The 70,734-nt window shown below is 49.5% G+C and overlaps 4 protein-coding genes across 4 annotated transcripts; 3 read left to right on the top strand and 1 right to left on the bottom strand.

Moving 5' to 3' along the window:
* The first annotated feature begins 19,900 nt into the window (after positions 1 to 19,900).
* Positions 19,901 to 22,338, top strand: LOC308125768 (zinc finger protein PLAG1-like). Its single transcript, XM_080489750.1, has 3 exons — positions 19,901 to 19,949; positions 20,052 to 21,257; positions 22,172 to 22,338. Exon 2 carries the CDS (start codon positions 20,056 to 20,058, stop codon positions 21,253 to 21,255), a length of 1,200 nt encoding a protein of 399 aa, XP_080345876.1. The 5' UTR covers positions 19,901 to 19,949; positions 20,052 to 20,055; the 3' UTR covers positions 21,256 to 21,257; positions 22,172 to 22,338.
* Positions 22,339 to 41,217: 18,879 nt separating this feature from the next.
* Positions 41,218 to 42,487, top strand: mos (v-mos Moloney murine sarcoma viral oncogene homolog). Its single transcript, XM_080489924.1, has one exon. It carries the CDS (start codon positions 41,262 to 41,264, stop codon positions 42,369 to 42,371), a length of 1,110 nt encoding a protein of 369 aa, XP_080346050.1. The 5' UTR covers positions 41,218 to 41,261; the 3' UTR covers positions 42,372 to 42,487.
* Positions 42,488 to 42,707: 220 nt separating this feature from the next.
* Positions 42,708 to 51,412, bottom strand: steap2 (STEAP family member 2, metalloreductase). Its single transcript, XM_080489923.1, has 6 exons — positions 51,306 to 51,412; positions 49,388 to 49,803; positions 47,952 to 48,118; positions 47,344 to 47,871; positions 46,360 to 46,524; positions 42,708 to 44,229 (listed from the first exon to the last, which is right to left on the bottom strand). The coding sequence occupies exons 2-6, from the start codon at positions 49,776 to 49,778 to the stop codon at positions 43,936 to 43,938; spliced, it is 1,545 nt and encodes a 514-aa protein (XP_080346049.1). The 5' UTR covers positions 49,779 to 49,803; positions 51,306 to 51,412; the 3' UTR covers positions 42,708 to 43,935.
* A 7,632-nt stretch (positions 51,413 to 59,044) lies between these two features.
* On the top strand, positions 59,045 to 69,414 carry alg14 (ALG14 UDP-N-acetylglucosaminyltransferase subunit). The gene is made up of 4 exons (XM_080489352.1): positions 59,045 to 59,287; positions 63,981 to 64,132; positions 66,180 to 66,302; positions 68,640 to 69,414. The coding sequence occupies exons 1-4, from the start codon at positions 59,143 to 59,145 to the stop codon at positions 68,868 to 68,870; spliced, it is 651 nt and encodes a 216-aa protein (XP_080345478.1). The 5' UTR covers positions 59,045 to 59,142; the 3' UTR covers positions 68,871 to 69,414.
* The last annotated feature ends 1,320 nt before the right edge of the window (positions 69,415 to 70,734 follow it).

The raw sequence follows: 70,734 nt of genomic DNA, 5'->3' as shown, positions 1-70,734 counted from the left end.
GTTTTGGCACTGTGGGCAGGTGCCAGATCATGCTGGAAAATGAAATCATCATCTCCATAGAGCTTTTCAACAGATGGAAGCATGTAGTGCTCTAAAATCTCTTGGTACAGTACACAGCTGCATTGACTCTGGACTTGATGAAACACAGTGGACCAGCACCAGCAGCTGACATGGCTCCCCAAACCATTGCTGACTGTGGGAACTTCACACTGGATTTCAAGCAACTTGGATTGTGCTCCTCTCCAGCCTTCCTCCAGACTCTAGCGCCTTGACTTCCAAATGAAATACAAAACTTGCTTTCGTCTGAAAACAGGACTCTGGACCACTCTGCAACTGTCCAGTGCTTCTTTTCCATAGCCCAAGTCAGACGCTTCTTCCGTTGTCTTGAGTTCAGGAGTGGCTTGACCATGGGAATACGGCTATTGTAGCCCATTTCCCGGACACGTCTGTGAACGGTGGCTTTTGATACCTGGACTCCAGCTTCTGTCCACTGTCTTTGAAGCTCCCGCAAATTCTGGAAGCGGCTCTTCTTCACAATGCTGTTAAGGCTGCGGTCCTCTCTCTTGGTTGTGCAGCGTTTCCTGCCACATTTCCTCCTTCCAACAGACTTTTTGTGAATGTGCTTTGAAACTGCACTCTGTGAACAGCCTGCTCTTTTAGAAATTTCTTTTTGTGTCTTACCCTCCTGATGGAGGATGTCAATGATGGTCCTCTGGACAGCAGTCAGCTCAGCAGTCTTCCCCATACTTGTGATTTAGTTTACTGAACCAAGCTGAGTGTTTTTAAAGGCTCAGGGAAACCCTTGCTGGTGTTTCGAGTTAATTAGACGATTCAAGTGATTAGTTAAATAGCCTGCTAGTATACTTTTTCATGATATTCTAATATTTTGAGATAGGATATTTGAGTTTTCTTAAGCTGTATGCCATAATCAGCAATATTAAAACGACAAAAGGCTTGCAATAGTTCAGTTGATGTGTAATGAATCCAGAATGTATGACATTTTCATGTTTTTAGTTGCATTACAGAAAATAAAGGACTTTAACACAATATTCAAATTTTCTGAGACAGTCCTGTATATGGGTTGAAGTAGAATATCCATATAGCGGTAGACTTGACACATATAGTGGTAGAACAGAATATATCTAGCGGTAGAATCAAGACTATAAAGGTGGACTCAAGATATATGGAGGTAGAATCTAATTTATAGCAGTAGAATGATGGAAATATAAGCCCCGTTTCCACCACACAAAAAGTGCAGGAACGGAGTAGTATGGTCCGGTACGGTTCGGGTTTCCGCTGCAAGAATTTGGGATTTTCTGGAAATAACCACTCCAAAGGTGGAGGCTTTTCCGTCGTCCTTCTGTCGGGGTACTCAGGACGACAGAACGGTCGGATGTTGAGGAGCCGTCTGCTGATTGGTCTACATGCTAAAACTACACGGCCTCAATATTTTAATATGTCGGCTGAATGAATCCTCTGTTGTTAACGTATTCAGCTCTGTACTGGTTGTTTTTTGTTTGTTTGTTTTTTGCTGCACAACTGTCACGTTGGTCCCTAAAGAGCAGACGTGAGGCAGGACGGAGACAGGGACTCTGGAGCAGACACTACTGACCGATGCTCTACCGAGTCAGCTCGTCGCGTCACGTTGCATCTCTGGCCGGTGCTCCATTGCGTGGGCCGCCGCGTGTCACCACGATCTCTGCCTCAACGCCGAAGTTGCTGCCGTCACATCCAGCGGTGCGACACCGGCGCTGACCAGCTTTGTGCCGCCAGAGCGCACTCCGGTGCTCTGAGCCGGGGCCGGCCGGCGTTCGCTCTCTTGGAACCAACACAGAAGTTGCGGCTGCAGCTCTCTGGCAGCAGAAAATAAAAGTTAACTAAACAACTCGTGCAAAGCGGAGGATGTAAACAACAACAGAGGATTCAAAAGGTCCAGGGCTGTCGCCCCGGCTGAGATCACTGTTGTAACGTCACAGATCTGAGGAGCTCTAAACCCCGCCTACTTTTTAACCTGCTCTCTGTGGAGGAAACACTCTAGATCTGGTTCTGGGTAGCTTTACCATACTGCTCCATACCGCTCCATACTGCTCCATACCGCTCCGTTCCATTCCTGCACTTGTTGTTCAGTGGAAACGAGGCTATAGAGGTACAATGAAGACATATAGATGTAGAATCAAGATATATATAGAGATAGAATCAGCAAATATAGAGGTGGACTAAAACTTAGTAGTACATTAATAAACATGTAGAAGTAGAATGAAGGAGGCACGGGGGACAAAGGGAAACTCTGAACAGGGACCGACGGGTCAGGGAACATGGGAAACTAGAGACTGGGGGGAACATGGGAAACTAGAGACTGGGGGGAACAGTCACAGGAGAAGGAGCCACAAGAGACAAGGCCACATGGGAACAGGCCAGACGGGAACAGGTCACTGGGATCCTTGGAGTGTTTGTGTGGTTCTGGTGAATCTGCTCGGTCTGTGATGGTCGGATCGTTCTGTCAGGGTAATGCAGGGTGGACCCAAACACAGACTCACAGATTTCCATAAAAAACAGAGTTTATTGAAGACCAAGTCCAGGGGACACGAGGAAAGTGCAGGGACACAGGAGCGACACGACGAGAGGAGCAACAAGAGGACAGGAGTTGAGACATGTTGACGAGACGATCCGACAAGGACAACAGAGGGAGAGGAGTTGAAATGCACAAGGAAGGGATGTACACAAGTGGAACACAACGATGGGCGAACACAGAGGGAGAAGATCATTGGTTGATAGGAAACACGAGGTGAGACACACAGAGACAGACACGGAGACCTGACACTTGTCCCATCAGCATTCCTCCTTCAATGACACCAACATAAACACAGGAACACTTTGGTCCTACAAAGAACGGTTCTTTAATAGAAATGGATAGAGCACCCTTCTGGGGTCCAAGCAGTTCATATTTACTGTAAACAAATGAAAGTATAGAGGCGTGTGCAGCACAGAGTTAATCTGGACCTTCAGTAAACATTTCGGTTTCATTTCAAACTTTAAATTCTGGTGCTTTAATCAATCTTAATAAAGGTTGTCTATCAAAATGTTGAGAAAAAAATCCTTTTAGGCCAAAAGTTTAAATCGCATATACTTGAAACTGTCAGTTCACGTACGCCCCCTGGAGGTGAGGCAGAGTACTGCTTGCCTCACCTGCTGACGTTTCTCTGCAATTGACTTTGTGATCAGCAGGAGCGGTTCTCTCACACAGACATTAAAGACATTAGACTGTAGAGAGTCAGGCTGGATAACAGATATTCCTGTAAAGTTCATATTGGTGATCAGCTGAGGAACAGAAACGGCCAGCGTCATGTGACCCAGCTTGTCTTGGACCAGTCAGACATGAGGCACAGCTCTCCACTGCCTCACCCGGAGTTCTGCCCTGGATTTGATCACCAAATACTCACATTCAATGAGTTTTACTTAACCTGCCACTAAACAAACTTTGAAATATTTTTCACAGAAGATGTTTGTGTGATGAAGACTGAAAAGAGGAAGCATAACTAAACAGGATAGTGCCAGAGCAACCTTCTGACTAATATTTGGTTTGAAATTGACTAAACACAGTGAGGGTGTGAAGAATTCTATTTATCTGCGCTTTGCTCTGTGTGACAGTGTTGTGCTGGTTGAGTGTCATTGCACGTGTTCTCCCCTTGATGGCGCTCGAGTATAGTATAGTGTTCTACACCGCAGCAGTTTGTGTTCAGTGAGTAAAGAAGTTCCTCCAGAGGACGTTGAGTCAAGTGTCGTTCATGTTCAGGCAGTAAGAACTTGGTCATGATCAAACATCTGGACAGCAGCTGGATGAACCCACTCCTCTCATTACTGTCCAACTAGACAAATATCATCTTTTGAGTTATGAAACATGCTTGTCTCGTCTACAAACCCCTCCATGGTTTGGCCCCTCCCCCTTTGGAGGAAAGACAGTAATGTTAGGAGCAGATCAGCCACTGGAGGAGACGGTGAGGTTCCATTCATACCAGCCACCACTGGACAGAACGCCACTTCACTGAAAGCTGGAATAGTGATTACTATCACTATTACTATCACTATTACTGTTGCTATTACTATTACTATTACTATCACTGTTACTGTTACTATTACTGTTACTATTACTATTACTATCACTATTACTGTTACTATTACTGTTACTATTACTGTTGCTATTACTATTACTATTACTATTACTATCACTGTTACTGTTACTATTACTGTTACTATCACTATTACTATCACTATTACTGTTGCTATTACTATTACTATTACTATTACTATTACTATCACTGTTACTGTTACTATTACTGTTACTATTACTATTACTATCACTATTACTGTTACTATTACTGTTACTATTACTGTTACTATTACTATTACTGTTACTATTACTGTTACTATTACTGTTACTATTACTATCACTATTACTGTTACTATTACTGTTACTATTACTATCACTATTACTGTTACTATTACTGTTACTATTACTGTTACTATTACTGTTACTATCACTATTACTGTTACTATTACTATCACTATCACTATTAGAGTCTTCCACTTCTACAGTCTTTAAAAAGAGTTAAAACTATGGCTAAAGGCCCATTAAGCCATTGAGCAAGCAACGTCCATAGACATCCAGGACATGTCCATAGACGTCGATAGATATCCAAGACATGTCCAAAACACGTTCAAGACACATCCAAGGTGCATCCATAGGCGTCCAAGACACGTCCATAGATGTCCAAGACACGTCCATAGACATCCAAGACACGTCCAAGACACATCCATAGAGGTCCAAAACACGTCCAAGACACGTCTGTCCGTCCAGGCCATAATCTGGACGTCTATCTGACAGCCATAACTGGTCGACAAATGATATAAAAATGATGGACATTATAAAAATGATGGACATCTAAGACAGCCAGAATCAGTTGAAAGAGACAGGTGACAAGTTGTCTGTTCAGACCAACTGCCTGTATGATTATTGATTTGCCATTAAAATAATGACAACAGGAGAAAGCATGTGAAGTTTAAAGGACAATGTCTAAGTTAGGACCGTTTATTGTTTTGGTCTCAAGGTACTGAACTTTTCAGGTCTCCTTGGAGAAACTCACCACTTTGAGAACCTCTCATCTTGTGAATACTACTATGTACATGAGTAAATGTTTTATTAGTCATTGTCAGTTGTCTCATTGGTGCAGTGGTTAGTGCTCTCGCCTCACTGAGAGAAGGTTGTGGGTTCAAATCCAGCAGGAGGTGTTTGTGGAGTTTAATTGTTTCCTCTGGTTTCCTCTCACATTCCAAAACAATGCATGTAATTGGTAATGCTAAATTGACTGTGTGTCCTGTGTAAGACTGATGACATGTCCTTGTTCAGTGACGTGAATACAACGCCCAAGAAAGACTTTGAAAAAACGTTAATTCTGGCTCTTCTGAGGACGTCTTCTGGATGTATAGAGACGACGTCTTCTGGATGTATAGAGACAACGTCTTCTGGACCGCTGTTTGCTCAGTGGGACGCTTGTGATCACTGGTAAAACCTGATTAAATGTCATAGACTGGGGGATTTGTTTATATTGCAGGGGGTTATAAACAGTGTTTATACTCTACGTCCATGTTGGTTTGTTTTTAAATAATTGTTGTCTTAAATGCACGAGGACTACGGCTGGGAAGTAGCATTTATTCAAAGTAACTGTACTGAGTATCCATTAAGGTGCATTGTCCTCCAACTAATAAACAAAAAACATACTCCTGGTGAACACATGAACACACTTCTGGTGAACACATGAACACACTCATGATGAACACATGAACACACTTCTGGTGAACACATGAACACACTCATGATGAACACATGAACACACGCCTGGTGAACACATGAACACACTCATGATGAACACATGAACACACTCATGATGAACACATGAACACACTCATGATGAACACATGGACACACTCCTTGTTAGCACATGAACACACTCATGATTAACACACTCCTGTGAACACGAACACACTCCTGGTGAACACATGAACACACTCCTGGTGAACACATGGACACACTCCTGTGAACACATGAACACACTCCTGGTGAACACATGGACACACTCCTGTGAACACATGAACACACTCCTGGTTAGCACATGAACACACTCATGATGAACACACTCCTGTGAACTCATGAACACCCTCACGGTGAACACACTCCTGGTGAACACATGAACACACTCATGATGAACACACGAACACACTCAGGATGAACACACTCCTGGTAAACAAATGAACACACTCCTGGTGAACACATGAACACACTGCTGTGACCACATGAACACACTCCTGTGAACACATGAACACACTCAGAATGAACACACTCAGGATGAGCACACTCAGGATGAGCACACTCAGGATGAACACACTCCTCTGAACACAACAGCGCACCAGGAAAACGCACCACCCAGTCTGTCTTGAGCGGCAGCTGCATCAGCCAATGGCAGCTGAGGACCTGAAGTGACGGCGCGCTGAACCAATGGGATTGACGGGCAGACAAGTTAGGCTTCGCCGCCTCCTGAAGCAGTGAAAAGAAAGATTTCCAGAGCGACAGTGTGTCCCTAAAGTCCCGGACAGAGTCTCCCGTAGCGGCTCCGGGCCTCCCGGCGGGTTCAACCCGGCCCGGCGTCCGTCTGCCCGCACGGCGCGTCCCGGGCCGGACGACGGGGGGGCGGGGCTTACTCCTAGTGCGGTTGCATCGCAGCGCATACACAATGGCTGCTCGAAAGAGGAGAAAGCAAACAATTTTCAGGCCCGCCGCGTCTAGAGAAAAATATGAGGAAAAAATTATTAAAAATTCAGAAAAGAGCTGAAAGTGAAGAAAAAGTCCACAGAAAGGATGTTAAAGCGTCCGGGGTAAGTTTGGTGTAAATTAGAGAAGCGCCGAGCCTGTAGTTGAATTAAAATATCGGGGTTATTTAAATTATGAGAGGGGGGTGAGCTGGGGGAAAAGTTTGTGTTAATCAGTACCCAGCTCTGGAGCGCGCAGAAAAGTCCCGACATGTTTGGAATAAAGAGTGTCGGTGCTGGTCTGAGTGTGTCGGGGCTGCACCGTGAACGTTAAAGACCCCGCAGCACCAGCGAAGTTTCACTTATTTCTTTAATATTAGAAGAGCGGCGGAGCGCGAGCCGCCAAACAGACGCACTGGAAGTGTCGAGTTTACTGCGGAGTGTGGATCTGTTTCTCTCTCTCTCACCAGCAGCACCGTAAACAGCTGGTATCGAACCAGCATCTCTTTACTCTCACATTACAGGATTAGTGTGTGTGTGTGTGGGGGGGGGGGGGGGGGGGGGGGTATTGATCACAGTGACCTGTCAGTGTGAGTGAGGTGGTTTCAGTTCTACTGACATGGTGTGAAAGCGACAAAGTAAAGTGGTGTGAAGGAGGGAGAAGCTACAGAGCAGCAGGCTGCAGAGCGACAAGCTGCAGAGCTACAGGCTGCAGAGCAACAGAGCTACAGAGCTGAAGGCTGCAGAGCTGAAGGCTACAGAGCGACAAGCTGCAGAGCGACAAGCTGCAGAGCTACAGGCTTCAGAGCTACAGAGCTGAAGGCTTCAGAGCTACAGAGCTGAAGGTGCAGAGCTACAGAGCTGAAGGCTGCAGAGCTACAGAGCTGAAGGCTGCAGAGCTGAAGGCTGCAGAGCTTCAGAGCTACAGAGCTGAAGGCTGCAGAGCTACAGAGCTGAAGGTGCAGAGCTACAGAGCTGAAGGTGCAGAGCTACAGAGCTGATGTAGTGATTCTGTAGACTCTGTAGAGACTCTGTAGTGACTGTGTTGAGTCTGTAGTCACTCTGTAGTGAGTGTAGAGACGATAGTGACTGTGTAGATACTCTGTAGTGACTGTAGCGACTCTATCGAGACTCTGTAGAGACTCTAGTGACTCAGTAGTTATTCTAGTGACTCTGCAGACTATCGCCTCTGTGGAGACTCTTTAGTGACTCTAGTGAGTCTAGTCACTCTATAGAGACTCTGTAGGGACTCTGTAGGGACTCTGTAGTGACTCTTTAGAGATTGTACAGACTCTAGAGACTCTGTAGAGACTCTGTAGTGACTCTTTAGAGATTGTACAGACTCTAGTGCAGGGGTTCTCAATCTTGGTCCTCGAGGGCCGGTGTTCTGCATGTTTGAGGTTTTTCCGATTTGTTCCACACCTGAATGCAGTCAGGCCTCGTTACTTGATGATGACATCAACGTCAGATTGAGGTGAGCTGAAGCTGGGAGAGCTAGAGCATGCAGGACACCGGCGCTCCAGGACCAGGATTGAGAACCCCTGCTCTAGTGACTCTGTAGTTACTCTGTAGAGACTCGAGTGACTGTAGAGACTAGTGACTCTGTAGTGACTTTAGTGACTCTGTAAAGACTCTGTAGTGACTGTAGAGACTCTTGTGACTCTGTAGAGACTCTACACATGTTTGTGGTGGTTCTATATGGGGGTCCATAATCTATATGGGGGTTTATACTCTTTGGGGTCCATACTCTATAGGGGAGTTCATACTCTATATGGGAGTTCATACTCTATAGGGGAGTTCATACTCTATATGGGGGTCCATACTCTATAGGGGAGTTCATACTCTATAGGGGAGTTCATACTCTATATGGGAGTTCATACTCTATAGGGGAGTTCATACTCTATAGGGGAGTTCATACTCTATATGGGAGTCCATACTCTATAGGGGAGTCCATACTCTATATGGGGGTCCATAATCTATATGAGGGTTTATACTCTTTGGGGTCCATACTCTATAGGGGAGTTCATACTCTATATGGGGGTTCATACTCTATAGGGCGTCTATGCTCTATAGGGGAGTCCATACTCTATATGGGGGGGTCCATACTCTGTAGGGGCCATACTCTATAGGGGGGTTCTGGTGTTGGTTCTCAGAGCGATGGATCGTTCTGGTGTTGGTGTTCAGAGCGCTGGATCATTCTCGTGTTAATGCTCAGAGCGCTGGATCGTTCCGGTGTTGGTGCTCAGAGCACTGGACCGTTCTGGTGTTGGTTCTCAGAGCTATGGATCGGTCTGGTGTTGGAGCTCAGAGCACTGGATAGTTCTGGTGTTGGTTCTCAGAGCGCTGGTTATCAGAGCGCTGGATCATTCTGGTGTTGGTTCTCAGAGTGCTTGTGCTTAGAGCGCTGGTGCTAAAAGCGCTGGACTGTTCTGGTGTTGGTTCTCAGAGCGCTGGATCGTTCTGGTGTTGGTTCTCAGTGCACTGGTTCTCAGAGCGCTGGTTCTCAGAGCGCTTGATCGTTCTGGTGTTGGTTCTCAGTGCACTGGTTCTCAGAGCGCTGGTTCTCAGAGCGCTTGATCGTTCTGGTGTTGGTTCTCAGAGCGCTGGTGTTTAGAGCCCTGGTGCTCAGAGCGCTGGACTGTTCTGGTATTGGTTCTCAGAGCACCGGTGCTTAGAGCGCTGGTGCTCAGAGTACTGGATCATTCTCGTGTTGATGCTCAGAGCGCTGGATTGTTCTGGTGTTGGTGCTCAGAGCGCTGGATCGTTCTGGTGTTGGTTCTCAGAGCGCTGGTTCTCAGAGTGCTGGTTTTCAGAGCGCTGGATCGTTCCAGTGTTGGTGCTCATAGCACTGGCTCATTCCGGTGTTGGTGCTCATAGCACTGGTTCATTCTGGTGCTGGTTTTCAGAGCGCTGGATCGTTCCAGTGTTGTTGCTCAGAGCGCTGGTGCTCAGAGTGCTGGATCATTCTGCTATTAGTTCTCAGTGCGCTGGTGTTCAGAGCGCTTGATCATTCTTGTGTTGGTGCTCAGAGCGCTGGATCGTTCCGGTGTTGGTTCTCAGAGCGATGGATCGGTCTGGTGTTGGTTCACAGAGCACTGGTGCTTAGAGTGCTGGTGCTCAGAGTGCTGGATCATTCTTGTGTTGATGCTCAGAGCGCTGGTGCTTAGAGCCCTGGTGCTCAGAGCGCTGGATTGTTCTGGTGTTGGTTCTCAGAGCACTGGTGCTTAGAGTGCTGGTGCTCAGAGCGCTGGATCATTCTTGTGTTGATGCTCAGAGCGCTGGTGCTTAGAGCCCTGGTGCTCAGAGCGCTGGACTGTTCCAGCGCTCAGAGCGCTGGATCGTTCTGGTGTTGGTTCTGAGAGCGCTGGTTCTCAGAGTGCTGGTTTTCAGAGCGCTGGATTGTTCCAGTGTTGGTGCTCAGAGCGCTGGTGTTCAGAGTGCTGGAACATTCTGCTATTAGTTCTCAGCGCGCTGGTGCTCAGAGCGCTTGATCATTCTTGTGTTGGTGCTCAGAGCGCTGGATCATTCCGGTGTTGGTTCTCAGAGCACTGGACCATTCTGGTGTTGGTTCTCAGAGCGATGGATCGGTCTGGTGTTGATTCTCAGAGCACTGGTGCGCAGAGCGCTGGTGCTCAGAGCGCTGGATCATTCTGGTGTTGGTGCTCAGAGCACTGGTGCTCAGAGCGCTGGATTGTTCTGGTATTGGTTCTCAGTGTGCTGGATCATTCTTGTGTTGGTTCTCAGAGCGCTGGATCGTTGCGGTGTTGGTGCTCAGAGTGCTGGATTGTTCTGGTGGTGGTACTCAGAGCACTGGACCGTTCTGGTGTTGGTTCTCAGAGCGCTGGTGCTCAGAGCACTGGATTGTTCTGGTGTTGGTTCTCAGAGCACTGGTCCTTAGAGCGCTGGTGCTCAGAGTGCTGGATTGTTCTGGTGGTTGTACTCAGAGCACTGGACCATTCTGGTGTTGGTTCTCAGAGCGCTGGTTCTCAGAGCGATGGATCGGTCTGGTGTTGGTTCTCAGAGCGCTGGTGCTCAGAGCACTGGATTGTTCTGGTGTTGGTTCTCAGAGCACTGGTGCTTAGAGCGCTGGTGCTCAGAGCGCTGGATCATTCTCGTGTTGATGCTCAGAACGCTGGATTGTTCTGGTGTTGGTGCTCAGAGCGCTGGATCGTTCTGGTGTTGATTCTCAGAGCACTGGTGCTTAGAGCACTGGTGCTCAGAGCGCTGGATTGTTCTGGTGTTGATTCTCAGAGCACTGGTGCTTAGAGCACTGGTGCTCAGAGCGCTGATTCTCAGAGCGCTGGATCATTCTTGTGTTGATGCTCAGAACGCTGGATTGTTCTGGTGTTGGTGCTCAGAGCGATGGATCGGTCTGGTGTTGGTTCACAGAGCACTTGTGCTTAGAGCGCTGGTGCTCAGAGCGCTGGATTGTTCTGGTGTTGGTTCTCAGAGCACTGGTGCTTAGAGTGCTGGTGCTCAGAGCGCTTGATCATTCTTGTGTTGATGCTCAGAGCGCTGGTGCTTAGAGCCGTGGTGCTCAGAGCGCTGGACTGTTCTGGTGTTGGTGCTCAGAGCGCTGGAATGTTCTGGTGTTGATTCTCAGAGCACTGATGCTCAGAGCACTGGTGCTCAGAGCGCTGGATCATTCTTGTGTTGGTTCTCAGAGTGCTGGATCATTCTTGTGTTGGTTCTCAAAGCGCTGGATCATTCTGCTGTTGGTGCTCAGAGCGCTGGATCATTCTAATGGTGCTCAGAGCGCTGGATCGTTCTGGTGTTGGTTCTCAGAGCGCTTGTGCTTAGAGCGCTGGTGCTCAGAGCACTGGATTGTTCTGGTGTTGGTTCTCAGAGCACTGGTGCTTAGAGCGCCGGTGCTCAGAGCGCTGGATCATTCTTGTGTTGATTCTCAGAGCACTGGTGCTTAGAGCACTGGTGCTCAGAGCGCTGGTGCACAGAGTGCTGGACTGTTCTGGTGTTGGTTCTCAGAGCGCTGGATCCTTGCGGTGTTGGTGCTCAGAGTGCTGGACCGTTCTGGTGTTGGTTCTCAGAGTGCTGGATCATTCTTGTGTTGATGCTCAGAACGCTGGATTGTTCTGGTGTTGGTTCTCAGAGTGCTGGTGCTTAGAGCGCTGGTGCTCAGAGCGCTGGATCATTCTTGTGTTGATGCTCAGAACGCTGGATTGTTCTGGTGTTGGTGCTCAGAGCGCTGGATCGTTCTGGTGTTGATTCTCAGAGCACTGGTGCTTAGAGCACTGGTGCTCAGAGCGCTGATTCTCAGAGCGCTGGATCATTCTGTTGTTGGTGCTCATAGCGCTGGTTCTCAGAGCGCTGGATCATTATTCTGTTGGTTCTCAGAGCGCTTGATCATTCTTGGGTTGGTGCTCAGAACGCTGGATCATTCCGGTGTTGGTGCTCATAGCACTGGCTCGTTCTGGTGTTGGTGCTCAGAGCGCTGGATTGTTCTGGTGGTGGTGCTCAGAGCACTGGACCGTTCTGGTGTTGGTTCTCAGAGCGCTGGTTCTCAGAGCGCTGGATCGTTCTGGTGTTGGTTCTCAGAGTGCTTGTTTTTAGAGCGCTGGTGCTCAAAGCGCTGGACTGTTCTGGTGTTGGTGCTCAGAGCGCTGGATCGTTCTGGTGTTGGTTCTCAGAGCGCTGGTTCTCAGAGCGCTGGATCGTTCTGGTGTTGGTTCTCAGAGCGCTGGTGCTTAGCGCCCTGGTGCTCAGAGCGCTGGACTGTTCTGGTGTTGGTGCTAAGAGCGCTGGATCGTTCTGGTGTTGGTTCTCAGAGCACTGGTGCTTAGAGCACTGGTGCTCAGAGTGCTGGATCATTCTCGTGTTGATGCTCAGAACGCTGGACTGTTCTGGTGTTGGTGCTAAGAGCGCTGGATCGTTCTGGTGTTGGTTCTCAGAGCACTGGTGCTTAGAGCGCTGGTGCTCAGAGCGCTGGATTGTTCTGGTGTTGGTTCTCAGAGCACTGGTGCTTAGAGCGCTGGTGCTCAGAGCGCTGGATCATTCTCGTGTTGATGCTCAGAACGCTGGATTGTTCTGGTGTTGGTGCTCAGAGCGCTGGATCGTTCTGGTGTTGATTCTCAGAGCACTGGTGCTTAGAGCACTGGTGCTCAGAGCGCTGGATTGCTCTGGTGTTGATTCTCAGAGCACTGGTGCTTAGAGCACTGGTGCTCAGAGCGCTGATTCTCAGAGCGCTGGATCATTCTTGTGTTGATGCTCAGAACGCTGGATTGTTCTGGTGTTGGTGCTCAGAGCGATGGATCGGTCTGGTGTTGGTTCACAGAGCACTTGTGCTTAGAGCGCTGGTGCTCAGAGCGCTGGATTGTTCTGGTGTTGGTTCTCAGAGCACTGGTGCTTAGAGTGCTGGTGCTCAGAGCGCTTGATCATTCTTGTGTTGATGCTCAGAGCGCTGGTGCTTAGAGCCCTGGTGCTCAGAGCGCTGGACTGTTCTGGTGTTGGTGCTCAGAGCGCTGGAATGTTCTGGTGTTGATTCTCAGAGCACTGATGCTCAGAGCACTGGTGCTCAGAGCGCTGGATCGTTCTGGTATTGGTTCTCAGAGTGCTGGATCATTCTTGTGTTGGTTCTCAGAGCGCTGGATCATTCTGGTGTTGGTGCTCAGAGCGCTGGATCATTCTAATGGTGCTCAGAGCGCTGGATCGTTCTGGTGTTGGTTCTCAGAGCGCTTGTGCTTAGAGCGCTGGTGCTCAGAGCACTGGATTGTTCTGGTGTTGGTTCTCAGAGCACTGGTGCTTAGAGCGCCGGTGCTCAGAGCGCTGGATCATTCTTGTGTTGATTCTCAGAGCACTGGTGCTTAGAGCACTGGTGCTCAGAGCGCTGGTGCACTGTTCTGGTGTAGGTGCTCAGAGCGCTGGATCGTTCTGGTGTTGATTCTCAGAGCACCGGTGCTTAGAGCACTGGTGCTCAGAGCGCTGGTGCACAGAGTGCTGGACTGTTCTGGTGTTGGTTCTCAGAGCGCTGGATCGTTGCGGTGTTGGTGCTCAGAGTGCTGGATTGTTCTGGTGGTGGTACTCAGAGCACTGGACCGTTCTGGTGTTGGTTCTCAGAGTGCTGGTGCTAAGAGCGCTGGTGCTCAGAGCGCTGGATCATTCTTGTGTTGATGCTCAGAACGCTGGATTGTTCTGGTGTTGGTGCTCAGAGCGCTGGATCGTTCTGGTGTTGATTCTCAGAGCACTGGTGCTTAGAGCACTGGTGCTCAGAGCGCTGATTCTCAGAGCGCTGGATCATTCTGTTGTTGGTGCTCATAGCGCTGGTTCTCAGAGCGCTGGATCATTATTCTGTTGGTTCTCAGAGCGCTTGATCATTCTTGGGTTGGTGCTCAGAACGCTGGATCATTCCGGTGTTGGTGCTCATAGCACTGGCTCGTTCTGGTGTTGGTGCTCAGAGCGCTGGATTGTTCTGGTGGTGGTGCTCAGAGCACTGGACCGTTCTGGTGTTGGTTCTCAGAGCGCTGGTTCTCAGAGCGCTGGATCGTTCTGGTGTTGGTTCTCAGAGTGCTTGTTTTTAGAGCGCTGGTGCTCAAAGCGCTGGACTGTTCTGGTGTTGGTACTCAGAGCGCTGGATCGTTCTGGTGTTGGTTCTCAGAGCGCTGGTTCTCAGAGTGCTGGTTTTCAGAGCGATGGATCGGTCTGGTGTTGGTTCACAGAGCGCTTGTGCTTAGAGTGCTGGTGCTCAGAGCGCTGGATCATTCTCATGTTGATGCTCAGAACGCTGGATTGTTCTGGTGTTGGTTCTCAGAGCACTGGTGCTTAGAGTGCTGGTGCTCAGAGCGCTGGATCATTCTCATGTTGATGCTCAGAACGCTGGATTGTTCTGGTGTTGGTGCTCAGAGCGCTGGATCGTTCTGGTGTTGATTCTCAGAGCACTGGTGCTTAGAGCACTGGTGCTCAGAGCGCTGGATTGTTCTGGTGTTGATTCTCAGAGCACTGGTGCTTAGAGCACTGGTGCTCAGAGCGCTGATTCTCAGAGCGTGGATCATTCTTGTGTTGATGCTCAGAACGCTGGATTGTTCTGGTGTTGGTGCTCAGAGCGCTTGATCATTCTTGTGTTGATGCTCAGAGCGCTGGTGCTTAGAGCCCTGGTGCTCAGAGCGCTGGACTGTTCTGGTGTTGGTGCTCAGAGCGCTGGAATGTTCTGGTGTTGATTCTCAGAGCACTGATGCTCAGAGCACTGGTGCTCAGAGCGCTGGATCGTTCTGGTATTGGTTCTCAGAGCGCTGGATCATTCTGGTGTTGGTGCTCAGAGCGCTGGATCATTCTAATGGTGCTCAGAGCGCTGGATCGTTCTGTTGTTGGTTCTCAGAGCGCTGGATCGTTCTGGTGTTGGTTCTCAGAGTGCTTGTTTTTAGAGCGCTGGTGCTCAAAGCACTGGACTGTTCTGGTGTTGGTGCTCAGAGCGCTGGATCGTTCTGGTGTTGGTTCTCAGAGCGCTGGTTCTCAGGGTGCTGGTTTTCAGAGCGATGGATCGGTCTGGTGTTGGTTCACAGAGCGCTTGTGCTTAGAGCGCTGGTGCTCAGAGCGCTGGATTGTTCTGGTGTTGGTTCTCAGAGCACTGGTGCTTAGAGCGCTGGTGCTCAAAGCGCTGGACTGTTCTGGTGTTGGTGCTCAGAGCGCTGGATCGTTCTGGTGTTGGTTCTCAGAGCGCTGGATCGTTCTGGTGTTGGTTCTCAGAGCGCTGGTGCTTAGCGCCCTGGTGCTCAGAGCGCTGGACTGTTCTGGTGTTGGTGCTAAGAGCGCTGGATCGTTCTGGTGTTGGTTCTCAGAGCACTGGTGCTTAGAGCACTGGTGCTCAGAGTGCTGGATCATTCTCGTGTTGATGCTCAGAGCGCTGGATTGTTCTGGTGTTGGTGCTCAGAGCAGTGGATCATTCTAATGGTGCTCAGAGCGCTGGATCGTTCTGGTGTTGGTTCTCAGAGCGCTGGTTCTCAGAGTGCTGGTTTTCAGAGCGATGGATCGGTCTGGTGTTGGTTCACAGAGCACTTGTGCTTAGAGTGCTGGTGCTCAGAGCGCTGGATTGTTCTGGTGTTGGTTCTCAGAGCACTGGTGCTTAGAGTGCTGGTGCTCAGAGCGCTTTATCATTCTTGTGTTGATGCTCAGAGCGCTGGTGCTTAGAGCCCTGGTGCTCAGAGCGCTGGACTGTTCTGGTGTTGGTGCTCAGAGCGCTGGAATGTTCTGGTGTTGATGCTCAGAGCACTGGTGCTCAGAGCGCTGGATCGTTCTGGTATTGGTTCTCAGAGTGCTGGATCATTCTTGTGTTGGTTCTCAGAGCGCTGGATCGTTCTGGTGTTGGTGCTCAGAGCGCTGGAACATTCTAATGGTGCTCAGAGCGCTGGATCGTTCTGGTGTTGGTTCACAGAGCGCTTGTGCTTAGAGCGCTGGTGCTCAGAGCACTGGATTGTTCTGGTGTTGGTTCTCAGAGCACTGGTGCTTAGAGCGCTGGTGCTCAGAGCGCTGGATCATTCTTGTGTTGATTCTCAGAGCACCGGTGCTTAGAGCACTGGTGCTCAGAGCGCTGGTGCACAGAGTGCTGGACTGTTCTGGTGTAGGTGCTCAGAGCGCTGGATCGTTCTGGTGTTGATTCTCAGAGCACCGGTGCTTAGAGCACTGGATCGTTCTGGTGTTAGTCCTCAGAGCGCTGGATCATTCTTATGTTGGTGATCATAGCGCTGGTTCTCAGAGCGCTGGATCATTATTCTGTTGGTGCTCTGAGCGCATGATCATTCTTGGGTTGGTGCTCAGAACGCTGGCTCGTTCTGGTGTTGGTGCTCAGAGCGCTGGTGCTCAGAGCGCTGGTGCTCAGAGCGCTGGATTGTTCAGGTGTTGGTTCTCAGAGTGCTGGATCGTTCTGGTGGTGGTGTTCAGAGCCCTGGTCCTCAGAGCGCTGGTACTCAGAGCGCTGGATCATTCTGGTATTTGTGCTCATAGCGCTGGTGCTCAGAGCGCTTGATCTTTCTGGTGTGGGTTACCAGAGCGATGGATCGTTCTGGTGTTGGTTCTCAGAGCGCTTGTTCGCAGAGCACTGGACCGTTCTGGTGTTGGTTCTCGGAGCGATGGATCGGTCTGGTGTTGGTGCTCAGAGCGCTGGATAGTTCTGGTGTTGGTTCTCAGAGCGCTGGTGCTCAGAGCGCTGGATCATTCTTGTGTTGGTGCTCAGAGCGCTTGATCATTCTTGGGTTGGTGCTCAGAGCGCTGGATCGTTCCGGTGTTGGTGCTCATAGCACTGGCTCGTTCTGGTGTTAGTGCTCAGAGCGCTGGTGTTCAGACCGCTGGATTGTTCGGGTGTTGGTTCTCACAGCGCTGGATCGTTCTGGTGTTGGGGCTCATAGCGCTGGTTCTTAGAGCGCTGGATCATTATACTGTTGGTGCTCAGAGCGCTGGATCATTCTGGTATTTGTGCTCATAGTGCTGGTTCTCAGAGCGCTGGATCATTTTGGTGTTTGTTCTAAGAGCGCTAGTGCTCAGAGCGCTGGAACGATCTGGTGTTGGTGCTCAGAGCGATGGATCGTTCTGGTGTTGGTTCTCAGAGCGCTTGTTCGCAGAGCGCTGGATCGTTCTGGTGTTAGTTCTCAGAGCGATGGATCGGTCTAGTGTTGGTTCTCAGAGCGCTGGATCGTTCTGGTGTTGGTTCTCAGAGCGCTGGTCCTCAGAGCGCTGGATCATTCTTGTGTTGATGCTCAGAGCGCTGGATTGTTCTGGTGTTGGTTCTCAGAGCGCTGGATCATTCTAATAGTGCTCAGAGCGCTGGATTGTTCGGGTGTTGGTTCTCAGAGCTCTGGACCGTTATGGTTGTTGGTGCTCAGAGCCCTGGATCATTCTGGTGTTGGTTCTCAGAGCGCTTGATCATTCTTGGGTTGGTGCTCAGAGCGCTGGATCGTTCCAGTGTTAGTGTTCAGAGCCCTGGTTCTCAGAGCGCTGTTGCTCAGAGCACTGGTGCTCAGAGTGCTGGATTATTCTGGTATTTGTGCTCATAGCGCTGGTTCTCAGAGCGCTGGATCATTTTGGTGTTTGTTCTAAGAGCGCTGGTGCTCAGAGCGCTGGATCTTTCTGGTGTTGGTTCTCATAGCACTGGCTCATTCTGGTGCTGGTTTTCAGAGCGCTGCATCGTTCCAGTGTTGGTCCTCAGAGCGCTGGTGCTCAGAGCGCTTGATCATTCTTGTGTTGGTCCTCAGAGCGCTGGATCGTTCTGGTGTTGGTGCTCAGAGCACTGGACTGTTCTGGTGTTGGATCTCAGAGCGATGGATCGGTCTGGTGTTGGTGCTCAAAGCGCTGGATAGTTCTGGTGTTGGTTCTCAGAGCACTGGTTCTCAGAGCGCTGGTTATCAGAGCGCTGGATCGTTCTGGTGTTGGTTCTCAGAGTGCTTGTGCTTAGAGCGCTGGTGCTCAAAGCGCTGGACTGTTCTGGTGTTGGTTCTCAGAGCGCTGGATCGTTCTGGTGTTGGTTCTCAGAGCGCTGGTGCTCAGAGCGCTTGATCATTCTTGTGTTGGTGCTCAGAGCGCTGGACTGTTCTGGTGTTGGTTCTCAGAGTGCTGGATCATTCTGCGATTAGTTCTCAGCGCGCTGGTGCTCAGAGCGCTGGATCGTTCTGGTGTTGGTTCTCAGAGCACTGGACCGTTCTGGTGTTGGTTCTCAGAGCGATGGATCGGTCTGGTGTTGGTTCTCAGAGCGCTTGTGCTTAGAGCGCTGGTGCTCAGAGCGCTGGATCATTCTAATGGTGCTCAGAGCGCTGGATTTTTCGGGTGTTGTTTCTCAGAGCTCTGGACCATTATAGTGTTGGTGCTCAGAGCGCTGGATCATTGTGTTGTTGGTGCTCAGAGCGCTGGTGCTCAGCACGCTGGATCATTCTGGTATTAGTTCTCAGAGCGCTGGTGCTCAGAGCGCTGGATCATTCTGTTGTTGGTGCTCAGAGCGCTGGGGCTCAGCACGCTGGATCGTTCTGGTATTAGTTCTCAGCGCGCTGGTGCTCAGAGCGCTGGATCGTTCTGGTGTCTGGGCTCATAGCGCTTGATCATTCTTGGGTTGGTGCTCAGAACGCTGGATCGTTCCGGTGTTGGTGCTCATAGCACTGGCTCGTTCTGGTGTTAGTGCTCAGAGCGCTAGATCATTCTTGTGTTGGTGCTCAGAGCGCTGGTGCTCAGAGCGCTGGATTGTTCGGGTGTTTGTTCTCAGAGTGCTGGATCGTTCTGGTGTTGGTGTTCAGAGCCCTGGTGCTCAGAGCGCTGCAGCTCAGAGTGTTGGTGCTCAGAGCGCTGGTGCTCAGAGTGCTGGTGCTCAGAGCGCTGGATCATTCTGGTATTTGTGCTCACAGCGCTGGTTCTCAGAGCGCTGGATCATTTTGGTGTTTGTTCTAAGAGTGCTGGTGCTCAGAGCGTGTGGTGTGGGTTGTCAGAGCGCTGGATAGTTCTGGTGTTGGTTCTCAGAGCGCTGGTGCTCAGCACGCTGGATCATTCTGGTATTAGTTCTCAGCGCGCTGGTGCTCAGAGCGCTGGATCGTTCCGGTGTTGGTGCTCATAGCACTGGCTCGTTCTGGTGTTAGTTCTCAGCGCGCTGGTGCTCAGAGCGCTAGATCATTCTTGTGTTGGTGCTCAGAGCGCTGGTGCTCAGACCTCTGGATTGTTCGGGTGTTTGTTCTCAGAGCGATGGATCGTTCTGGTGTTGGGGCTCAGAGCGCTTGTGCTCATAGCGCTGGATCATTCTTGTGTTGGTGCTCAGAGCACTTGTGCTCAGAGCGCTGGATCATTCCGGTGATGGTGCTCTGCTCTTCCCTCAGACTCCTGCCTGGTGGCGCTGCTGAGCTGTTCAGCCTGGGTGGAGTCGTCGCAGCAGTCCTCCCCGGGCCCCGTGCTGCGGTCCATGTAGCCGCTCTACCGTAGGGCGCCATGGCCACGGGAACCCAGGGCCACCGTGACCACGTCCTGGACAACGCCAAGCTCGCACCGGCCACCGGGAGGCGGCGGAGAGCAGAAGGGAAGCCCAAGAAAAACTTCCCCTGCCAGGAGTGTCCGAAGGCCTTCAACAGCCTGGAGAAGCTGAAGGTGCACTCGTACTCTCACACCGGAGAACGTCCGTACCGCTGCTCGCACCCCGACTGCTCCAAGGCCTTCGTCTCCAAATACAAGCTGCTACGGTACCGAGCGGCGCCGCCGCACGCCGCTGCTCCTTAACATGATGCTGTGTGCTGACATGATGTGATGTGATGACTGCTCATACAATGTGTCTGTCTTCCAAGGCATATGGCAACGCACTCGCCAGAAAAAACCCACAAGTGTTCGTACTGTGAGAAAATGTTCCACCGCAAGGATCACTTAAAGAACCACCTGCACACCCACGACCCGTACAAAGAGGCCTTCACCTGCCAGGAGTGTGGAAAGAGCTACAACACCAAGCTGGGCTTCAAACGCCACCTCGCCCTGCACGCCGCCAACAGCGGAGACCTCACCTGCCAGGTGTGCCTGCAGCCGTTCCCCAGCACCGCCGTCGTCCTGGAACACCTCAAGACCCACGCTGGCAAGTCGTCTGGCGGGACCAAAGAGAAGAAGCACCGCTGCGAGCACTGCGAGCGCCGCTTCTACACCCGGAAAGACGTACGGCGCCACATGGTGGTGCACACTGGGCGGAAGGACTTCCTCTGTCAGTACTGCGCCCAGCGCTTCGGCAGGAAGGACCACCTGACCCGCCACGTGAAGAAGAGCCACGCCCGCGAGCTGCTGCGGGTCAAGACCGAGCCCGCCGACCCGCTGGAGCCCGCCGTCTACAACCTGCCGTCCGGGAGCATCAAGGGCGAGCTCCCGGGGACGCCAACGCCACGGCCGCACCAGCTCAACGTGTACGGTGGCCCCGCCCTGGACGCAGAGCCCTTCCCCGCCCCCCCTCACCCCTTCTCCCTGAAGTACCCACTGGGCTCCACCTTTACCTCATTTCCTGCCACCGCCGCCGCTGCAGAGCGGGAGCAGAACCTAAAGGGAGAACTGGAGACGTACCTGCTGGAGCTACAGAGCGGCGGACCCTCCTCCTCCTCAGCCCCCGACCCTCAACTCTCCTCCAAACTCCACCTGATGCCTCAGGGGGGCGTTCTGGAGGGTGGGGGTGTCCTGGAGGGTGGAGGAGTGCTGGAGGGGGGGGGCGCAGAGGGGGCTCTTTCCAGACCGGCTGCTGAAGGCGACTCTCTGACCTCATCCTCTCTCATGGACTTTTCACAGCTCTTTAACTTTCTGCCGCTGAACGGGCCTCCCTACAATCAGGTGGGGGGGGGTGGGGGGCAGGGGGTCTGCTTCCCGCTCAGTGAAGATCCCCTCCACCTGGTTCAGCTGCCCCCCCCGCCTGCTGCAGGTCCCGAGGCTGCAGACAGTCCACTGCAGGGGCTGACCCCCCCCTTCATGTCCAGCCTGAGCTCCCCCACCACCCTGCCACGCTTCCACCAGGCCTTCCAGTGAGCGTACGTACACTTTCTCACACACACACACACACACACACACACACACACACACACACACACACACACACACACACACACACACAGTATTCAGATTTCACCTCGTCATCACACTCAGTAAAGCCGCAGTGCCACCGCAGACAGAACGGTTAAAATGTAGGCGGGGTTATGAACGAGGTCGGGGCGTGTCCAGTCAGAGCGGAATCAGCCGTCACAGTAAAACATTGAGCCTTGTTCTCTGTGACATGCGTAAAACGTTCTCCTTGAGAACAGCAGCATCCATCGGCTGCTGAAGCTCCGCCCCTCCTGTTACTGAGAGGAGCGTCTGCACCTCGTCTGAACACCAGGGGTTTGTGGCGCGCCGACGTTTCAATAAACCAGTTAACTAAACAACCAGTGAGCACAAAGCAGCGTATGTAAACAACAGATATTTAAATATTGAGGGCAAGTCCAGAGTGACCATCGTCACTGACCAATCAGCAGACGGCTGTGTTGTAGCTCCGCCTTCTGAGACCCTTCCTCAATGCTAGGTACCTCAACCCCCTGACGCAAAATCTCAGCCGGTGGTGACACACCAAAACCCGTCCCGGTACAAACCGCGAGGAGGGACCACAGCTTAACACTGCAGACTGAGGAACCCCCCAGTACTCCTAATACCCCCCAGTACTCCTAATTACCCCCATACCCCCCCACACCAGTAACCCTAAACCCCCTTGTACCCCTAATACCCCCCCAGTACCCCAATACCCCCTATATCCGAGTAACTCCCCAGTACCCATAGTACCCCTATACCCCTAATACCCACCCCATACTCCTAGTACCCCCAGGTCCAGGTCCAGGTCCAGGTCTAGTTGTAGGTATAGGTCCAGGTCCAGGACTGCTTTTCAGTGAAACTAACTGGTCTTGTTCACCAGCAGGTTCATCATGGATCCTGGTTCTGGAAGATCGTCAACATCTGAACCCCTAAGAGTCCCAGCAGAGTCTGGGACCTCGGTCTCCGTCTGGTTCCTCCATCTGGTTCCTCCATGTGGTTCCTCCGTCTGGTTCCTCCATCTGGTTCCTCCTTGTGATTCCTCAGTCTGGTTCCCCCATCTGGTTCCTCTGTCTGGTTCGTCCGTCTGGTTCGTCCATCTGGTTCCTCTGTCTGGTTCGTCCATCTGGTTCCTCCGTCTGGTTCCTCCGTCTGGTTCGTCCGTCTGGTTCGTCCATCTGGTTCCTCAGTCTGGTTCCTCCATCTGGTTCCTCTGTCTGGTTCGTCCATCTGGTTCCTCCGTCTGGTTCCTCCGTCTGGTTCGTCCGTCTGGTTCGTCCATCTGGTTCCTCAGTCTGGTTCCTCCATCTGGTTCCTCTGTCTGGTTCCTCAGCCTGGTTCTTTCATCTGGTTCCTCCGTCTGGTTCCTCATGAGGCTCTGCTGCAGCTCCACCTGGAATCCACAGTCTGAGAAGGCTGATGGTGACACACACACACCCACCCACCCACCCACCCACCCACCCACACACACACACACACACACACACACACACACACACACACACACACACACACACACACACACACACACACACACACACACACACACACACACTCTCTATGCTGGTGGTGAGGAACCATGTGATGAAACATGATGTCAGGTTGGTTCCTGGCTCTCAGAGCTCAGTCACGACCTTCCACCTCCACCTACATGTTGATGTTGGTTCATCCACACCTTCAGACTTGATGGACCTGATGGAGAACCTGAAGGTGCACAAATAAGTGACGTGCAACAAACAACCAGCTCAAGAACCCAGAGGGGGTCCTGGTGCTGGTCCAGGTCCTGCTCCAGGTCCAGGTCCAGGTCCAGGTCCTGGTCCTGGTCCTGTTCCAGTTCCAGTTCCTGCTCGGTACGCCTTCCATAACGTATCGATCCTGGAGGCTCCTCCCTCTGGGGGCGGAGTCTTTCCTCTAGTTTATGTTTCACTGCAGGAGGTCTGAGCTTCTGGATCGTTATCTTCTACCTTGTGAGATGGATGATCTCTAAGTCAGACCTCTGGGTGACCTCTGAGTGTGACCTCTGGGTGACCTCTGAGTGTGACCTCTAGGTGATCTCTGAGTGTGATCTCTGAGTGTGACCTCTAGGTGACCTTGAGTGTGACCTCTAGGTGACCTTGAGTGTGACCTCTGAGTGACCTGTGTGTGTGAGACCTTTGAGTCTGACCTCTGAGTGACCTCTGGGTGACCTCTCAGTGACCTTTGAGATTGACCTCTGAGTGTGACCTCTGAGTGACCTCTGAGTGACCTTTGAGATTGACCTCTGAGTGTGACCTCTGGGTGTGACCTTTGAGTCTGACCTCTGAGTGTAACCTCTGGGTGTGATCAGGTCTGAACCAGGTCAGAGGCGGGTCAGGACCCGGGTCAGGTCTGAAGCAGGTCAGAGGCGGTGCTGGGTTCCGACTGGAGGAAACAGGAAGGAGAATGTTAAATGAGTGTTGAATGTTTCAGAGTATTAGTGGAAGCTTGACCTTGTGAAGGTTTGTGGTTTTGCACCACGTTAGGAAGCTTTTAATTTGTACTTTTTGTCATGGTAGCACTTTGTGTACATTGAATGCCTTTTTTCCTCCAGTACCGTTTGTGTTAAACCTGGATTACAAATGTATAAATGATATATTTAGCTCTTCTACAGAACAATAACATGTAAATACATGATAAAATGTTTTATTTTTACAGGTACCATGTTGACAGTGTTTTCCTATCAGTGTCATTTGCTTTACTTGCACAAGTGTTATGTGTCTCATTGGAGGCTGCAGAGCAGAACAGCTGGTTCTCCAGCCGCTGGTTCTCCAGCCGCTGGTTCTCCAGCCGCTGGTTCTCCAGCCGCTGGTTCTCCAGCCGCTGGTTCTCCAGCCGCTGGTTCTCCAGCCGCTGGTTCTTCATCTGCAGCTTCAGGTGAGACCACAGAAGAGAATCATGCTTCGTGGACTTCATTCTTCACCTGTTCCTGATATTTGGCTGCTAAACACAGTCATTAGTGTCCTCCTGTGTCGACCTTTGACCTCGGATCCTGAACTCCAGAGGTTTCTGAGATCTCCTCCGTCAACACGCAACTGTGCGACAGGATCCAGCGTTCAAATCCAAACACTCCGCACCAGAGGTCTGACTCTCTGAACTCTGTAGAGACTCTAGAGACTGTAGTGACTCTGTAGAGACTGTAGTGACTCTACACCAGGGGTCTCAAACTCAGTGTACCCGGGGGCCGCTGGAGGCAGAGTCTGGGTGAGGCTGGGGGCATCAGGGGTTCCACAAAAGAAGTTGTACAAAAAATCCTCAAACGTCATTATTAACAGTTTTAATGATTTCTTCTGAACATGAATGGAACCTTGAATGAAGCTCATGAACGTTCTTCTGAACATGGGTTCTCTTACCTACTGGAGTTGTGGAGCGCTAACTCACAATAAATTCACATGTTTGAGCAGGCTTACTTTTATTACCAATACATAGTTAGACATGGACTGATAGCAGATAAGTACATTCAGACACGCTTGTCTCTCATAATTCTCAATGTTGCTCAATAGTTAAAGAAGCAACATTGAGAATTTGGTGACCTTTTCAGAGTCATTAGATTCATGGTTGATAGATATTAATACCTGGACAGTTACACATCCCAGAGAGCACCATGGCAGGACCAGAACCCACAGAACCCTCTTCACTGCTGGTTACCCACCCAAAAATAATAAACCAAACTAAACTAGATGAGTTAACTAACTACATGAACAAAGCAACAAAAACACAACACAATCATTACCAATACTACAAACCTAGTATAACCGCCGATAGCAGCTAAAACGCAACGGACGCTCCGTGATCGCAGAGCGGCTCGCTGCAGTGCATCATGGGAGTTTGTGTCCGTTGCGTTTTAGATGTAATTATCGGGGGTTAAACTAAGTTTGTAGTATTGGTAATGATTGTGTTGTGTTTTTGTTGCTTTGTTCATGTTAGTTAACTCATCTAGTTTAGTTTGGTTTATTAGTTATGGGTGCCCACCAACCAACCAGCAGTGAAGAGGGTTCTGTGGGGGGTCGGGTCCTGACATGGGTCACGGCCTGCTTGATGTCATATTCTGAACTCATTCTGGTAGGAGGAGTTGTGGAAACGCTGTGTTCATCTTTTAAACTACTGCTGTTATCTGCAGTAATCACCAAATTGTCAATCATCTATCTGCAATATCTAGTGAAGGATGTTCAACATACTGCGCCTACAAATTATAAAACTAAAGAAGTCTATGTACAAGTCACCACAGTGGGGACTGGTACATGACCTCTCACGCAGTCCGTTCCAGGTCCACTTCAATCACGGACCGCAACAACGTTATGGTTTCATAGTCAGAAAATATCGTCTTGCGGGCAATGAATCTGAGACCCCTGCTCTAGAGAATTATAGACACTGTAGTGACTTTGTAGAGACTAGTGACTCCAGAGACTCTATAGAGACTCTGTAGTGACTCTAGAGACTCTGTCGAAATTCTAAAGTCTCTGTAGAGACTCTGTAGTGACTTTAGAGACTTATAGAGACTAGTGACTCTATAGAGACTGTAGCGAATCTAGAGACTCTGTACTGACTCTAAAGGCTCAAGTGACTTTAAAGACTCTGGTGACTCTAGAGACTTATAGACACTGTAGTGACTCTAAAGACTAGTGACTCTAAAGGCTCTAGTGACTCTAGAGAATTATAGACACTGTAGTGACTCTAAAGACGTGACTCTAAAGACTGTAGTGACTGTAGAGACTCTATAGAGACTTGAGAAACTATAGAGCTGTAGGGACTCTAGAGACTTATAGAGACTCTGTAGTGACTTTAAAGACTCTAGTGACTCTAAAGGCTCTAGTGACTCTAGAGACTCTATAGAGATTCTGGGGAAGGAAAAGGAATAAAAGTATAAAAGTGCCTTGAAAACAGACCTGGATAAGAAACCAGAGTAAATAACTGGAACGTAAAGTCACTTGGAACTGATGAATGAAGCCTGCAGACCTCTGGTGTGTGTGTGTGTGTGTGTGTGTGTGTGTGTGTGTGTGTGTGTGTGTGTGTGTGTGTGTGTGTGTGTGTGTGTGTGTGTGTGTGTGTGTGTGTGTGTGTGTGTGTGTGTGTGTGTGTGTGTGTGTGTGTGTGTGTGTGTGTGTGTGTGTGTGTGTGTGTGTGTGTGTGTGAGAGAGAGAGAGAAAGAGAGAGAGAGGGAGGAACAGGTTCTGGTTCTGGATCAAGCTGCTAACAGAGTGTAAAGCTTCCTAAGGTGCTCGGTCCTCCAGACCTCGTTTCTAGATCTTCAGTGTCCGGAGGACCTGGTCCAGCTCCCATGTTGTTCTATTGAGCTCCTTATGTGTCTATTGTACTGTGACTCCTGGAGTACTGGAGTCATGGAGTCCTGGACGCGGTCCATGGAGGACAAACTCCAGACCGACTTTCAGCAATGTCGGACGAACTACTGTTGCCTTTTTGTATAGATTTACACAAAGTAGATCAGTTACTGCTTGTTGTATTTTTGTATAGATTTACACAAAGTAGATCAGTTACAGCTTGTTGTATTTTTGTATAGATATACACAAAGTAGATGAGTTACTGCTTGTTATTTTGTAAAAAGGAACGTTGACGTCCAAAGAAGCAGATTATTTATTGAGGCAGAATGAGCTGATGTCCTCCACCGTGCTGCTAGAGGAGCTGCAGGGTTTCAACCTGTACTGAACTTCAATAAACACCAAGGATCAACCACAGCGCTACTGTTGTCACCTTCATTTCACTGCTGACCTTTGACCTTACGAGCATCCTCCACTGTCTGTCCGTCTATCTGTCTGTCTATATCTATCCATCCATCCATCTACCTATCTCTAGCTCTCTCGAAGCTGATCCGTTCCCTCCACCTCTCTCTAGAAGCTGATCTGTTCCCTCCACCTCTCTCTAGAAGCTGATCTGTTCCCTCCAACTCTCTCTAGAAGCTGATCTGTTCCCTCCACCTCTCTCTAGAAGCTGATCTGTTCCCTCCACCTCTCTCTAGAAGCTGATCTGTTCCCTCCATCTCTCTCTAGAAGCTGATCCGTTCCCTCCAACTCTCTCTAGAAGCTGATCTGTTCCCTCCACCTCTCTCTAGAAGCTGATCTGTTCCCTCCACCTCTCTCTAGAAGCTGATCTGTTCCCTCCATCTCTCTCTAGAAGCTGATCCGTTCCCTCCAACTCTCTCTAGAAGCTGATCTGTTCCCTCCATCTCTCTCTAGAAGCTGATCCGTTCCCTCCAACTCTCTCTAGAAGCTGATCTGTTCCCTCCATCTCTCTCCAGAAACTGATCCGTTCCCTCCACCTCTCTCTAGAAGCTGATCCGTTCCCTCCATCTCTTTCTCGAAGCTGATCTGTTCCCTCCATCTCTCTCTAGAAGCTGATCTGTTCCCTCCATCTCTCTCTAGAAGCTGATCCGTTCCCTCCAACTCTCTCTAGAAGCTGATCTGTTCCCTCCATCTCTCTCCAGAAACTGATCCGTTCCCTCCACCTCTCTCTAGAAGCTGATCCGTTCCCTCCATCTCTTTCTCGAAGCTGATCTGTTCCCTCCATCTCTCTCTAGAAGCTGATCTGTTCCCTCCATCTCTCTCTCGAAGCTGATCATGAGTAAAGGTGTTAATTCACTTTTAAGTACTCTATACCATTCAGAGGGAACCCATCACTCCCAGGTGATTTATTAGCCTTTAATCTATTAACTGCATTCTGTATATCTTCCTTTGTTATTCTGGCCGTAAGGCTGTTGTTCTGCATTTCGCCAATAGGTGGCAGATAAAGTATGTGGAAGAAGTTTCTAATACTGTCTGCATCTGCTCAAGGAGGTTTTAAATACAGCTTTTTGTAGTAATCTCTAAACACTTTTAATATTTCCTCTGGATCATGCAGCAGTTGTTTGGTTTCTGGATTTCGTATCTTACCAACTGTAGAATTAAATTGCTGTTTACGTCGTCGTCATGACAGTAATTTAGTGGCCTTTGGGCCACATTCATAATATGTCTGTTTTAAAAATCTGGTTTTCTCTTCTAGCTCCTCTGAGAATGTCATCTATTTCCTCCCTTAATTTGTTAATTTGTTGAAGGACTTCAGGATCTTGGGATTATTTTTATGTTGTCTTTCTGATTGCTTCAGATTGTTTATATCTGGCTGCCTTGGTCTTCTTCTTGAGTGAAGTTAAGACAACCAGTTTTCCACACAGAACTGCTTTTAGACCGTCCCACAATATAGCAGGGTCCACTTCTTCTAGATCAGGAGTGGGCATTCCTGAGGTACGTCCGAATTGTCCCTCCTAACTCCTTAACTGTCTGCTTCTCTGTCTGAAGTCTCAATAAGCAAAGGAAAGGAGGCTCGTTGCTTCCTTTAGAACCTCCTTTAGCTTAGGAACCACTGATGCTTCCTTTAGAACCTCCTTTAGCCTAGGAACCACTGATGCTTCCTTTAGAACCTCCTTTAGCTTAGGAACCACTGATGCTTCCTTTAGAACCTCCTTTAGCTTAGGAACCACTGATGCTTCCTTTAGAACCTCCTTTAGCCTAGGAACCACTGATGCATCCTTTACCAAAGGATACCAGCTCATGTTCCCCCTCCTAAGCCTCCTAACACCTTTCACTAACTCCTTTAGGAAGCCTCCTAACACCTTTCCTTAACCCTGTGACGTCATCCATGGGGTTTAGGTAAAGTCGATAGTTAAGGAGTGAGAAGGGACTTTTTGGACGTACCTCTGGAGGACCGGAGTCCTGCAGGGTCTCATGTGTCCTCACATCAAGACAGCTGACAGCAATGATTGTCTCGTTGTCAAGCTTTCTGCAGAGCCTCACCATGAGAACTCAGGTGTGTTTGAGCAGGGACACATTGAAAACATGCAGGACTGCGGCCCTCCAGGACCAGGAGTGCCCATCCCCGTTCTATATAGTCATTGTGCACATTTCTGTCTTGTCTGTTTCCTGTTTTATTTTGTAGTTCATGCTGTCTCTCGTTTCAGGCTCCTTGACTTCCCCTCCTCATTTTGATTGCTGCTCCCTGCCCTGATGTCTTTCAGCTGTGCCTGATTGTGATTGTTTCCACCTGGTGACTGTTCTTTACGTTAGGCTTCTGTTCTGTGTCTTGTTGCCAGTTCACCTGTGTTGTTCTACCAGTCGCTCCAATCTTTTACCCGGTTTGTTGTCTCATGGTGTTTTTGATCATGTTTCTGTCCAAGCAAGATTCCTGTCCAGCCCTCCTCTGACCTCAACATTTGTGACCCTGGCAGCACGACTTCGGGTTAGCGTCAGTGTTTTCCACCTCCCTTTGCCTTATTGTCAAAATAAAAGACAATATCTCGCAACCAGCTGTGTCTCTCACCTCTCACTCTGACCTTTCACCTTCACTCTGACCTTTCACCTTCACTCTGACCTTTCACCTTCACTCTGACCTTCCACCTCTCACCTCTCACTCTGCCCTCTCACTCTGACCTTTCACTTCTCACTCTGACCTTTCACCTTCACTCTGACCTTTCACCTTCACTCTGACCTTCCACCTCTCACCTCTCACTCTGCCCTCTCACTCTGACCTCTCACCTCACTCTGACCTTACACCTTCATTCTGACCTCCCACCTCTCACTCTGACCTTTCACCTTTACTCTGACCTCCCACCTCTCACTCTGACCTCCCACCTCTCACTCTGACCTTTCACCTTCACTCTGACCTCTCACCTCTCACTCTGACCTTTCACCTTCACTCTGACCTCCCACCTCTCACTCTGATCTTTCACTTCTCACTCTGACCTTTCACCTTCACTCTGACCTCCCACCTCTCACTCTGACCTTTCACCTTCACTCTGACCTCTCACCTCTCACTCTGACCTTTCACCTTCACTCTGACCTCTCACTCTGACCTCTCACACTCACCTTTCACCTTGAAGCAGGTCGATGTAAATATATATAAATCAGAACCACCTGACGACTGAACCACCCAAACTGGACCAGGAGGAGCAGAAACATCTTGATCTGCCTTTTACTCTGAAGGAGTGCTACTGTCCAACAAGCCACCAGGGGGTGTGGTTTCCCCCAGAGTACAGATATCAAGGATTGACTCTCCTTGGACGTAATTAATCTGGCATCTAAAAGTCAAACCTCCCAGACCCTTTCTTCACGGCTCGAGCACAGTTATCCCTAAAAACAAAGAGCCGTTAAAGTTCTCCTCAAGCTCTTTGTTCAATTCATAGTATTGATCGATTCTAAACTTCTTGACAGTAGATCAATAAATACTGAACAAACTGATTGATCAGCCCGGACCAGATGGGTTTTATCCAGAGTAGATCCTCAAGTCTGGAGCTTACTCAACGTTTACTCAACTACCATGAAGTACTCTAGTATAGCCAGTACTCTGGACCTTTGACAGGATGAAGTAGACTTGCCAACTGTCCCTTTAAAAACGGAATCGTCCTGTATTCGTCCGTGGGAATCAAAAATAGTCTGTAAAATGTTAATGGGATTTATGACCAGCAGGGCGCTTTATATCAATACTTACGGTAAACTATGGTCTGAGCACCGTCACCCAGATCACATTGACCCATTAAGAACCTTCCTGCAGGTGGAGAGCCCACGGGAAGGTGGAGAGCCCACAGGAAGGTGGAGAGCCCACGGGAAGGTGGAGAGCTCACGGGAAGGTGGCGCCCAGCGTGGGACACGAACCCACTACCTTGAGATTGAGAGTCTCATGCTCTACCTACTGAGCTGGACGGGGACACAATTGATAGATAATATATACAAATAAATACATAATCAAAAACACAGTGTATGCACAAATATGCATTCTTTTATTCAACATTTTACAAATTCAATCCGATAATAAACTTAATATATGGATGGATAAATAAATAATAAAGTAAACTATACTGTTAGTCAAAATACTATACAAAATTATAAATATTACCAATATGATTTATTTTCCTTTTATTCACCACTTTGAATGACTCAGGTCCACTTCTCATCTCTACTGGCTTCTGCGAACATCTCTATGGAGGAGCTGAGTGAGTGACTGCAAACAGCATTCTGGAGAACCTCACTACAGAACCTCACTGCTGGACCTCACTACAGAACCTCACTGCAGGACCTCACGACAGAACCTCACTGCAGGACCTCACTACAAAACCTCACTACAAAACTTCACTACAGAACCTCACTGCTGGACCTCACTACAGAACCTCACTGCTGGACCTCACTACAGAACCTCACTACAGAACCTCATTACAAAACCTCACGACAAAACCTCACTACAGAACGTCACTGCAGTACCTCACTACAGAACCTCACTGCTGGACCTCACTACAGAACCTCACTACAGAACCTCATTACAAAACCTCACGACAAAACCTCACTACAGAACGTCACTGCAGTACCTCACTACAGAACCTCAATACAGAACCTCACTACAGAACCTCACTGCAGGACCTCACTACTACAGTACCTCACTACAGAACCTCACTACAAAACCTCACTACAGAACGGCACTGCAGTACCTCACTACAGAACGTCACTGCAGTACCTCACTACAGAACCTCACTGCAGAACCTCACTACAGAACCTCACTGCAGGACCTCACTACTACAGAACCTCACTACAGTACCTAACTACAGAACCTCATTACAAAACCTCACTACAAAACCTCACTACAGAACGGCACTGCAGTACCTCACCACAGAACCTCACTGCAGGACCTCACTACTACAGAACCTCACTACAAAATGTCACTGCAGTACCTCACTACAGAACCTCACTGCAGAATCTCACTGCAGTACCTCACCACAGAACCTTACTGCAGAACCTCACTACAGAACCTCACTGCAGAACCTCAGGAGAAGGAAGCAGTCCAGGCTGTGGTTCCTTTGCCCTCAGCATCCAGCTCATACTGAGTTTGTGGAGAGGATTTCTTCTTCCATGAAGAAGAAGTGGACTGATGTGTGGAACAAATGTTCTGCTGAATTAATTAGAAGTGAGCTCGTTGTCCGTCTAAATGATGAAATGTCTTGATCAGAGTTTTACTCTGTAACACTGAAAGAAACTCCTGAAACTGAAACTCCTCACTGCAGTAAGAGCTCAACAGAAATACTAATGGAACAATATTCTGTCTTTACTTGATGGAGCGTTGAACTCTTGAGTTCATGAGTTCAATCTTATTTTCTTTTTTACTTCAACTGCAGCGTACTGTCATTCACCCGGAGGAACAAATATTCTATGTTTAGAACTTTTCCACAGACTTTCTGTTTGCACTTTTCTTATTGTACTAAATGTGCATTATTACAGGAATGTTCTGCTTCCTATTGTTTTCTTTTAATTTATGCCATTTTAAGTTAATTTGTATTTATGCTGTTGTAATTTAAACCGGGCAGAGTTCTGTTAAAGAAATATGTAGGAAGCAAGACAAGTTTCTATTTCAGAATAATACTGATTTTATTCTGTTAATTTAGTAAATAATTTGTTTTCAGTGTGTTCATATCACAAATAATATGCATCTACTAAAATTCAGGTTCAAGTCAGATAGTAAAAAAAATAGTTTCACCACGCCCGGAGCAGTGAACGCCATCAGGTCGACAGCCCTGCCAGTGAGGTGTCCCTTATTTTTATATTCCCCTTTTTGTTTTCAGGGAGTTGGCAAAACTAGGCTGAAGTACTCTAGTATAGCCAGTACTCTGGAGGCAGTCAGAAAGGTTGTAGACATAAAATACTTTGAAATGGATTCTACAAGTCATAAAATGAATCTGCTTGCAGGTGATAGAAGTTTTGATTCCATAAAGACATTAGAGCCTCTCGGTGAAACTCGGACACTCCGTGTTTGGAACCATTTCAGGGTCAAAGGTCAAAGGTGAAAAAAGTGATTCCAGCCGAGTACCAGAGAAGACGTCCAATCAAAAGGGCTCCAAACGGGCTGAGATTCCTCAGAGTCAAACTTGATAATAGTCTTAAAAACGTGTTTAAACTTAGTTACCTTGCACTACTTAATGAAATAATGATGGATTTGCCGAAATGGAGAAACTTGCCTCTCAACCTTATTGGCCAAATACATTTTGTTAAAATGATTATATTACCACGATTACAGTTCAATCAACCAATCAATCAACTTTAGTATCACTGCAACAAGTACAATGACATTTTTCTTTTTAAACTCGGGGTAGAGAGAGAAAGAGAGAGAGAGAGAGAGAGAGAGGGAGGAGAGAGAGAGAGAGAGAGAGAGAGAGAGAGGGAGGAGAGAGAGAGAGAGAGAGAGAGAGAGAGAGAGGAGAGGAAATCTGATTCCAAACGGCTCTATAAGGAAGAACAGAGTGTAATGAGGAAAAACACAGGTTACAAAATGTCTTCAAGACAAAGCACATGTGGACATAGGAGGGGGGGTTGCAGCCAGCCGCTGATGGAGGAGGGTGGAGCGTACAGCTCAGCTCACCTCCTCCAGCTTCCTCTGGGTGGAGGAGGGGAGGGGCCAACAGAGGTGGTGAAGCAGAACTGTTGCTTCTCTCTGCAGTGTCAGTCCAGTCTGATGTCATGAGACGGCCTTGATAGTCCTGAACAGGGACAAGCTCCCAGGGGGACGGGTGTGAGGAGACATGGGGAAGGACAGAGCCTCCGTTCTAACGTCCACCTCCAGGAGAAATAGAAAGACAGTCCAGCCTTCAGCGACTGGACGTCTGAGGGACTCTGAATGGACATCAGATTTGTTTTGGGTCAGGACGTCTTCGTCTTTCTCTCGTCCTCCAGTCTCTGGTCTCCATGCTGCTCCTAATCTGTGGCCATTTAAGCGTTCCAGCAGAGCTCTGAGTTGGTTTATCACATGAGTGTGAGCGTCCAAAGCCCTGCAGTCCCTCAGGGACGATTGGCAGCCGTCCCAATGCAGCTGCCAGCGTCTTCTCCACTTGGTGATAGATCAGGAACCCAGCAGCTCCAATCAGCAGCAGACCTGTTATCATGAACCCATTATGGAGAGGTCTTCCACCTCCTCCATGGAAAGAATGGACAGACACACCATCCTCCAGCTGTCCCAGGAGTCCAACGTGTATCCGGCAGCAAACGTCCCATCAGGACATGTGGGCTGTCCCTCGTCTGATCGTCTTGTTGTATAATGTGGTGGATTGAGACCAGCTGATCAGTTCCATGGTTCCAGTTAGGATACCAGTACCAGTTTATTTAAAACACTAAATACATATATTGGACAGTTCATATTGAATAGTTGGACTCCAGGGGTTTCTATGGAGAAACTAACCTGGAATTATAAACTGGCTGATCTTTTTAAAAATGTTATTTCGTGAATCAAATGCAACGTTTCTCTTTTCTCTTGAGAAGTTAAATGTTCCCTCCTGCTCTTACAGAGACTAGGCCTGGTCATTTCATTTAGAACCAGAACCACCAGAACTAATCATCCGGTAAGGTTTTTAGGTTTTTTTTAAATAAACATATGTGAATGGTATATGCAGTATTCTTATATTATTATATTATATATATACATTAACATAAAAACAAAAACAAAATGACAACATCAACAAAACAGGGACCATCCCTTCTCTTCCTCCTCCTCTATCCTTTCCTTCCTATGATTATAGTTTTTTCTCACTAAGTGAGTAGTACTGATAAGTTTTATTAAAATATGGGATGAAGTCTGCAAACATCTTGGACTAGTAACTAGTTTCTCACCCAAACAGCTCTGAGTCAGAACAACGTCACACCCCTGACTCTGGATGAGTTTTTCTGGAGTCTGGAAGAAAGGACCACCCGGAGGACGGTCATGTTAATGGATCCCTGATGTGTTTCAGGACCATGGAAGGAACAGATAAGCTTCTAGAGGGATGGAGGAAACAGATCAGCTTCTAGAGGGATGGAGGGAACAGATCAGCTTCTAGAGAGATGGAGGGAATAGATCAACTTCTAGAGGGATGGAGGAAACAGATCAGCTTCTAGAGGGAACAGATCAGCTTCTAGAGAGATGGAGGGAACAGATCAGCTTCTAGAGAGAGATGGTGGGAATAGATCAGCTTCTATAGAGCTGGGGAACAGATGGAGGGAGAGGGATGGAGGGAACAGATCAGCTTCTGGAGGGATGGAGGTAACAGATCAGCTTCTAGAGAGAGATGGAGGGAACAAATCAGCTTCTAGAGGGATGGAAGGAAGAGAACAACTTCTAGAGGGATGGAGGGAACAGGTCAGCTTCTAGAGATAGATGGAGGGAATAGATCAGCTTCTAGAGGGATGGGGGAACAGATTCGCTTTGAGAGAGAGATGGAGGGAACAGATCAGCTTCTAGAGGGATGGATGAAACGGATCAGCTTCTAGAGAGAGATGGAGGTAGCAGATCAGCTTCTACAGGGTTGGAGGAAACAGATCAACTTCTAGAGAGAGATGGAGGGAACAGGTCAGCTTCTGGAGAAAGATGGAGGGAATAGATCAACTTTGAGAGAGGGATGGAGGGAACACATCAGCTTCTAGAGAGAGATGGAGGGAATAGATCAACTTTGAGAGAAAGATGGAGGTAGCAGATCAGCTTCTGGAGGGTTGGAGGAAACAGATCAGCTTCTAGAGGGTTGGAGGAAATAGATAAGCTTCTAGAGGGATGGAGGGAACAGATCAGCTTCTAGAAAGAGATGGAGGGAACAGATCCGCTTCTCGAGGGATGGAGGGAACACATCAGCTTCTAGAGAGAGATGGAGGGAACAGATCAGCTTCTAGAGAGATGGAGGGAACAAATCAGCTTCTCGAGGAATGGAAGGAACAGATCAACTTCTAGAGGGATGGAGGGAACAGGTCAGCTTCTAGAGATAGATGGAGGGAATAGATCAGCTTCTACAGAGAGATGGAGGGAACAGATCAGCTTCTAGAGGGATGGGGGAACAGATTCGCTTTGAGAGAGAGATGGAGGTAGCAGATCAGCTTCTGCAGGGTTGGAGGAAACAGATCAGCTTCTAGAGGGTTGGAGGAAATAGATCAGCTTCTAGAGGGATGGAGGGAACAGATCAGCTTCTAGAGGGATGGACGAAATGGATCAGCTTCTAGAGAGAGATGGAGGTAGCAGATCAGCTTCTACAGGGTTGGAGGAAACAGATCAGGTTCTAGAGGGTTGGAGGGAACAGGTCAGCTTCTAGAGATAGATGGAGGGAATAGATCAGCTTCTAGAGGGATGGGGGAACAGATTTGCTTCTAGAAAGAGATGGAAGGAACAGATCAGCTTCTCGAGGGATGGAGGGAACAGATCAGCTTCTAGAAAGAGATGGAGGGAACAGATCAGCTCCTCGAGGGATGGAGGGAACAGATCAGCTTCTAGAGGGACGGAGGGAACAGATCAGCTTCTAGAGAGATAGGGGGAACAGATCAGCTTCTAGCGAGAGATGGAGGGAATAGATCAGCTTCTAGAGAGATGGAGGGAAAATATCAGCTTCTAGAGGGATGGAGGAAATGGATCAGCTTCTAGAGAGAGATGGAGGTAGCAGATCAGCTTCTACAGGGTTGGAGGAAACAGATCAGCTTCTAGAGGGTTGGAGGGAACAGATCAGCTTCTAGAGGGACGGAGGGAACAGATCAGCTTCTAGAGAGATAGGGGGAACAGATCAGCTTCTAGCGAGAGATGGAGGGAATAGATCAGCTTCTAGAGAGATGGAGGGAAAATATCAGCTTCTAGAGGGATGGAGGAAATGGATCAGCTTCTAGAGAGAGATGGAGGTAGCAGATCAGCTTCTACAGGGTTGGAGGAAACAGATCAGCTTCTAGAGGGTTGGAGGGAACAGATCAGCTTCTAGCGATAGATGGAGGGAACAAATCAGCTTCTAGCGAGAGATGGAGGGAATAGATCAGCTTCTAGCGAGTGATGGAGGGAATAAATCAACTTCTAGAGAGAGATGGAGGGAACAGGTCAGCTTCTGGAGAGAGATGGAGGGAATAGATCAACTTTGAGAGAGAGATGGAGGTAGCAGATCAGCTTCTGGAGGGTTGGAGGAAACACATCAGCTTCTACAGGGTTGGAGGGAACAGATCAGCTTCTAGAGGGATGGAGGGAACAGATTAGCTTCTAGCGATAGATGGAGGGAACAAATCAGCTTCTAGAGAGAGATGGAGGGAACAGATCAGCTTCTAGAGAGAGATGGAGGGAACAAATCAGCTTCTTAAAGGGATGGAAGGAACAGATCAGCTTCTAGAGGGATGGAGGGAACAGATCAACTTCTAGAGAGATAGGGGGAACAGATCAGCTTCTACAGAGAGATGGAGGGAATAGATCAGCTTCTAGAGGGATGGAGGAAGTGGATCAGCTTCTAGAGAGAGATGGAGGTAGCAGATCAGCTTCTACAGGGTTGGAGGAAACAGATCAGCTTCTAGAGGGATGGAGGGAACAGATCAGCTTCTAGCGAGAGATGGAGGGAATAGATCAGCTTCTAGAGGGATGGAGGGAACAGATCAACTTCTGGAGGGATGGAGGTAACAGATCAGCTTCTAGAGAGAGATGGAGGGAACAAATCAGCTTCTAGAGGGATGGAAGGAAGAGAACAACTTCTAGAGGGATGGAGGGATCAGGTCAGCTTCTAGAGATAGATGGAGGGAATAGATCAGCTTCTAGAGGGATGGGGGAACAGATTCGCTTTGAGAGAGAGATGGAGGGAAAAGATCAGCTTTGAGAGAGAGATGGAAGGAACAGCTCAACTTCTAGAGGGATGGAGGGAACAGGTCAGCTTCTAGAGATAGATGGAGGGAATAGATCAGCTTCTAGAGGGATGGGGGAACAGATTCGCTTTGAGAGAGAGATGGAGGGAACAGATCAGCTTCTAGAGGGATGGATGAAACGGATCAGCTTCTAGAGAGAGATGGAGGTAGCAGATCAGCTTCTACAGGGTTGGAGGAAACAGATCAACTTCTAGAGAGAGATGGAGGGAACAGGTCAGCTTCTGGAGAAAGATGGAGGGAATAGATCAACTTTGAGAGAGGGATGGAGGGAACACATCAGCTTCTAGAGAGAGATGGAGGGAATAGATCAACTTTGAGAGAAAGATGGAGGTAGCAGATCAGCTTCTGGAGGGTTGGAGGAAACAGATCAGCTTCTAGAGGGTTGGAGGAAATAGATAAGCTTCTAGAGGGAGATGGAGGGAACAGATCAGCTTCTAGAAAGAGATGGAGGGAACAGATCCGCTTCTCGAGGGATGGAGGGAACACATCAGCTTCTAGAGAGAGATGGAGGGAACAGATCAGCTTCTAGAGAGATGGAGGGAACAAATCAGCTTCTCGAGGAATGGAAGGAACAGCTCAACTTCTAGAGGGATGGAGGGAACAGGTCAGCTTCTAGAGATAGATGGAGGGAATAGATCAGCTTCTACAGAGAGATGGAGGGAACAGATCAGCTTCTAGAGGGATGGGGGAACAGATTCGCTTTGAGAGAGAGATGGAGGTAGCAGATCAGCTTCTGCAGGGTTGGAGGAAACAGATCAGCTTCTAGAGGGTTGGAGGAAATAGATCAGCTTCTAGAGGGATGGAGGGAACAGATCAGCTTCTAGAGGGATGGACGAAATGGATCAGCTTCTAGAGAGAGATGGAGGTAGCAGATCAGCTTCTACAGGGTTGGAGGAAACAGATCAGGTTCTAGAGGGTTGGAGGGAACAGGTCAGCTTCTAGAGATAGATGGAGGGAATAGATCAGCTTCTAGAGGGATGGGGGAACAGATTCGCTTTGAGAGAGAGATGGAGGTAGCAGATCAGCTTCTGCAGGGTTGGATGAAACAGATCAGCTTCTAGAGGGATGGAGGGAACAGATTTGCTTCTAGAAAGAGATGGAAGGAACAGATCAGCTTCTCGAGGGATGGAGGGAACAGATCAGCTTCTAGAAAGAGATGGAGGGAACAGATCAGCTCCTCGAGGGATGGAGGGAACAGATCAGCTTCTAGAGGGACGGAGGGAACAGATCAGCTTCTAGAGAGATAGGGGGAACAGATCAGCTTCTAGCGAGAGATGGAGGGAATAGATCAGCTTCTAGAGAGATGGAGGGAAAATATCAGCTTCTAGAGGGATGGAGGAAATGGATCAGCTTCTAGAGAGAGATGGAGGTAGCAGATCAGCTTCTACAGGGTTGGAGGAAACAGATCAGCTTCTAGAGGGTTGGAGGGAACAGATCAGCTTCTAGCGATAGATGGAGGGAACAAATCAGCTTCTAGCGAGAGATGGAGGGAATAGATCAGCTTCTAGCGAGTGATGGAGGGAATAGATCAACTTCTAGAGAGAGATGGAGGGAACAGGTCAGCTTCTGGAGAGAGATGGAGGGAATAGATCACCTTTGAGAGAGAGATGGAGGTAGCAGATCAGCTTCTGGAGGGTTGGAGGAAACACATCAGCTTCTACAGGGTTGGAGGGAACAGATCAGCTTCTAGAGGGATGGAGGGAACAGATTAGCTTCTAGCGATAGATGGAGGGAACAAATCAGCTTCTAGAGAGAGATGGAGGGAACAGATCAGCTTCTAGAGAGAGATGGAGGGAACAAATCAGCTTCTTAAAGGGATGGAAGGAACAGATCAGCTTCTAGAGGGATGGAGGGAACAGATCAACTTCTAGAGAGATAGGGGGAACAGATCAGCTTCTACAGAGAGATGGAGGGAATAGATCAGCTTCTAGAGAGATGGAGGGAAAATATCAGCTTCTAGAGGGATGGAGGAAGTGGATCAGCTTCTAGAGAGAGATGGAGGTAGCAGATCAGCTTCTACAGGGTTGGAGGAAACAGATCAGCTTCTAGAGGGATGGAGGGAACAGATCAGCTTCTAGCGAGAGATGGAGGGAATAGATCAGCTTCTAGAGGGATGGAGGGAACAGATCAACTTCTAGAGAGAGATGGAGGGAACAGGTCAGCTTCTGGAGAGAGATGGAGGGAATAGATCAACTTTGAGAGAGAGATGGAGGGAATAGATCAACTTTGAGAGAGAGATGGAGGTAGCAGATCAGCTTCTGGAGGGTTGGAGGAAACAGATCAGCTTCTACAGGGTTGGAGGGAACAGATCAACTTCTAGAGAGAGATGGAGGGAACAGGTCAGCTTCTGGAGAGAGATGGAGGGAATAGATCAACTTTGAGAGAGAGATGGAGGTAGCAGATCAGCTTCTGGAGGGTTGGAGGAAACAGATCAGCTTCTAGAGGGATGGAGGGAACAGATTAGCTTCTAGCGAGAGATGGAGGGAACAAATCAGCTTCTAGAGGGATGGAGGGAACAGATCAGCTTCTAGAGGGATGGAGGGAACAGATCAGCTTCTCGAGGAATGGAGGGAACAGATCAGCTTCTAGAGAGAGATGGAGACAACAAATCAGCTTCTAGAGGGATGGAAGGAACAGATCAACTTCTAGAGGGATGGAGGGAACAGGTCATCTTCTAGAGATAGATGGAGGGAATGGATCAGCTTCTACAGAGAGATGGAGGGAACAGATCAGGGCCCTGGGGACGGGGTGCTTTCCCCTCCCTTGTGGGGGTGCCCACCTTTCAATAACTCCTTCAGGAAGCCTCCAAACACCTTTTCTTAACTCCTTTAGGAAGCCTCCTAACACCTTTCACTAACTCCTTTAGGAAGACTCCTAACTCCTTTAGGAAGCCTCCTAACACCTTTAGGAAGCCTCCTAACACCTTTCCTTAACACCTTTAGGAAGCCTCCTAACACCTTTCATTAACTCCTTTAGGAAGCCTCCTAACTCCTTTAGGAAGCCTCCTAACACCTTTCACTAACTCCTTTAGGAAGCTCCCTAACACCTTTCACTAACTCCTTTAGGAAGCCTCCTAACTCCTTTAGGAAGACTCCTAACACCTTCCTTAACCCCGTGACGTCATCCAGGGGTTCTGGTCATAGTTTACCTATAGATTGATCATCGTGAACTCAGTTGAACTCCAGCAGGCCAGTACACACTCCGCCCGGCAGGGGGCAGCGTGGCTGAGCGCTCCAGGATTTAATGTCCTCATACCTGCTGAGCGTGAAGGTGGCCTGACGGGAGACTGACTGAGTCTGTCAATCTAAACCACACACACACACGCGCGCAATGCCTTCCCCGATCCCCGTCACCCGCCTGCTGCCTAAAGACCTGTTCCCGTCGGTGGAGCTGGGCAGCTGCAGCAGCCCGCTCTTACACCTCGGTGCCGGTCCGTCCCTGCAGGTCCCGGCTCAGCGGTTCCCCAGCAGAGCCGCCGGGCGCCTCTGGTCGTCGGTGATCCAGTGGAAGCAGCTGCGCTCGGTGCAGCCAGTAGGCTCCGGGGGCTTCGGGTCCGTGTACAAGGCGGAGTACCTGGGCAGCACGGTGGCCCTGAAGAACGTGAAGAAGAGCTCCAAGAACGCGCTGGCCTCGCGCCAGAGCTTCTGGGCCGAACTGAACGCTGCGCACCTGAGCCACCGCAACATCGTGCGCGTCATCGCCGCCACGACGTGCGTCCCCGCGGACTTCGGGGACGAGAGCAGCATCGGGGCCATCCTGATGGAGTTCGTAGGGAGCAGGAACCTGCAGCAGGTGATCTATGGCAGACCGGAGGAGCCCCTGCTGGCCGACACGTGGCTCCGCTACTCCGCGGACATCGCGCGCGGCCTGGGCTTCCTGCACGCGCACCGCGTCCTGCACCTGGACGTAAAACCAGCCAACGTGCTGGTGTCGGCTCAGGACGTGTGCAAGCTCGTGGACTTCGGCTGCTCCGTGAAGCTGGAGCCCGGGTGTGAGGTGAGCCCCGTCAGCCCGCACCGGAGTCACGTGTGCGGAACGTACACGCACCGCGCACCGGAGCTCCTGAGGGGGGAGGCGGTGTCCTCCCGGGCCGACGTCTTCTCCTTCGGCATCACGCTGTGGCAGCTGGTCACCAGAGAGCCGCCGTACACCGGAGACCGGCAGCACGTGCTGTACGCGGTGGTGGCGCACCACCTGCGGCCTCCGGTGAGCCACCACCCGGCCTTCCTGTCGGAGCGCGGCCGGCGCTGCGCCACGCTGCTCAGCCGCTGCTGGAGCGCCCAGGCCCCGGACAGACCGAGCGCACCTGAGCTGCTGGAGCAGATAGAGCAGCTGAAGCGGGTAGAGCAGCTGGAGCAGGTGAAGACGGGTGAAGGACAGAAAATGGATTCATCTTTAATGCCGCAAAGTTTTGCTTCTGTTCAGGCGACAGAAAACTAACTGGTCTGACTTTGTTTTAACAGTTTCTCTTAACCTGTAAAATGTTTTGTGAAGTTTTATTTGCTGCATCAGTGTTGTAATGTGGAACGTCTGACGGTTTTCATTAAAATTATTTTTATACTACAGTGTTTGGGGCGTATTGTAATTAAAGACATAATTTTATTTTAAAAGTAAAAACACTAATTGGATTTGTTTTAAAGTCCTTTTCTTGCTTCTGTGTCGAGTTTACATGATCTGAAAAACCATGTCCGTTTCCATGGAAACACCAATGATGTAGTTGAGTGGTTCACTGAGGTCACTCACAGGTCACTGCTTTAACAACAAGAGCACAACACAGACTGCTTTTCTGGTTTATTCACAAACCTCGTTTCAGTTCTGGAGCAGAGAACAGGACAAACCGCTGAATCAAACTTCCCTTCCAGAACGTTGGGTCTGATCCAGGCCCAGAACTGATCCAGACCACAGGTGACACTCAGACAGACAACACAGCGACAGAAACACAAAGACATCAGGGTTGTAACGTGCAGGAGCTTCTCCTCCAGCGGGTCACTGGCTTCAGAGCATTTTCTAGTCAAGCTGCTGAAGGAGCCTACAACTGTTTGAGGACGTCTCCATGGAAACCAAGGACACTGATCGAGGTGCTGCTCTTGGTCCAAGTCCTGGTCAAGGACCTGGAGTAATAACAATCCAACATGGTAGTTTTATTTTGAGTCACCGTAATAACAATCCAACTACAGGGGCTGTGGAGTCACTAGAGGGACTGTGGAGTCAGTGGAGGAGCTGCAGAGTCTCAAGAGGGGCTGTAGAGTCACAACAGGGACTGTGGAGTCCCTGGAAGGGCTGAAGAGTCTCTTGAGGGAATGTAGAGTCTCTGGAGGAGCTGTAGAGTCACTGGAGGGGTTGTAGAGTATCAAGAGGAGCTGTAGAGTCTGGAGGGGCTGTAGAGTCATTAGAGGGGCTGTAGAGTCACTAGAGGGACTGTGAAGACTAGAGGAGCTGCAGAGTCTCTGGAGGGGTTGTAGAGTAGAGGACCTGTAGAGTCTCTGGAGGGGCTGTAGAGTCTCTTGAGGGAATGTAGAGTCTCTGGAGGAGCTGTAGAGTCACTGGAGGGGTTGTAGAGTATCAAGAGGAGCTGTAGAGTCTGGAGGGGCTGTAGAGTCACTAGAGGGACTGTGAAGACTAGAGGAGCTGCAGAGTCTCTGGAGGGGTTGTAGAGTAGAGGACCTGTAGAGTCTCTGGAGGGGCTGTAGAGTCTCTTGAGGGAATGTAGAGTCTCTGGAGGAGCTGTAGAGTCACTGGAGGGGTTGTAGAGTATCAAGAGGAGCTGTAGAGTCTGGAGGGGCTGTAGAGTCACTAGAGGGACTGTGAAGACTAGAGGAGCTGCAGAGTCTCTGGAGGGGTTGTAGAGTCTTTAGAGGACCTGTAGAGTCTCTGGAGGGGCTGTAGAGTCTCTGGGGGGACTGTAGAGTCTCTGGGGGGGGGGGGGGGGGGGGGGGGCTGTAGAGTCACTAGAGGGACTGCAGAGTCACACCTGGCTGCACAGCTGCAGGTTGCACATACAAGGTCACATGATGGTGACTCTCTCTGGAGAAAAGTGAGCAGCGGAGCCCACCGGCTCCAGACGGCGACACCTGGAATCCCTGCTGTCCACACCTCTTCTGATCCGGTGCAGCTTCCGGGCCACGCAGGGAAGCAGCATCAGCATCTTCCCAAATATGACGCACACTGGCAGGGCCAGGGCCACCACGAAGCTGGGGGGCAGGTAGAAACGGTAGGCCTCCTCTTCAAAGGCTCGCTTCCAGCCGAACAGCAGGCCGTGGAGGGTGGCGATCAGCAGGGCGATGTAGCCCAGCGTGGACTGAAGGAAAGACCAGTGGAAACAGGCTGAGATCACACATGATCTACATGATCAATATAATCTACACAATCAATATGATCTACATCATCAATATGATCTACATGATCAATATAATCTACACAATCAATATGATCTACATCATCAATATGATCTACATGATCAATATAATCTACATGATCAATATGATCTACATGATTAATATGATCTACATGATCTACATGATCAATATAATCTACACAATCAATATGATCTACATCATCAATATGATCAATATAATCTACACAATCAATATGATCTACATGATCTACATGATCAATATAATCTACACAATCAATATGATCTACATCATCAATATGATCAATATAATCTACATGATCTACATGATCAATATAATCTACATGATCTACATGATCAATATAATCTACATGATCTACATGATTAATATGATCTACACGATCAATATGATCCACATGATCAATATGATCTACAGCAGTGGTCTCCCAGCTGCTCCACCTTTGGCCCGGCCCCCTCAACAATACCAGAGACGCATTTACATTTTTTGTTCATGTGTGTAGCCGGGGGGGAAAACTGTTCCCATAATCCACCACGCCGGCAGGTGGCGCTGTTTCCATTGGGACGACCTCCATCGGGTCCATTGTTTTGTCTCAGTCACCAGAGAAACCCGGAAGTGAGACGCCATCCTGCTTGACCGTTTTATGGTTGTGGTTTCTGGGACATTAAGGACGTCTTTAATAAAGGTAATATGTTGTAAAATGCAGCAGGCGGTGTGAAATACCATGCGATGGACATTTAAAGTAATTAGTGACCGAATTCTGTGGACTGCTGCTCACTGACGTGTTTGTATTTGTTGAATGTTAATAGAGCGTTAGTCCGTGTTGAAGGCCGAGAGCATGGCGTAGCGCCCTGCCGCCATGTTGTTTTGTGCTCCTGGACAGACGCACGTTCGTACCAGCGCCACACGGTTACTGTGACATGGAAGGTAAAGTTGTTTCCTGTGACTCTGTGGGTGGTTTGTGTTCCAGGGAGGAGCTGTTAGAGACATCGTTCTGCCCAGAGAGGTTTTCACTCGATGCTTCGGCTCAGTAAGGCAGACTAGAGGAGTCTGGAGATGAGTTCCAGTGCGTAGAGGCGAGTCCTCCACTGGTACTAGTTTGGTTTGGTTTCTGTAAGAATTAGACAACAGCAGGTCTTCTCCTTATTTTATTTCTCTTATTACATTTAAATTGAACACCAATTGTTCTGTTCAGAATAAAGACCCCAACATGATATAGTTCTGTGTCCAGGTCACCAGGCTACATACACAGTACCTGACTAAAATATAGAACCACCCATTTTTAGGGGGTAAATTATTTTTTAGAGTCGCTAAATAAGAATCAAGACTGAATGTTTTTTGTTGTTATACTTTACACTTACCTACACTTTTGTGTTTTCTAAGAAGGTCTTCTTTGAAAGATATCAACATTTTACTTGTCCATTAGTAACTTTTACCTGTTATGTAACAAAAAGTTAAAGTTCCATGTACTTTTATTGTGTGAAGAACCCGGAGAGGGTTATTTGGTTATCTGGTTATCTGGTTATCTGGTTATCTGTGACTTTCTGGAAAACAATCCATTTTTAGGTTAGACTGCGATCGTCACACCTTTTCTGTTACAAACTGACCCGGCCCCCGTCAGAGGAGGGGAAAGTTATGTGGCCCTCACAGGAACAAGTTTAGGGCCCCCTGATCTACATGATCAATATGATCCACATGATCAATATGATCTACATGATCAATATGATCCACATGATCAATATGATCCACATGATCAATATGATCCACATGATCAATATGATCTACATGATCTACATGATTAATATGATCTACATGATCAATATGATCTACATGATCAATATGATCCACATGATCAATATGATCTACATGATCAATATGGTCAACCAATTGAATAATCAATATGATTAACCGACCATTTATCCAACCAGTTAACAAATGAACCAATTAACCAACCAATCAATCGATCAACCAACCAATCAACTCCCCCACCTGCTGTAACTGTGAGTGGAGATGTTGAGTGTTGGAGACCAGTGATCAGTATGTCCAGGTGCTGGTACCTGTATGAAGCTGAACTCCCTCCAGGTGAGCGTGCGGTGGACGGAAGGGATGGAGGTGATGGCCAGCAGGGAGAGGAGCCCCAGACTCATCACCCCGAAGGACACGTACATCTCCACCCTCCACACCTCCTCCTCGTTCCATGACTTCTCCACGTTGGCATGGACCTGCCGGCAGTAAGGAGCCACACCTCCGTCAGGTGATGGTGTTCAGTGCTCAGGAGATGGTGATCAGGTACTGACCTGTCAGTAGACGGTGGTACTGACCTACCGGCAGGCGGTGGTACTAACCTGCCAGTAGACGGTGGTACTGACCTGCTGGTCGACGGTGGTACTGACCTGCCAGTAGACGGTGGTACTGACCTGCTGGCTGGCGGTGGTACAGATGTGCCATGAGGCGGTGGTACTGACCTGCCGATAGATGGTGGTACTGACCTGCCGGCAGGCGGTGGTGCTGACCTGTCGGTAGACGGTGGTACTGACCTGCTGGTAGATGGTGGTACTGACCTATCGGCAGGCGGTGGTACTGACCTGCTGGCTGGCAGTGGTACATCCGTGCAATGAGGCGGTGGTACTGACCTGCTGGTAGATAGTGGTACTGACCTGCCGGTAGGCAGTGGTACTGACCTGCCAGTAGATGGAAGTACTGACCTATCGGAAGGCGGTGGTACTGACCTACCGCTAGGCGGTGGTACTGACCTGCTGGCTGGCAGTGGTACTGACCTACCGACAGGTGGTGGTACTGACCTGCCGATAGATGGTGGTACTGACCTGCTGGCTGGCAATGGTACTGACCTGCTGGCAGGCGGTGGTACTGACCTACCGGCAGGCGGTGGTCCTGACCTGCTGGTAGATGGTGGTACTGACCTGCTGGTAGGCGGTGGTACTGACCTACCAGCAGGCGGTTGTACTGACCTGCTGGTAGATGGTGATACTGACCTGCCGGTAGGCAGTGATACTGACCCGCCGCCAGGCGGTGGTACTGACCTGCTGGTAGGCGCTGTTGAGCAGCAGGAAGCGCTCGGCCCTCCGCAAAGGGATGCTCAGGCTGTAGACGACGTGCACGGCGGCCAGGAAGAAGCTGAGCAGGCCCAGCTGCTTGCGGCTCTGCAGCCAGCCGTCCATCCAGGGGGGGAAGTGCCGATACTTGGTTCCGTAGTAGAGCTGGTGGGCGGCGGCCAGCTGCCCCCCCAGGTACACCAGCGCCAGCAGAGTGACGGCCACCGGGGGCAGCGTGCGGTTTACCAGCTCCATGGGGATCTTGTAGAAGTCGCTCTGCCTGAACTTCACGTAGGGGTGGAGCACGTCTCGTACGAAGGAGTAGGCGAAGAAGAAGATGGACAGGGCCACCGCTGCCAGAACCGGGCCCCTCCAGCCCGGGAATAGCTGGACCGCCCGCCTCTCCAGGTCCCTCGACCACGACAGACCCCCAACATCCACCGGACTGAAGTCCAGCTGGCGAGCCAACTCCATGACCTGCTGGCGAGCCTCCATGGAGTCACTGCAGATAAACACCTGGGGGGGGGGGGGGGGGGGGGTTGTTAGGTTCAGGGTCAGGGTCAGAGTCAGGGTCAGGGTCAGGGTCAGACCAGTACCTGGGTGCTGGCGTCTTGGGGCCAGGTCTGCTGGAGGGTCCAGGCTGAGACCAGGTTGAAGCCTTTGACCACCAGGGAGTCCGGCAGCAGGGAGGCCAGAAACTCTGCGTTGGAGTCTGGGTACTGGTCCAGCCTGCGGTTGTTACTGACGTCTACCAGGACCTTTCCTGAGGAGACAGAGACCGGAGACCGCCTGGTCAGACTGGTCTTCCAGGGTCTACCTGGAGGAGTTTACAAGCCCCTGTTACTGTGATGACCTCCGTCACCACCACCTGTTACTGTGACGACCTCCGTCACCACCACCTGTTATTGTGACAACCTCTGTCACCACCTGTTACTGTGACAACCTCCGTCACCACCACCTGTTATTGTGACAACCTCTGTCACCACCTGTTACTGTGACAACCTCCGTCACCACCACCTGTTACTGTGACGACCTCCGTCACCACCTGTTACTGTGACGATCTCTGTCACCACCTGTTACTGTGACAACCCCCGTCACCACCACCTGTTACTGTGACAACCTCCATCACCACCACTGTTACTGTGACAACCTCCGTCACCACCACCTGTTACTGTGACGACCTCCGTCACCACCTGTTACTGTGACGATCTCTGTCACCACCTGTTACTGTGACAACCCCCGTCACCACCACCTGTTACTGTGACAACCTCCATCACCACCACCTGTTACTGTGACAACCTCCGTCACCACCACCTGTTACTGTGACGACCTCCGTCACCACCTGTTACTGTGACGATCTCTGTCACCACCTGTTACTGTGACAACCCCCGTCACCACCACCTGTTACTGTGAAAACCTCCGTCACCACTCCCTGTTACTGTGATGATCTCTGTCACCACCTGTTACTATGACAACCTCCGTCACCACCACCTGTTACTGTGACAACCTCCGTCACCACTCCCTGTTACTGTGACGATCTCTGTCACCACCTGTTACTGTGACAACCTCTGTCACCACCTGTTACTGTGACAAACTCCATCACCACCACCTGTTGCTGTGAAGACCTCCGTCACCACCACCTGTTACTGTGACAACCTCTGTAACCACCTGTTACTGTGACAACCTCCGTCACCACCTATTACTCTGACAACCTCCATCACCACCACCTGTTACTGTGACAACCTCTGTCACCACCACCTGTTACTGTGACAACCTCTGTCACCACCTGCTACTCTGACAACCTCCGTCACCACCACCTGTTACCGTGACAACCTCCGTCACCGCCACCTGTTACTGTGACAACCTCTGTCACCACCTGTTACTCTGCCAACCTCCGTCACCACCACCTGTTACTGTGACGACCTCTGTCTCCACCTGTTACTGTGACGACCTCTGTGTTGCCCCAGTTACTGCTGCTCCACGACCTGCTGCTCTAGGACCTGCTCTGGTTAAACCTGAGGGAGCCACGTACCTTCCAGCAGGTGCTTGAGGTCCCACAGGAAGGAGTAGTTCTCGCGGCGGATGGCAAGGAACACGATGTGAGCTTTGCTCACAGCGTCCTCGTGGTGCGTCACGTCCACCACGTGAGGGAAGGCGTGGGCGGCCATCTTGGGCTGGCGGCTGCCCACCACCACATGGAAGCCACAGCGCAGCAGGCGCACCGTCAGGCACTTGGAGAAGTCGCCCGAGCCCAGGATGGCCACGGTGCGCCGCCCCGGTGAGCGGGATGGTCCCGCCCCCATGGCACCGTTCTTCAGGCCATTGAGCAGCAGACAGGGTGGAGCAGGGTGGAGGTGGTGGGCGGAGGAGGTGGAGAGGTACAGGTGGCTCCTGCTGCTGCCCATCAGAGAGAACGAGTCCATCCTTCTTCTGCTTCTGGTTCAGGGTCTATGAGAACCATGAAGAAACAACCAAACCATGAAGAAACAATCAAAGAGGCCATGATTGGACCAGAGGCCATGATTGGTCCAGAGGCCATGATTGGACCAGAGGCCATGATTGGTCCAGAGGCCATGATTGGTCCAGAAGCAATGATTGGACCAGAGGCCATGATTGGTCCAGAGGCCATGATTGGTCCAGAAGCCATGATTGGTCCAGAGGCCATGATTGGACCAGAGGCTGTGATTGGACCAGAGGCTGTGATTGGTCCAGGGGCCATGATTGGTCCAGAAGCCATGATTGGACCAGAGGCCATGATTGGTCCAGGGGCCATGATTGGACCCGAGGCCGTGATTGGTCCAGGGGCCATGATTGGTCCAGAAGCCATGATTGGACCAGAGGCCATGATTGGTCCCGGGGCCATGATTGGACCAGAGGCTGTGATTGGACCAGAGGCTGTGATTGGTCCAGAGGCTGCGATTGGTCCAGAGGCTGTGATTGGACCAGAGGCTGTGATTGGTCCAGAGGCCGTGATTGGACTAGAGGCCGTGATTGGACCAGAGGCTGTGATTGGTCCAGAGGCCGTGATTGGACTAGAGGCTGTGATTGGTCCAGAGGCCGTGATTGGACTAGAGGCCGTGATTGGACTAGAGGCCGTGATTGGACCAGAGGCTGTGATTGGACCAGAGGCCGTGATTGAACCAGAGGCCATGATTGGACCAGAGGCAGTGATTGGACCGACCCCGAGGGGTCAGAGTCCAGAGTGTGAGGTTTCATTTGAAGTGATTTTGGTGATTTTAAGTAATCTTATGTGATCTTAGTGATTAGTGATTTCTTACTGATTTCACTGCTGTTTCTGAAATGTTTTAAATTGTTGCTTTTAGTTTATATTGTTATTTTTAGCACATTGAGATTCACAAATGTAAAGTGCAATACAAATAAAGTGCATTATTCTGATTATTCTGATTATTCTGATTATTATTACGAGTATTAACCTTGAGCTGCTTGCTGATACCGAGTACTGACACCAGTACTCTATTAAATATATTACATATCGTAAAGTCAAACAATGACTGCGATGTGTCGTTAACCACTAAGCCTCTGGATGATGTAACAGTGTGTGTGTGTGTGTGTGTGTGTGTGTGTGTGTGTGTGTGTGTGTGTGTGTGTGTGTGTGTGTGGTAACGGTTTAGCCTGTTACTGACGTCCTGTGTGTGAGAGACAGACCGTGACCTTCAGTCTGCAGAACTCTGAAGGACGTGTGTGTGTGTGTGTGTGTGTGTGTGTGTGTGTGTGTGTGTGTGTGTGTGTGTGTGTGTGTGTGTGTGTGTGTGTGTGTGTGTGTGTGTGTGTTTGCACCTGTAGCACAGCCCCTGCCAATAACATTGAAAAACGGTCGGCAACACATTCTCGCACACGCACACACACACACACACACACACACACACACACACACACACACACACACACACACACACACACACACGCTCCATGACAGTGCGTGTACTGACCTGTCGTCCAACATGTGTGTGAAGGATGCTGCTCAGTCTAGCTGCTCTCCATCTTCTAGCTGCCCGTCCTCCTCCTCCTCATCATCATCATCCCCCTCCTTCTCTTCATCATCATCTTCCTCCTGCTCCCCGTCTGCAGGCGGGCTGCGTTCACGGTCCTCACAGGAAGCTGGGACACAACAATTTTCTCTTAAAGGAACACACCCCGGAAAAATCTGAGATTATCTTTAATGATGACACTTTAATGCCTGACAACTCGATCCTCTGTCTGTGAACACTCTGATCCACTGTCTGTGAACAATGATCCTCTGTCTGTAAACACTCTGATCCTCTGTCTGTAAACACTCTGATCCTCTGTCTGTGAACAATGATCCTCTGTCTGTAAACACTCTGATCCTCTGTCTGTGAACAATGATCCTCTGTCTGTAAACACTCTGATCCTCTGTCTGTGAACAATGATCCTCTGTCTGTAAACACTCTGATCCTCTGTCTGTAAACACTCTGATCCTCTGTCTGTGAACAATGATCCTCTGTCTGTAAACACTCTGATCCTCTGTCTGTAAACACTCTGATCCTCTGTCTGTGAACAATGATCCTCTGTCTGTAAACACTCTGATCCTCTGTCTGTGAACAATGATCCTCTGTCTGTAAACACTCTGATCCTCTGTCTGTGAACAATGATCCACCACATCACCACATCCCTGTGATTATCAGTGGTACTGTCACTACACAGCAGTCACACAGGAGCAGGGCTCACCAGGGAGTGAACCCCTGTCACCTGCTGCAGCGCCCCCTACTGAGTGTTCTGTAGAAATGGCTCTGCTCAATGCACGCTCCTTTACCAAGAAAACTTTTCTTCTTCAGGACCTGTTCATGAGGGAAAACTTGGACTTCTTCTTCCTCACTGAAACTTGGCAGAGGTCTTCTGAATATACTGCTTTAAATGAACTCTGCTGCTCAGCCCCGCCCCTCAGTCTGCAGCCCCGCCCACCAGACTGCAGCCCCGCCCCTCAGCCTGCAGCCCCGCCTATCAGTCTGCAGCCCCGCCCCTCAGTCTGCAGCCTCGCCCATCCGACTGCAGCCACCCCCTCAAGGCCCCATCATCCTCCATAAGAACAACACCAAAGTCCAGCAGTTCAGGTCCTGCTGAACAAAATGACGTAATTTCCTTCGGCCAGCTCCTTCTGGCTGAAGACATTAGTTTGGGCTGTTCCAACCGTCCTGGCCGAACTATGTAGGAGCTGCTCTGCCGAAACTTCTGCTCTGCCGTGCTGCTCATGTGTTCCAGTTCACTCATGACTATCAGTCATATTTAGCTTGTAACATCGCTACTGTACGAGCACCGCAGCTCAATAAAATGTCACAGTGCAGGCTTACGTGATGCACCTGAACGCATCACGAACAGCTGTCAGCTCCTGTAGTTAGAACCAGAGCAACATGGCGCTCTGACAGACTCTCTTTTATTACTGGAACAGTTCAGAGAAATGTGTTTCTGAAAGCACTGGAGGACAGAAATAAACTGCAGTTGAAAAGTTTAAACGCCGCATTACAGAGGTGTGGCTGTTGCGAGGGGGCGTGGTCTGCTGTGAGGGGGCGTGGCGTGCGAGTTCTGCAGCTTCTTGTATAGGATAGAGTATGAACTGTCCTAGCTGATGTCACTGCTGACTTTACTTCTTTTTCCTATGGGTTCAAAAATGGAGGATGCAGGGGCCTTCAGTCTGCAGCTCCGCCCCTCCGACTGCAGCTCCACCCCTCAGACTTCAGCTCCGCCCCTCAGTCTGCAGCCCCGCCCATAAGACTGCAGCTCCACCCCTCAGACTTCAGCCCCGCCCATCAGACTGCAGCTACATCAGCACACCAAGGCTCTCAGGCCGCGCTGGAGGTCTTGCTGTGGTTTTTAAAAGACATTTTGACAGCCGGTCGGTCGGCACAGAGACTTCCCCTCCTCTGAACTCACAGTAACCAAAGTTGGCCGTGTTTACCCTTTGTACAGTATTTTAATCTGGCGTTTAGAGTTTTTAATCTTCACTTATAATGTTTGAAAAGGTTTTAATTATTGGGGATTTTAATTTTCAGTGATGTTACCTCTCAGGTTGCTCAGGTCATGGACTCACTATGGAAAACATTGGCCTTGAGGATTTACTGCTCACTGATCATAAATGTGTCCTTTTTGGAATTCCCTGTATTCTGGACACCACCGGCTAAACAACACCGCTAACCACCGGCTAAACAACACCGCTAACCACAGCGGAACAACACCGCTAACCACCAGCTAAACAACACCGCTAACCACCGGCTAAACAACACCGCTAACCACCGGCTAAACAACACTGCTAACCACCAGCGGAACAACACCGCTAACCACCAGCGGAACAACACCACTAACCACAGCGGAACAACACCGCTATCCACAGCGGAACAACACCGCTAACCACAGCGGAACAACACCGCTAACCACAGCGGAACAACACCACTAACCACAGCGGAACAACACCGCTAACCACCAGCGGAACAACACCGCTATCCACAGCGGAACAACACCGCTAACCACAGCGGAACAACACCGCTAACCACAGCGGAACAACACCACTAACCACAGCGGAACAACACCGCTAACCACAGCGGAACAACACCGCTAACCACAGCGGAACAACACCACTAACCACAGCGGAACAACACCGCTAACCACAGCGGAACAACACCACTAACCACCAGCGGAACAACACCACTAACCACAGCGGAACAACACCGCTAACCACAGCGGAACAACACCGCTAACCACCAGCGGAACAACACCGCTAACCACAGCGGAACAACACCGCTAACCACAGCGGAACACCACTGGCGAAACAACACCGCTAACCACAGCGGAACACCACTGGCGAAACAACACCGCTAACCACGGAGGAACAACACTGCTAACCATTGGCAGAACAACACCGCTAACCACCGGCTAAACAACACCGCTAACCACAGCGGAACACCACCGCTAACCACCAGCGGAACAACACCGCTAACCACAGCGGAACAACACCACTAACCACCAGCTAAACAACACCGCTAACCACCGGCTAAACAACACCGCTAACCACAGCGGAACAACACCGCTAACCACCAGCGGAACAACACCGCTAACCACAGCGGAACAACACCGCTAACCACCAGCGGAACAACACCGCTAACCACCAGCGGAACAACACCGCTAACCACAGCGGAACAACACCGCTAACCACCAGCGGAACAACACCGCTAACCACAGCGGAACACCACTGGCGAAACAACACCGCTAACCACGGAGGAACAACACTGCTAACCATTGGCGGAACAACACCGCTAACCACGGAGGAACAACACCACTAACCACAGCGGAACAACACCGCTAACCACCAGCGGAACAACACCGCTAACCACAGCGGAACAACACCGCTAACCACCAGCGGAACAACACCGCTAACCACCAGCGGAACAACACGGCTAACCACAGCGGAACAACACCGCTAACCACCAGCGGAACAACACCGCTAACCACAGCGGAACAACACCGCTAACCACCAGCGGAACAACACCGCTAACCACAGCGGAACAACACCGCTAACCACCAGCGGAACAACACCGCTAACCACAGCGGAACAACACCGCTATCCACAGCGGAACAACACCGCTAACCACAGCGGAACAACACCGCTAACCACAGCGGAACAACACCGCTAACCACAGCGGAACAACACCGCTAACCACCAGCGGAACAACACCGCTAACCACAGCGGAACAACACCGCTAACCACCAGCGGAACAACACCGCTAACCACAGCGGAACAACACCGCTAACCACAGCGGAACACCACTGGCGAAACAACACCGCTAACCATGGAGGAACAACACCGCTAACCACAGCGGAACACCACTGGCGAAACAACACCGCTAACCACAGCGGAACACCACTGGCAGAACAACACCGCTAACCACAGCGGAACACCACCGCTAACCACCAGCGGAACAACACCGCTAACCACAGCGGAACAACACCACTAACCACCAGCGGAACAACACCGCTAACCACAGCGGAACAACACCGCTAACCACCAGCGGAACAACACCGCTAACCACCAGCGGAACAACACCGCTAACCACAGCGGAACAACACCGCTAACCACCAGCGGAACAACACCGCTAACCATGGAGGAACAACACTGCTAACCATTGGCGGAACAACACCGCTAACCACCAGCGGAACAACACCGCTAACCACCAGCGGAACAACACCACTAACCACAGCGGAACAACACCGCTAACCACAGCGGAACAACACCACTAACCACAGCGGAACAACACCGCTAACCACAGCGGAACAACACCACTAACCACAGCGGAACAACACCGCTAACCACAGCGGAACAACACCACTAACCACAGCGGAACAACACTGGCGAAACAACACCGCTAACCACGGAGGAACAACACCGCTAACCATTGGCGGAACAACACCGCTAACCACAGCGGAACAACACCGCTAACCACAGCGGAACAACACCACTAACCACAGCGGAACAACACTGGCGAAACAACACCGCTAACCACGGAGGAACAACACTGCTAACCACGGAGGAACAACACTGCTAACCATTGGCAGAACAACACCGCTAACCACGGCGAAACAACACTGCTAACCATTGGCAGAACAACACCGCTAACCACGGCGAAACAACACTGCTAACCATTGGCAGAACAACACCACTAACCACAGCGGAACAACACCGCTAACCACAGCGGAACAACACCACTAACCACAGCGGAACAACACCACTAACCACAGCGGAACAACACCGCTAACCACAGCGGAACAACACCACTAACCACAGCGGAACAACACCGCTAACCACAGCGGAACAACACTGGCGAAACAACACCGCTAACCACGGAGGAACAACACCGCTAACCATTGGCGGAACAACACCGCTAACCACAGCGGAACAACACCGCTAACCACAGCGGAACAACACCACTAACCACAGCGGAACAACACCGCTAACCACGGAGGAACAACACTGCTAACCATTGGCAGAACAACACCGCTAACCACGGCGAAACAACACCGCTAATCCTCTTCTGCTTCGTTGTATTTTAACGGCGGTAGGCAACCATTAAAAGAAGCATTACCGCCCCCTGTTGTTCCGGAGTGTGATCAGAGAGTAATCACTATGTCCTGTTTGTGAACCAGTTTGTAGGAGGGATGTGATTAAAGGTTCTGGACAGTGAACAACACTATTAGTTGTAAATTGGTGAACTCTTTCCTTTCTCACTTCAGCTTCCAGAACTGTCCTTCCTTCATTATACTTTATAATTTAATAAAACACGTACCACTGTCTCCTCAGTGAGACATCGTTCACATGTCTGGTGTTTCCCTATTAAACGTAGTGTTCTGTTAGTGTACCCCAACAGAATTCTCTTACAGACTGTTTGTTCTTGTTCATTAGTTTAAATAAAAACCTTCCCGGTGTTCTGCTCTCCTTCTGCCCGCCACTCTCCCATGATCTCAATCCATATCTGAGATTTCCCCTTGTCTTTCCCAAGCAGCAGCTTAACATCAATATTACTTCTTACCAAAGTTTGTTGATCCAACTTATCTGCTGCCTCATTCCCCATCAGACCCACATGTCCTGGAACCCACAGAGAAGCAATATGCACCCCACGTTGAACAAGTACTCAGTATACTAACAATACTTCAACCAGAATGTCTTGTCTTGAAGAGTTAAAAAGCTTTAGGCTTTGAAGGAGTGAAACAGAGTCTGAGCATATCAGAACATCAGTATGTTGAGTTTCAGCTCGCCACTGTAAAGCTCCTGAGATAGACATCAATTCCACAGTATAAACAGATAGATAGTCTGCAGCTCTGGATCCCTCTGGATCCCTCTGGATCCCTCTGGATCCCCTCTCTCTGGAACAACAACAGCACAACCTGAGGACTGCCTGTCTGGATCTTTAGATCCATCCGTATAAATATTTATACATTCAGAATATAACGCCTCAACACTGTGGAGTCTTCTGTTGAAGGTAATGTCTATAAACTGTAGTATTAATATTCAGCACTGTGGAGGATTCTGTTGAAGGTAATGTCTATAAACTGTAGTATTAATATTCAGCACTGTGGAGGATTCTGTTGAAGGTAATGTCTATAAACTGTAGTATTAATATTCAGCACTGTGGAGGATTCTGTTGAAGGTAATGTCTATAAACTGTAGTATTAATATTCAACACTGTGGAGGATTCTGTCTGAAGGTAATGTCTATAAACTGTAGTATTAATATTCAGCACTGTGTTGTATATGATGGTCATGAGTGTTTGGTGTCAGTTATTGGTTTGTTGATGCGTGTTAAAGTATTTCAGAGGTATTTTGTACATTTTAATGTGGATTTGATTCCTGGTGAAGTCACACTGGTTTATTTTTTCCATTGACGTTCATGTGACTTCCAGACAAGACGTCCATCTAACGTCCAGGAAATTCATACAAAAAACCTAAATTGTGATTTTTTGTTTTGGCGCAGTGGGGTATGCTTTTCGAGTCATCGCCCGGAGGCCATGTTTCCATGTACCCAGGTATTTGAGAAAACTGTGATATTTCTCCACGTTTGGGCTCATTTACACGTCAACCAGCTCCGACTCACCACAAACAATGATTCCTGAAAACTCCTGCCACAGTGGAGCTCTGGAGAAACACTAAAGGGTGGAGATTTACCTCACAATTCGTGATGTCCTGTTTTTTTCCAAGATTCTAATTGGCCATCACGGTTTCTTTCTTCTCGTTACACTGCCCCCTACAGGTCTGGCTGCTCATAACAGCTCTGAACCAGGTGCACATGTGGGTCTGTGTAAATAAAGATTTTTTTTAATGTGGAGGGGAAATGTCCATTTTTGTAAAAACAGAGATACGTGTAAACATGGCCTAAGACATCCCCCCCCCGTATATTAGACATAATAAAGAGTAGACGCCGCATCAACCGCTACCACCTTTTGGCGCTGGGGAGCGGTGGCGCCGCCATCTTTGCCCAGTCGTCTGCTCCGCTGAGTCTAATCTGTCATGACTTTAATCAATCATAACTCTCTGAATACTGATTTAATCAATCATAACTCTCTGAATACTGATTTAATCAATCATAAACGTACAGACACACGTACAAACCTCATGTGTAATTAACATGCCTGAAAAGCAGCAGGAAGAAGTAAAACTTATCAAATACTCTATAGTTCTACTTTATGAAAATCTTTCTGTGTTAGAATTTGATAGTATTATACACACACACACACACACACTGAAGGACGAGAGAAAGACGAAGACGTCCTGACCCAAAACAAATCTGATCTCCATTCAGATTCCCTCAGACGTCCAGACGCTGAAGGCTGGACTGTCTTTCTATTTCTCCTGGAGGTGGACGTTAGAACGGAGGCTCTGTCCTTCCCCATGTCTCCTCACACCTGACCAGGACTATCAAGGCCGTCTCATGACATCAGACACTGGACTGACACTGGAGAGAGAAGCAACAGTTCTGCTTAACCACCTTCACCACCCTCCCCCATCGGCTGTACCCCATACTCCACACGGTGCTCTGGTGTCTTGGATTCTCTGCTGCTGCAGTTTGTGTTTACGGACTTGATGACCGGACCAAGATGGCCGCCGTATTTTCTGCTTCGCGGCAGCAATGCGGCATCTACTCTTTATTATGTCTATGGTTCGCACACTGGTTGGACTCTGCCCATAAACACTGGCTCCACCTCTCTGGATGCTCTGGACGCCTCTACTCTACCGCCCCCTCCTCCTCCCTAAGGGGTCGAGGGGTCCGTCATGTCGCTGCTGCTCGGCGCGCTGTTGGCGGTGTGTTTAGCAAGTCTGCTGCTGGTTCTCCGGGTGTGCTCGGTGGTACGGACCGGGACGAAGCGGCGGCCGGGATCCGGAGGGGTGGTGTCTGTCCTGGTGGTAGCAGGGTCAGGTACGTAGCACCGAGCTGCACGGAGCTCACTCCTCCGTAAAGCCTCACACAGCGAAGTTTAAACCCCGAGCGTCAAAATATAATGTGACTTTATGATGTGTTTCACGATACAACCACACTTTATGAGGGTTTGATAAGTTTAAATCTCTCTATAGCTTCCTTAGCCTTCAGGCTAAAATCATGGACTGCACCAACTCATGCTAGCAGAGGGGAGTCGGGCTTCTCACCGCACAATTTAAATCTGCAGCCTCACTCAGCATGATGTTTTGGGACAATATTACCATACTTTACGAGGGGTTTTGTGGGGTCTGAATTGTTTTAGATGTTTAAGCAACTATTTCAGTTTAGCCTCGACGGTTAATAGCACAATACAGCCTGTGGGACAGTACCAAGTCTAACCAGGAGAGGGGGGGTCAGTCTGTCCAGGCAAGAAATGACTGAGGATCAGAGTTCGTCCGAAAAGTCCTTCCTATCTCCTTCACTATCGACTTTACCTTAACCCCGTGGATGACGTCACCGGGTTAAGAAAATGTGTTAGGAGGCTTCCTATATGAGTTAGTGAAACATAGACATAAACACTAGACGCCGCGCAGCCTGTCGCCGCCCACCGCTCCGATACGTCAGAGCGGCCGCCATCTTGAGAGGGGCAAGTCTGCCCCGTCAGCCTAAACAAGTCTGTGTGACAGCGACGTGTTTTCTGAAGAAAACCACGCAAATATACATTTACATGACTGAAGAATCATTGCTTTCATTTTTAATTTATTATGTTAAAAATCATTTCATTTATTTATTTATTTATTTATTTAATGTAGCATACTTATAGAAAGTCTAGAGAGGACATGGAAGCAGTTTGCAGACGGGACATTGGGACGCTGTCCTCTCCTTTTAGAGCAGCATGATGGAGCCATGACAACAATATGGAAAGTCTTTATTTACACACAATGGGACATTTATGGACAATGAACATGTACATTATAAAGTTATTACTTTCTTGTGGAACAAATCTAGATTCTTTTGAACATATTTACACACAATAACATATTTACCTGTTATACTTCATTTATTTTTACATAGTTACCTTTAATATTACATAGAAAATACTAGTTAGATATTTACCTATTCCATATTTATTTATTGTGACACATTTATCTATTATTCCATATTATATGACATATTCTCTTCCAGCTCTTCAGTTATTAGATGTTTCCCTCTCAGTTCCTCCAGAAGACCCCCCACTGTGCTCTTTGCCCTCCGTTCTCCATCTCTTCATTCCTCTCCTCTCTTCTCAGACTCTCCACCTCGGCCATGGCTTCACTGAGTCTGGCTGTCAGAGCATCAGGACATGTGGGCAGTGATAGGAGAGGTCCTAGTGAGGACCAGATGGACCTGTTCAGAGTCCTGTGTTATCACATTCATTCACTGCTTGTTCAACGTGCAACCAGTTGATCTGCTCTCCTAATCAATATATATAATAATACTGTCTGTGTACATGTCAGTATGTCTAACAGGAGTGAGGGGTGACATGTTGCTCAGCTGTTTGAGCACAGCCAGACAGAACTTCCTACTGGGATCAGGCTGAGGTTCTCCTGCTGGAACAGGCTGGGAACAGAACACTGACTGGTTCTGAGACACTCATTTCTTTTGAAATGTAATCTTCTACACACTGTAACTAAAATAGCCTCCGTCAGATGAACCCAATAGATGTTGATATTGTTGTTGTTGTTTGAGGGCGAGCTTCAGCCAGGGACTAGAGAGAACCACGGCTCCAGCTCATCTATGTCCAAGTTAATGTTATCTGAGCTAAACACAATGACAACAACAATAAATATGTTTGTCCTCCCTGTGGAAGATAATCCCACGCTGTCCATTGTCCTGACTTTGTCTGTTTGTACAACCAAAAGCAGAACAGTGATGCGGTATCGTTGCTGAAGTCCTGAATGCCCCTCCCAAGATGGTGGACGCACTGACGTATGTTCCTGTCAGTTAGTGAGGCGTCTAGTGTGTTTATGTCTATGTAGTGAAAGGTGTTAGGAAGCTTCCTAAAGGAGTTAGGAGGCTTCCTAAAGGAGTTAGGAGGCTTCCTAAAGGAGTTAGTGAAAGGTGTTAGGAGGCTTCCTAAAGGAGTTAGTGAAAGGTGTTAGGAGGCTTCCTAAAGGAGTTAGTGAAAGGTGTTAGGAGGCTTCCTAAAGGAGTTAAGGAAAGGTGTTAGGAGGCTTCCTAAAGGAGTTAAGGAAAGGTGTTAGGAGGCTTCCTAAAGGAGTTAAGGAAAGGTGTTAGGAGACTTCCTAAAGGAGTTAGTGAAAGGTGTTAGGAGACTTCCTAAAGGAGTTAAGGAAAGGTGTTAGGAGACTTCCTAAAGGAGTTAAGGAAAGGTGTTAGGAGGCTTCCTAAAGGAGTTAAGGAAAGGTGTTAGGAGACTTCCTAAAGGAGTTAGTGAAAGGTGTTAGGAGACTTCCTAAAGGAGTTAAGGAAAGGTGTTAGGAGACTTCCTAAAGGAGTTAAGGAAAGGTGTTAGGAGGCTTCCTAAAGGAGTTAAGGAAAGGTGTTAGGAGACTTCCTAAAGGAGTTAGTGAAAGGTGTTAGGAGACTTCCTAAAGGGGTTAAGGAAAGGTGTTAGGAGGCTTCCTAAAGGAGTTAAGGAAAGGTGTTAGGAGACTTCCTAAAGGAGTTAGTGAAAGGTGTTAGGAGACTTCCTAAAGGAGTTAAGGAAAGGTGTTAGGAGACTTCCTAAAGGAGTTAGTGAAAGGTGTTAGGAGACTTCCTAAAGGAGTTAAGGAAAGGTGTTAGGAGGCTTCCTAAAGGAGTTAAGGAAAGGTGTTAGGAGACTTCCTAAAGGAGTTAAGGAAAGGTGTTAGGAGACTTCCTAAAGGAGTTAGTAAAGGAGATCACGGTGGTGAGGCAGTCAGACTCAGAAGCGTAGAGGCATGAAGATGTGGAGTGGTAGAGGTATAGAGGCGTGGAGGGGTAGAGGCATGGAGCGGTAGAGGTATAGAGGCGTGGAGGGGTAGAGGCGTGGAGTGGTAGAGGTATAGAGGTGTGGAGCGGTAGAGGTGTGGAGATGTGGAGTGGTAGAAGCGTAGAGGCATGAAGATGTGGAGCGGTAGAGGCACGGCGATGTGGCGCGGTAGAGGCGTGGCGATGTGGAGTGGTAGAAGCGTAGAGACATGTCGATGTGGAGCGGTAGAGACATGGCGATGTGGAGCGGTAGAGGCGTGGAGGCATGAAGATGTGGAGCGGTAGAGGCGTGGCGATGTGGAGTGGTAGAAGCGTAGAGACATGGCGATGTGGAGTGGTAGAAGCGTAGAGGCATGAAGATGTGGAGCGGTAGAGGCGTGGCGATGTGGAGTGGTAGAATCGTGGAGGCATGAAGATGTGGAGCAGTAGAGGCGTGGAGGTATGGAGATGTGGAGCGGTAGAGGCATGGAGATGTGGAGTGGTAGAATCGTGGAGGCATGAAGATGTGGAGCAGTAGAGGCGTGGAGGTATGGAGATGTGGAGCGGTAGAGGCGTGGAGATGTGGAGCGGTAGATGCGTGGAGCGATAGAGGTATAGAGGCGTGGGGACGTGGAGCTGTAGAGGCGTGGAGCGGTAGAGGCGTGGAGATGTGGAGTGGTTGAAGCGTAGAGGAGTGGAGATGTGGAGCGGTAGAGGTGTGGAGATGTAGAGCAGTAGAGGCATGGAGCGGTAGAGGCGTGGAGATGTGGAGCGGTAGATGCGTGGAGCGATAGAGGTATAGAGGCGTGGGGACGTGGAGCGGTAGAGGCGTGGAGATGTGGAGCGGTAGAGGTATAGAGGCGTGGAGCGGTAGAGGTATAGAGGCGTGGAGTGGTAGAAGCGTGAAATGTGGAGCATGAAGATGTGGAGTGGTAGAGGTATAGAGGCGTGGAGCGGTAGAGGTATAGAGGCGTGGAGCGGTAGAGGTGTGGAGCGGTAGAGGTGTGGAGTGGTAGAGGCGTGGAGTGGTAGAAGCATGAAATGTGGAGCATGAAGATGTGGAGTGGTAGAGGGGTGGAGCGGTAGAGGTATAGAGGCGTGGAGCGGTAGAGGCGTGAAGTGGTAGAAGCGTAGAGGCATGAAGATGTGGAGCGGTAGAGGGGTGGAGCGGTAGAGGTATAGAGGCGTGGAGCGGTAGAGGCGTGAAGTGGTAGAAGCGTAGAGGCATGAAGATGTGGAGTGGTAGAGGTATAGAGGCGTGGAGGGGTAGAGGCATGGAGCGGTAGAGGTATAGAGGCGTGGAGTGGTAGAGGTATAGAGGTGTGGAGCGGTAGAGGTGTGGAGATGTGGAGTGGTAGAAGCGTAGAGGCATGAAGATGTGGAGCGGTAGAGGCACGGCGATGTGGAGCGGTAGAGGCATGAAGATGTGGAGCGGTAGAGACGGCGGGGGTCCCATGTCCGTCCCCCTTACCCTAACCCGTTAGACCCCGGTGCCCGTACAGCATGACGGGTTGAGTTCTGAGGGCGGGACGGAGGTGTTGCCTCGAGGCGACGGGGCGCACCCTCACCTTTCAGGGTTCCACCCTCACCTTTCAGGGTTCCACCCTCACCTTTCAGGGTTCCACCACATCCGGGCTTTGTTCTGTGAGGTTTGTCTCTTTGTTCTGAGAGGTTTGTCTCTTTGTTCTGAGAGGTTTGTCTCTTTGTTCTGAGAGGTTTGTCTCTTTGTTCTGAGACGAAGATGCTGAATGGTTTTCAGGAGGACACACCACCGAGATCCTGCGGCTGATGGACAGCCTGTCTGCTGCGTACACGCCTCGACACTACGTCATCGCCCACAGCGACGCCATGAGCAACCACAAGATCTGCTCCTTCGAACGCTCTAGACAGCAGACGCAGTCCAGACCGGAGGTAACACACACACACACACACACACCCCGCACACACACACACACACACACACCCCGCACACACACACACACACACACACACCCCGCACACACACACACACACACACACACACACCCCGCACACCCCGCACACACACACACACACACACCCCGCACACACACACACCCCGCACACACACACACACACACACCCCGCACACACACACACCCCGCACACACACGCACGCACGCACGCACGCACGCACGCACGCACACACACACACACACACACACACACACGCACACAGGTGATGTATTCTCATGCAGAACCAATGAGGATTCACTTCGTTTTATTGATGTAATGTTTAAAAGAGTTTGAATCAGTTTCTTATTGAATCATGATCAGGAAGCGATCAACATGAAGGATCGATCAGATAAATATATATATATATATAGTATATTTAACAGAGATGCTCGTACCGGTACTGGACAGCTGGCCTGTCCATGCAGGGAGCCGTGAGCACCATTCAACAACAACAAATACAACAATAACAACAATAACAACATCTGCAAAGGAACAGAATGGGCCAAATGATGACTGTTAATTAACTGTTAACCTGCCCAAGATTAATGAGATCGACTGAAGTGAGACAGACTGTAAATGATGTTCTGACAAAATATCAAGAGGAAAGAGAGAGTTCATACAACAGCAGCATGCTACATGCTAAAGAGTTTCAGGCTCACACACCAGCGATGCTACATGCTAAAGAGTTTCAGGCTCACACACCAGCCATGCTACATGCTAAAGCGTTTCAGGCTCACACACCAGCGACGCTACATGCTAAAGCGTTTCAGGCTCACACACCAGCGATGCTACTTGCTAAACATGATGAAGTGACTGATCCTCTCATTCCCAGCAGCTCCGGCTACAGTAGCATAGCGTACAGCGCAGAGAGACGCTATGCTACTGTAGACTGTGAGGCTGGTGGAGGTGACGTAGCGTCGACACAGAGGCTGGTGGAAATGATGTTGCATCGACAGAGGCTGGTGAAGGTGATGTAGCGTTGACAGCGACTGGTGGAGGTGACGTAGCATTGACACAGGCTTCTGGAGGTGATGTAGCGTTGACACAGGCTGGTGGATGTGATGTAGCATTGACACAGGCTGGTGGAGGTGACGTAGCGTTGACACAGGCTGGTGGAGGTGAGGTAGTGTTGACACAGGCTGGTGGAGGTGATGTAGCGTTGACACAGGCTGGTGGAGGTGAGGTAGTGTTGACACAGGCTAGTGGATGTGATGTAGCATTGACACAGGCTGGTGGAGGTGACGTAGCGTTGACACAGGCTTCTGGAGGTGATGTTGCGTCGACAGAGAGGCCGGTGGAGGTGATGTAGCGTTGACACAGGCTGGTGGAGGTGAGGTAGTGTTGACACAGGCTGGTGGATGTGATGTAGCATTGACACAGGCTGGTGGAGGTGACGTAGCGTTGACACAGGCTTCTGGAGGTGATGTTGCGTCGACAGAGAGGCCGGTGGAGGTGATGTAGCGTTGACACAGGCTGGTGGATGTGATGTAGCATTGACACAGGCTGGTGGAGGTGACGTAGCGTTGACACAGGCTGGTGGAGGTGAGGTAGTGTTGACACAGGCTGGTGGAGGTGATGTAGCGTTGACACAGGCTGGTGGAGGTGAGGTAGCGTTGACACAGGCTGGTGGAGGTGATGTAGCATCAACACAGAGGCTGGTGAAGGTGATGTAGCGTATGATATCAGTACTCGGTATCAGCAAGTAGTTGGATGTTAGTACTGGTACTTGTACTGGTCCTGTCAGGCAGTATTCTGGTGCCTCCCGGGTGGAGGGGTTGTTGTTCGACTGTCAGGAGGAGGAGGTTTCAAGCAGAGTGGGCCAGCAGGTGGCAGCAGCGCTCCTTCATTTAACAAAACTTCTGAGGTCGAAGTCCAACAGGACAGCAGGCGGCGGCCCCCCAGCTGAGGTCAGAGGTCAACCACTGACCTCTGACCTCCTGCTTTATGAGTCGAGGAGAAGTGACTCACTCTGTGTTCTCCTCAGGTCAACATCTACAGGATCCCCCGCAGCAGGGAGGTGCTGCAGTCCTGGACCTCCTCCATCTTCAGCACCATCAACGCCCTCAGCTTCTCCCTGCCGCTGGTCTTCAGCCTGAGGCCCGACGTGGTGAGACACACACACACACACACACACACACACACACACACACACACACACACACACACACACACACACACACACACACACACACACACACAGACAGTGTGAGCGTTGTCTGAAGGAGAATAAAGTCATTCAGTGGTCCTTCTATGAAGACGACTCCCAGACTAACAGAGATGGTTTGTTAATCTATAAAGTTCCTCCTGGAGCCTGCAATGGTTCCTTAATAACAACAACCCGGGGTTCTTTTCAGCGCTGTAGCCAGGCTGACAAAGCTTTCTGTTCCATCTGCAGTAGAATTTAAAATCCTCCTTAACAAGCAGCTCCGTCGTCTGTTCACGATTCTTACTCCTCTGGACCCGGTTGTTCAAACTTGGTTAACTTTAACCAGGTGTTATCTTGAAGTTAAAGTTAACGCACCTCCGGACCTCCACTAACTGTTTACCAGTGGTTAACTCTCACCATGGCGTTCATGATACCAGTTGAACAAAGGAAGGACAGGGTGGAGGACTGAACTGTGATAGAGTCGATACTGGAATGAAGAGTTACGTCTCTATGGAGCCCTGGAGCGGCTGTAGAGAAAATAAAATAAAAAATATATATATATATAGATATATCTATATATATCTATATATATATATAAGGCATGGGAATTGGATAATAACTAGTAACCTCAGATTACTAACTGGACACAGAGTTACTTTCTCCTTCCCTCGTATTATATGTTCCACCAATGTCGCCTCCAGCCCCTCATAATTGCTGCTCTGGAGCTTTAAGAGCCTCGTTTCCACGGAGCTCATTAGATCTTGGTGTTTTCTAACTAAACCTGTGAAGTCCAGACGAGTTAAACTCTCCTTGGTCCAGAAAGAGAAGATCTCATTCTCATGTCTCCTCTTTAGCAGGAAGAAATGATCCTGGCTCTTATTTTTCACCATTCCAACTTTCCATAGTGACTTTCTGCTCCTTTCACTTTATTTCTGGACGTGTCTGAATCAAAAGCTTCAACATGGAGGAATGGAGGTGTAGAATGATAGAACGCTGCTCTACAGCCGTTTCCATGGTAACCTAGGTAACCACTCTGATTAAAGTTCTCTTTCACATGAAGCCATTAAAAGGCAAATTTTAGCTCTAAAAACTCCAAGTTTCATTTCCAGTAGTTTGTAGTTTGTTTAGTAGTTCCTGAGGAACCAGAAGTCTGGCTTCATTAGAAAGAAGTTCTGTAGAGCGTCTCATAGCGGAGCGCCCCCTGCTGCTCATGCAGACCTCAGCCTGCGGTCAGAACGCCAAACAAGACCTGGAGGTGAAGTTAGTTAGAATGATGTCACCATGAAAAGCCTGAAAAGAACTGGTTCTAGGTTCTAGATCTACCAGCTGACGTAGTGTGACAGCACAACACCGGCTCCACCGTCACTACAATATTACTCCAGGTAATAATCCGTGGCCACAAGTAAAGAATCTCAAAGATTAAATGATCTGGTTCCCACGTTCTTATCATGTTCCTCTCTGGCCACTCAGTCCACTCTCTGGATGGTTCTCTCTAGATGGTTCTCTCTAGATGGTTCTCTCTAGATGGTTCTCTCTGGATGGTTCTCTCTAGATGGTTCTCTCTGGATGGTTCTCTCTGGATGGTTCTCTCTAGATGGTTCTCTCTAGATGGTTCTCTCTAGATGGTTCTCTCTGGATGGTTCTCTCTGGATGGTTCTCTCTGGATGGTTCTCTCTAGATGGTTCTCTCTAGATGGTTCTCTCTGGATGGTTCTCTCTAGATGGTTCTCTCTAGATGGTTCTCTCTGGACAGATTAAAAAAGAAGAGGCACCATGAAGCCTCCGATCATCCAGCTCAGTTTTCATCTTCTACTTTAACATCCTGGTAGTTTATCATGTTTATGGTAGTTTAATAGAGCAGATAAAAACTCTGGCTGCCTCCACCTCAATGTTTAAGACAAAACAGAAGCACAGAGACTTGACAGTGGGCGGAGCCTTGGGCGGAGCCTTGGGCGGAGCCTTGGGCGGAGCCTTGGGCGGAGCGGGACGCTAACCACTGTTGTTAACCTCACAGTTAACTTTGACAGGGACGTTAACTAACGGGATGACTAACCATGTTTTAAACAACACATATTTAACAGTCGGTTAGCTAATGGTGGGTTAAGGATTTAACCAGCGGTTAGAGCTTAACCAGTGGTTAACATAACCCAGTTTTGAACAACTGGACCCTGATACAGAACACTTGGTTCTCAGTGCTGCCCCCTGGAGGTTCCTAGTATTCAGACTGAACTTGTCTCTGTATTCTAAATGTCTCTCCCCCCCCCCCCCCCCCCCCCGGTCCCTGTCTCTGTCTCTCCAGGTTCTGTGTAACGGTCCAGGGACCTGTGTTCCTGTGTGTGTGGCCGGCCTGCTGCTCGGCATTGTGGGATTGAAGAAAGTTGTGATTGTGTATGTGGAAAGTGTTTGCCGGGTGCAGACACTGTCTCTCACAGGGAAGATCCTCTACCTCGTCTCAGACTACTTCCTGGTGCAATGGCCGTCTCTGAGGGACCGATACCCCGGCTCCGTCTACCTGGGCCGGCTGGTCTGAAGACCCTGGTCTACCTGCTCTACCTGGGCCGGCTCGTTGAAGACCCTGGTCTACCTGCTCTACCTGGGCCGGCTGGTCTGAAGACCCTGGTCTACCTGCTCTACCTGGGCCGGCTGGTCTGAAGACCCTGGTCTACCTGCTCTACCTGGGCCGGCTCGTTGAAGACCCTGGTTTACCTGCTCTACCTGGGCCGGCTCGTTGAAGACCCTGGTCTACCTGCTCTACCTGGGCCGGCTCGTTGAAGACCCTGGTCTACCTGCTCTACCTGGGCCGGCTCGTTGAAGACCCTGGTCTACCTGCTCTACCTGGGCCGGCTCGTTGAAGACCCTGGTCTACCTGCTCTACCTGGGCCGGCTCGTTGAAGACCCTGGTCTACCTGGACCAGGTGATGAACACTGGTTGAGCAGCTGGAAGCTCAGACACATTTGTTGAATCAAAGTGATTCTGGCTAAAACCAAAACATGAAGTGTTTCCTGTCAATATCAATAATCAAACATGAATATCAATAAAAGTATCTATCATCTATCTATCAATATCTATCATCTATCTATCCCGTATTGTAGTTTGTCTATGTAGAGCTGCCGTAGTTCATTTGTGTGTGACGTCATTGGCAGGCACAAGCCCCGCCCCGGACAGGTCAGGAGCCTCGTCTATAAAATCCGCTGAAGCAGTAAAGGTCCTGAAAGATACATACACCACTTCCCACCCAAAGTTTGTGTAGGAAAATAGACTTTGTAGGAGAATGTTGGTACCAGTACGACAACTGATTGATAATTAGTGATAGAGGATATAATTTATTGATTATTAGTGATACAGAGGATAGAACTGATTGATTATTAGTGATACAGAGGATAGAACTGATTGATTATCAATTGTGACAAAGTGAGTAACAATCAGTTTAATTCCAGAGTGAACACATAAATAGTGAGGTGACAGTCACAGTGAGTAGAGCTGCAGTGTGGATGTTCCAGTGTTAAAACTGATTCCCGTCCTCTGGAGGACACTGACTGTCTGTCTCCAGTCTCTGGGGACGTCTGTTCTGTTCCAGCTGCTTTTATTAGGATTTACAGTTATAAAGTACAAATATACTAAAGTGTATGAACACAGTAACAAAGTGAGTCTCTGGGAAAGTCTCATGTACAAAACAAACTGCAGTTGAGATGATTTACCAAAGTTTACATGTAAAATAAAGAACTTATAGATTTTATATTGCTGATTCTATTATCATACATACGTAATACAGTTTAGTATATTTGTACATTATGCTGTAAATCCTGATAAAAGTACGGTCATGCGCTCTGGAGCTCTGCTGCTGGAGACAAGACGACCTCCTCCACCTCCTCTTCCATCACCACCTCCACCCCCCTCCTCCTCCACCCCCCCCCTCCTCCTCCACCTCTAGTCACTGAGGATAAAACACAAAGTCCACTGAACCTTTTCAGTCCCTGTTCAAATATTTAATTTAGACATTTAACAGATAAAACTGAACTTTATCGTTCTGCTGTGTCACTACCATGATGTCACTCTCCTCCATGATGTCACTCTCCTCCATGATGTCACTCTCCTCCATGATGTCACTCTCCTCCATGATGTCACTCTCCTCCATGATGTCACTCTCCACCGTGATGTCACTCTCCTCCATGATGTCACTCTCCTCCATGATGTCACTCTCCACCGTGATGTCACGCTCCATGATGTCACTCTCCTCCATGTCACTCTCCTCCATGTCACTCTCCACCATGATGTCACTGTCCACCATGATGTCACTCTCCTCCATGATGTCACTCTCCTTCATGTCACTCTCCACCATGATGTCACTGTCCACCATGATGTCACTCTCCTCCATGATGTCACGCTCCTCCAT

Source organism: Lipophrys pholis (genome assembly GCF_963383615.2).
Source record: "Lipophrys pholis genome assembly, chromosome: 20".
NCBI classification, from domain to species: Eukaryota; Metazoa; Chordata; class Actinopteri; order Blenniiformes; family Blenniidae; genus Lipophrys; species Lipophrys pholis.
This window is presented reverse-complemented; position numbering and strand designations above follow the sequence as displayed.

Coding starts and splice junctions, on each gene's coding strand:
- LOC308125768 (XM_080489750.1), top strand. CDS start 20,056: ATGGCAACGCACTCGCCAGAAAAAACCCACAAGTGTTCGTACTGTGAG.
- mos (XM_080489924.1), top strand. CDS start 41,262: ATGCCTTCCCCGATCCCCGTCACCCGCCTGCTGCCTAAAGACCTGTTC.
- steap2 (XM_080489923.1), bottom strand. CDS start 49,778: ATGGACTCGTTCTCTCTGATGGGCAGCAGCAGGAGCCACCTGTACCTC. Junction 46,525..47,343: donor TCAACAGCGCCTACCAGCAG/GTCAGTACCACC, acceptor TACTGCCGGCAG/GTCCATGCCAACGTGGAGAA. Junction 44,230..46,359: donor GGGAGTTCAGCTTCATACAG/GTACCAGCACCT, acceptor TCTTTCCTTCAG/TCCACGCTGGGCTACATCGC.
- alg14 (XM_080489352.1), top strand. CDS start 59,143: ATGTCGCTGCTGCTCGGCGCGCTGTTGGCGGTGTGTTTAGCAAGTCTG. Junction 59,288..63,980: donor CCTGGTGGTAGCAGGGTCAG/GTACGTAGCACC, acceptor AATGGTTTTCAG/GAGGACACACCACCGAGATC. Junction 66,303..68,639: donor TCAGCCTGAGGCCCGACGTG/GTGAGACACACA, acceptor CTGTCTCTCCAG/GTTCTGTGTAACGGTCCAGG.